General features: G+C 20.2%; 2 protein-coding genes across 2 annotated transcripts; both read left to right on the plus strand. All coding sequences in view use genetic code 4, as the record gives it.

The window, feature by feature from the left end:
- Nucleotides 1-45,071: 45,071 nt before the first annotated feature.
- On the plus strand, nt 45,072-46,835 carry HO133_007583 (uncharacterized protein; the record flags this gene model as incomplete). Its single annotated transcript has 1 exon — nt 45,072-46,835. The coding sequence occupies one exon, from the start codon at nt 45,072-45,074 to the stop codon at nt 46,833-46,835; it is 1,764 nt and encodes a 587-aa protein (XP_037146836.1).
- Nucleotides 46,836-56,244: 9,409 nt separating this feature from the next.
- On the plus strand, nt 56,245-57,399 carry HO133_007584 (uncharacterized protein; the record flags this gene model as incomplete). Its single annotated transcript has 2 exons — nt 56,245-56,844; nt 56,896-57,399. The coding sequence occupies 2 exons, from the start codon at nt 56,245-56,247 to the stop codon at nt 57,397-57,399; spliced, it is 1,104 nt and encodes a 367-aa protein (XP_037146837.1).
- Between the last annotated feature and the right edge of the window lie 4,190 nt (nt 57,400-61,589).

Raw genomic sequence — 61,589 nt, forward strand, 5'->3', positions numbered from 1 at the left:
ATATCTCTTATTAATTTTATATTAAATTAATAACTTATTTAGATTATATTAAGAAATAATTAATAATCGCTATAAAATATAATAACTTACTTAATATAAAAATTAATTTATAATATTCGAGTATATCTTCTATAATACTATTTTATATAATTAATATATTAATATTTAAAAGATTATAATATCTTATCGTTAAATTAATAAGTTAAAATCGTTATATATAAATAAATCTTTAATATAATTAATCTAAAGTTCGAAATTCTAATATTTATAAAAGATATTATCTTTTTAATTAAAGGGTTAAACGATTTAAATATTAATAATATAAGATTAAATATTAATTATACGCTAAATTATAGTATAATTAAAGCTATAAAGATTCTTAACTTTATTTATAATTAATAATTTTAATAATTATTTCTTCGTCTTAATAGCGCTATTAAAGAAATTATAATATTTATATAATCTTATAATTAAGATTTTAAAAATATATTTAATATAGAATTATAAGATAAATTTAATATTTAAATTAAATAACGAGTATATAATATTAATAGCTACTCGTCTTTTCTTATTATTCTCTTAATTAAATATATTATAATTATAATAAAAATTAATATTTATATATCTTTCTTAAAATATAGCTTAGATATCTTTCTATTTAATTAAAATAATTAAAATATTTTAAATATAATAAAAGAATTTATAAAATATATTATTAGCTAATTAAAGTTAATTTAGAAAATATAATTAAAAGATAAATAATATTTTCTATAAAAACTAATCTATTTAAAATTATATAATTTTATATTATTTAATTACTTATTTAAAATTAAGATCGACGAGATTATATTAATTAGACTTCGAGTTATCTAAAAGACTATTTTTAGAAATTTTATTATTATTATAATAAAGCGCTTAGCGTTAAAGTCGCTCTTATTAATATTTATAATTTATAATTTTTTTTAATATTAATTTAGATTATTATAATAATATAATTTTTTCTATAATTAATATAAGAATATAATAATAAGCGCTAATTATAATTTTATAAAGACGCTATTAAATTTTTAAAGTAATAGAATAATTATTTAATTTAAGATAAGTCTTAATTATTAATACTTTTAGATATATTATTTATTTATTTAAATAGATTAATATAAATTTATTAATCTTTTTAATTAAAAGTATCTAATAAGAGTAATAAGAGTCTTTAATAATTAAGACTCTTATCTAATTATCTATAAATAAATAATTATTAATATTATCTATAGATAATATCGAATTATTAAATTTCTAGATATTTAATAAAAAAGCGATAGCTTATATAATAATAATCGAGTTACTATTAATACTAAATTTATAATATATAAAAAAAAATTATTTTATATAATATTTCGATTATATATCGAATAAAAACTTTATTTTTATCGAATTTTCTAATATAATAATAACTCTTTACTTACTCTTTTTATATTTTTTAACTATATTAAATTATTTTAAATAAGATTCTCGAGTATTAATTATAATTTAACTATATCGATTTACTTTAAAGTATTTATTAATATAAAATTAAAAGAATTTTAAGTCTTTAAAGTCGTTATTATTAAATATAAAATAGTTTTTAAATAATATAGTAAATAAATCTTTATTACTATTATAGATCTTATTATAAATAAGATTCTCTTCGCTTTATAATAGATTATTTAGATTTAATTTAATAAAGATTAAACTCGTATCGCGTGTTAGTATAAAAGAATATTATAAGACTATAAGATAATATATAACTTATTAAAAATTATAAAATTCTTATATTTATTATTTAAGATAATACGTCTTTTATAATAATATAATATTATTAATAATAAAAATATCTTTAACTTTAATATTAAGTTATATATCGTTTTAATTTAAATAATTCTTATTATAAATATTATAATAGAATTTTATAAGTTTAAAAAAGTTATATTTTATTAAGGCGAGATTATTACGTTAAATTAAATCTTTAAGATTATAAATTATAATAATTAATATTAGACTCGCGAATTTAGAGTATTTATTACTCTTATAAAATATATACTTTTAAAATTATTTTAATAGATTAATAGATAGTAAATAATTAATATTAATTAAATAATTAATATTATTAATACTCTACTCTTTCTTAATATATATCTTATAATTCGCATTAATATAGCTTCTTAACTAGTACTATTATATATAATAATTATAAATATTTCTAAGCGTAAATTAAATAATATTATTAATTTATTTATTTTACTTATTATTATTTAAATATATAATATTAAAATTAACTATTAAAAGATAAGAGAAGAAAATATAGATAGTAACTTTTAAGTTATTATCGACGATATTATAATCTAAGCGAAGTTATTTTATCTTATATAATTTTAAATTATAAATAATTATTTATTAATTCTAAATAATTTATTATAGAAATAATAATTAAAGTATAAAGTAAAACTTATATTAATAAATAATTAAACTCGAAATATTAAATATTATATTATTAATATTCTAAAAGCGTTAAAATATAAGATCTTTCTCTTAAGTCTAATATAAAAAGTATTTTTTTAATCTATTAAAATTAATAATAACTAAGATTTTATTATTTATAAAAAAAAATTTTTAATTAATAATCTTAAAATTATTTATTACTTTATCTTATTTTATAATTTTATTCTAATATAAAAGATATAAAGCGTTATTAAAGAAGAACTTTATAAGAAGATATTAATTTTAATAATTAATTATTTCGCGAAAAAAAAGAGTATCTTCGAAAATAATATTAAGATTATTTACTATTTAATATTAATTAAATTTTAAAAGAGAATTTAATAATAATATATTATAAATATAGCGAGTCTCTTAGCTAGCTTTAAGAATCTCTATTATAATATTATATAAATCGATAAAGAGAGTAATATCTTTAAATATAATTTTTAATCTTCTAGATTTATTTATAAAAGTTAAAAAATAATCGCGTCGCTTTAATTTAAAATTAGAATTATATATATTTTTTAATCTATAATTATACTTATCTAAATATTTTAAAAAAAAATTAATTATTAAAAAATTAAAAATATCGAAATTAATAAAATTAAATTTAACTTTACTTAATATTAAAAGTCTTTTAAATTATAAAAAAAGAGAGAATTATATTAAAAGAAGTATATATAAAAAACTTTTAAATTAAAAAGAAAGAGAAGATTATATTAAAGAAAATATAAATTAAAAACTTTTAAATTAAAAAGAAAAAGAGAGTTATAAAAAAGAAAGCGAAAATAAAAAACTCTTAAATTAAGAAAAAAGAAAGGATTATAAAAAAGAGAGCGAACTTAAAAATCTCTTTATAAATATATAAATATTTAATTATAATAATAAATATAGAAAACTCTATTACTTAATTTTAATTATAGATATATATTTATAATTAAAATATTTATAATCTTAATAAAATTCTAAATAAATAGAATAATATAAATCTATCTACTTAATCTATATAATTTATTAAAACTTAAAAAAGCTTTTTTAAATAGTAATCTAATTAAAAATTAAATAATTATATTATTTTTATTTTAAAATCTAATTAAAAGATTAAATATAATTAAGAGAGAAAATTATTATTATTATAATCTTATTTTAATTAAAATAATATTACTATTTTTCTCTAATTCTCTTAATAAACTAAAATCCTTTATAGTATTAATAAGCTAATTATTTTTTATTTAAATTATCTCTTATTATTTAGCTATAATTCTAAAAAGTAAAAAATTTATAAGATTTAAGAATTACGATAGAATAATTATATCTACTTATAAGAATTAAATTTTATATTTAATTTAATATCTAGCTTAAAATCTAACTATAATCTTATAAGTAAAAATATATTTTTCTTTTAAAGTTTTTTTAGAATAAATTATTATAATAAAGAAAAGAGAGTAAAGAAAGAAAGATTATATTTTTATAAGAGATAAAATTAGATTAAATATATAATAAACGTATAGTAAATATAAGTTAAAGATAAAATTTTATATTAAAATAATTAAAGATAAAGTAAAAGAGAATTTATTTTTTATTTAGATAAATATTATTTATAGATAATAATAACTTATTAATAATATTTAATTAAATAAATTACGTATAATAATAATAGCGTAAAATTAGACTTAATTAAATATATTATTTATAATAATAAGTAATATTAATTTTTAAGTAAAATAAAGTTAAATTTAATTAAATATATTATTTATAATAATATATAATATTAAAATATTTAGCTTCGCGCGTTATAATAAATAAAAATTATTATTAAATAAAATATATTAAAATAAATATAATCTATAGATTTTAGCGTCGCGATTATAGATTATTAAAAGATTTTAAATAAAGTAATATATAAAGAAGAAAGTAGATTAGATAATTAAAAATTAAGAACGTTATTAAATTTAACGTATTTACTTTTATAATTTTAAATCTTAATATTATTATAAAAAAACGTAAAATAATAAAATAAAAATCTAAAAGAATTTTTTTTTTTTTTTTTTTCTCTAAGTTTTACGTATTTATCGCTATAATTCTAATCTCTTCGCTTATCTAATATAGAAAATTCTAAATAAATATATAAGAAGTAATTATTAAGTAGAGAGATAAGAATAATAATAAGTAAAAAGATCTCTAAAACTATTACTAGTTAGCGTATTATTATATATATTATTTATAAATAATATCTATAAACTCTATATATAATAATATATTAAATAAATAAATATTAATAAATATAAGATCTTAGATAATAGCGATATTAACGCGTAATAGAGATTATTATAATAAATTTAAATACGTAATAAAGTCGATTAAAAAGCTTAATATTAACTATTATTATTACTCTATTATTTTAACTTATAAATATAAATAATATTATTAATCGATTAGATTAGAGTAAGATTAAATATTTAAATTATTTATTAAAAGAATTATAAACTCTAAATTATTAATAATAGAACTCTTATCTTTTATTTAATAATTTAATATTATTATTATTTAGCTAGTATCTACTTTAAATTCTATCTTTTAACTCTATTTTAAAATTAATTAATAAATATAATTTTATATTAAGAGTAATATTAATAAGATTTTTAAGATAAAAAATTAATAAGATATTAATTATTAAGATATAAAGCTACTTATAAAATATTATATCTTAAAATATTTTTTAAATATTTTTAATAAAAATATTACTTTTAATAAAGAAATACTTAATTATTTTTATTAAATCTTTTTAATTAAATATAAAAATAGCGAGATATTAATTAATCTTCTTTAAAGAATTAAGCTTATAAATATTCTATTAAATCTTCTAGTTATATCTCTTATTAACTTTATATTAAATTAATAACTTATTTAAATTATATTAAAAAATAATTAATAATTATTATAAGATATAATAACTTATTCGATATAAAAATTAGCTTATAATATTTAAATATATTTTTTATAATATTATTTTATATAATTAATATATTAATATTTAAAAGATTATAATATTTTATTATCGAGTTAATAAATCGAGATTATTATATATAAATAAATCTTTAATATAATTAATTTAAAGTTTAAAATTCTAATATTTATAAAAGATATTATCTTTTTAATTAAAGGGTTAAATAATTTAAATATTAATAATATAAGATTAAATATTAATTATATACTAGATTATAGCGTAATTAAGACTATAAAGACTCTTAACTTTATTTATAATTAATAATTTTAATAATTATTTCTTTATCTTAATAATATTATTAGAAAAATTATAATACTTATATAATCTCGCGATTAAGATTTTAAAAATATATTTAATATAGAATTATAAGATAAATTTAATATTTAGATTAAATAACGAGTATATAATATCGATAATTACTTATCTTTTCTTATTATTCTCTTAATTAAATATATTATAATTATAATAAAAATTAATATTTATATATCTTTCTCGAAATATAATTTAAATATTCTTCTATTTAATTAAAATAATTAAAATATTTTAAATATAATAAAAGAATTTATAAAATATATTATTAGCTAATTAAAGTTAATTTAGAAGATATAATTAGAAGATAGATAATATCTTTTATAGAAATTAATTTATTTAAAACTATATAATTTTATATTACTTAATTATTTACTTAAAATTAAGATTAATAAAATTATATTAATTAAACTCTAAATTATTTAAAAGATTATTATTAGAAATCTTATTATTATTATAGCGAAGCGCTTAATATTAAAATTACTCTTATTAATATTTACGATTTTTTATTTTTTTAATATTAATTTAGATTATTATAATAATATAATTTTTTTTATAATTAATATAAGAGTATAATAATAAATATTAATTATAATCTTATAAAGACGCTATTAGATTTTCAAAATAATAAAATAATTATTTAATTTAAGACGAGTTTTAATTATTAATATTTTTAGATATATTATTTATCTATTTAAATAGATTAATATAAACTTATTAATCTCTTTAATTAAAAGTATTTAATAAGAGTAATAAGAGTTTTTAATAATTAAGATCTTTATTTAATTATCTATAGATAGATAATTATCGATATTATCTATAAATAATATTAAATTATTAAATTTCTAAATACTTAATAAAGAAATAATAATCTATATAATAATAATCGAGTAATTATTAATATTAAATTCGTAATATATAAAGAATAGTTATTTTATATAATATTTCGATTATATATTAAATAAGAACTTTATTTTTATTAAATCTTCTAATATAATAGCGACTCTTTACTTACTCTTTTTATATTTTTTAACTATATTAAATCGTTTTAAATAAAATTCTTAAATATTAATTATAATTTAACTATATTAATTTACTTCGAAGTATTTATTAATATAAAATTAAAAAAATTCTAAGTCTTTAAAGTTATTATTATTAAATATAAAATAATTTTTAAATAATATAATAAATAGATCTTTATTACTATTATAGATCTTATTATAAATAAAATTTTCTTCGTTTTATAATAGATTACTTAGATTTAATTTAATAAAGATTAAATTTATATTACGCGTTAATATAAAAGAATATTATAAAACTATAAAATAATATATAATCTATTAAAAATTATAGAATTTTTATATTTATTATTTAAGATAGTATATTTTTTATAATAATATAATATTATTAATAGCGAGAATATCTTTAATTTTAATATTAAGTTACGCATCGTCTTAATTTAAATAACTCTTACTATAAATATTATAATAGAATTTTATAAATTTAAAAAAGTTATACTTTATTAAAGCGAGATTATTATATTAAATTAAGTCTTTAAAATTATAAATTATAATAATTAATATTAAATTTATAAATTTAAAATATTTATTACTCTTATAAAGTATATACTTTTAAAACTATTTTAATAGATTAATAGATAGTAGATAATTAATATTAATTAAATAATTAATATTATTAATACTCTATTCTTTCTTAACGCGTATTTTATAATTTATATTAATAAAGCTTTTTAGCTAGTATTACTATATATAATAATTATAAATATCTTTAAGCGTAGATTAAATAATATTATTAATCTATTTATCTTATTTATTATTATTTAGATATATAATATTAAAATTAATTATTAAAAGATAAGAGAAGAAAATATAGATAGTAACTTTTAAGTTATTATCGATAATATTATAATTTAAGCGAAGTTATTTTATCTTATATAATTTTAAATTATAAATAATTATTTATTAATTCTAAATAATCTATTATAAAAATAATAATTAAAATATAAAATAAAATCTATATTAATAAATAGCTAGACTCGAAATATTAAATATTATATTATTAATATTCTAAAAATATTAAAATATAAAATCTTTCTTTTAAGTCTAGCGTAAAAAGCGCTTTTTTAATTTATTAAAATTAATAATAATTAAGTTCTTACTATTTATAAAAAGAACTTTTTAATTAATAATCTTAAAATTATTTACTACTTTATTTCGCTTTATAATTTTATTCTAATATAAAAAATATAAAGCGTTATTAAAAAAGAACTTTATAAGAAGATATTAGTTTTAATAATTAATTATTTCGTAAAGAGAAAGAATATCTTTAAAAATAATATTAAAATTACTCGCTATTTAATATTAATTAGATTTTAAAAAAAAATTTAATAATAATATATTATAGATATAGCGAGTTTCTTAGCTAGTTCTAAAAATCTCTATTATAATATTATATAAATTAATAGAAAAAATAATATCTTTAAATATAATTTTTAATCTTCTAGATTTATTTATAAAAATTAAAAGATAATCGCGTCGCTTTAATTTAGAATTAAGATTATATATATTTTTTAATTTATAATTATATTTATTTAAATATTTTAAAAAAAGATTAATTATTAAAAGATTAGAAATATTAAAATTAATAAGATTAGACTTAACTTTACTTAGCGTTAAAAGTCTCTTAAATTATAAAGAAAAAAAGAGTTATATTAAAAAGAGTATATATAAAAAACTTTTAAATTAAAAAAAAAAAAAAAGAATTATATTAAAGAAAATATAAATTAAAAACTCTTAGATTAAGAAGAAAGAGAGAATTATAAAAAAGAGAGTAAAGATAAAGAACTCTTAGATTAAGAAGAAAGGGAGAGTTATAAAGAAGAAAGCGAATTTAAAAATCTCTTTATAAATATATAAATATTTAATTATAATAATAAATATAGAAAACTTTATTAATTAATCTCGATTATAGATATATATTTATAATTAAAATATTTATAATCTTAATAAGATTTTAAATAAATAAAATAATATAAATTTATTTACTTAGTCTATATAATTTATTAAAACTTAAAAAAGCTTTTTTAAATAATAATCTAATTAAAAATTAAGTAATTATATTACTCTTATTTTAAGATTTAATTAAAAAATTAAATATAGTTAAGAGAGAAAATTATTATCGCTATAATCTTATTTTAATTAAAATAATATTACTATTCTTCTCTAATTCTTTTAATAAATTAAAATTCTTTATAATATTAATAAGCTAATTATTTTTTATTTAAATTATCTTTTATTATTTAGCTATAACTTTAAAAAGTAAAGAATTTATAAGATTTAAGAATTATAATAGAATAAGTATATTTATTTATAAAAATTAAATTTTATATTTAATTTAATATCTAATTTAAAGTCTAATTATAATCTTATAAGTAAAAATATATTTTTCTTTTAAAATCTTTTTTAAATAAATTATTATAATAAAGAAAAGAGAGTAAAGAAAGAAAGATTATACTCTTATAAGAGATAAGATTAGATTAAATATATAATAAGCGCGTAATAAATATAAGTTAAAGATAAAATTCTATATTAAAATAATTAGAAATAAAATAAAAAAAAATTTATTTTTTCTTTAGATAAATATTATTTATAGATAATAATAATTTAATTAAATAAATTATATATAATAATAATAGCGTAAAGCTAAACTTAATTAAATATATTATTTATAATAATAAATAATATTAATTTTTAAGTAAAGTAAAGTTAAATTTAATTAAATATATTATTTATAATAATAAATAATATTAAAATATTTAGCTTCATATATTATAATAAATAAAAATTATTATTAAATAAAATATATTAAAATAAATATAATCTATAGATTTTAATATCGCGATTATAGATTATTAAAAGATTTTAAATAAAGTAATATATAAAGAAGAAAATAGACTAGATAATTAAAAATTAAAAACGCTATTAAATTTAATATATTCGCTTTTATAATTTTAAATCTTAATATTATTATAAAAAGATATAAAATAATAAAATAAAAATCTAAAAGAATTTTTTTTTTTTTTTTTCTTTAAGTTCTATATATTTATCGCTATAACTCTAACCTCTTCGCTTATCTAATTTAATCTTTATTTAATTATTAATATCTTTTCTACTATTAAATCTCTTTAAATTAAAACTTCTATACTCGCGTATATAATTACTTATTTATTTATATTCTTATTTACTTACTTTTTTACTATCTTTAATTTTTTAAAATATTAAAAGAAGATTTATTTAAAATATATTATTAATAATAATCGTTTTAAGATATAATAAATATAAATAAAACTTAAATATTAATTTATAAATAATTTAAAGAAAACTTATACTATTTATATAAATTTAAATTATAAAGAGAGTTTAATAATATAAAGAATAGAAGAATAATAAAACTAAAGACTCTTATTATTTTAAATCTATCTCTCTTTAAGAGATTTAAAAGAATATACGATATTATCTATAAATAATATTTAACTTTTAAATATAAGTTAATTTAAGTTTAGAATTAATAAAACTAAAGACTCTTATTATTTTAAATCTATCTCTCTTTAAGAGATTTAAGAGAATATATAATATTATCTATAGATAATATTTAACTTTTAAATATAAGTTAACTTAAGCTATATAAATTAATTCTATAAGAACTTATTTATTTAATATATATATATAAGATTTATAGAGATTAGTTATATATTATTTATAGATAATATAATTAATAATTTATAATAGTAAATAATTTATAATTTAGCGTATCTACGATTTTATATTAACTTATCTTCGAAGAATATTCTTTTTTTTTATATCTTTCTTTTATTATACTTCGTCTAAAATAATTTTTAAAGACGAAGAAAAGTAAAATCTAAGTCGACTAGCTATCTAGATACTTAATAATATTTAAATAATTTAATAAGATCGAATAAATTAGTAACTTAATAGATCTAATTTTTATTAATATAGTTAATTAATAATAAATAGACTAAATTATTATTTTAATTATTTATTTAAATATATAAGTTATCGATAGAATACTAGATCTATTAACGACTATTTAGACGATATTCGAAGCTAAACCTTTAAAGAATCTAAATAATATATTAAATTTCTAAAGTTTAATTACTCGTATATTTTAGAAGTTAGCTACTTAATAAATCTTTTTACTTATTAAGTTATTATTAAATCTATTAATATTTCTATAATATTAAGTAATTTACTTCTAAGATTTATAAGTAAAAAGTATTCGAATATAATTTAATCTTAATACTAGATATTCGCTTTTTAAATTATAAGATAATTAATAGCCGCGTTAAAGCTTAAATTAATTACGAGCTAGATCTTAATTTAAGAATTATTTATTATCTATATTTCTTTCTAATTCTAAAATAAATAATTAAGATAGATAATAATACTCTATTTTTATAATATTTAAAAAGTTATAATATAATATAAATAATTAGAGATAACTAAATATTAAGAGATTACGCTATTAAACTCGATATCTATATAAAGTAATTACTCGTCTTAATTAATAATAATATATTCTATAAGAATAAATATAAGAATAATAGTAATAATAATAATAATAATATAATTAATTAAGATAAAGTAGAAGTAAAAGAGAGTAAATAGTAGACTTAAGATTTTATATAGAAAGAAATATTATAAAGAATATCTTAGTAAAAAAGTATTAATATTATAAAAGATTAATAATAGATAGAGAGTTAATAAAGATACTAATTAGCTAAAATAATATATTCTATTCTACTATAATAAAATAATCTATTCTTACTCTTAAAGTTATTATTTTATCTCTATTATTATTCGCGAATCTTATTTATTTAATTATATTATCTTAAACGTTTATAGTATTATTTAAAGCTTCTATTATAGCGTAATACGCTTTTTAATACTAATCTTTCTTTAATTCTATTATTTAATAATATTAATCTTTCGACGATATTAGTTTTTTCTTAATAATTCGAGTTACTTTCTTAATATATAAAGTATTCTTATATTTTCGATAAGCTAGCTTTAATAGTTTATTTATTATTAATAATATTCTTTTTAAGAATACTTTATCTCTTAAATCTTAATAATTAAAGAAATTAGACTTAGTTATTATACTTTTTATAAATAATAATTTAGATGATAAAAAAAGGATAAAGCTATTAAATTCGATATATACTATTACTTTTTTAATAACTTATAAAAAGATTTACTCGAAAATTTAATTTATAAATAAGTAATTTAAAGGCGCTTAATATCGATTATAAGACGAATATTATTTATAGATAATAATACTTATCGATATCGTATCTACGCTATTAAATTTATTTTCGTAGCTCGCTAACTCGAGATTATCTCTTTTTCGATTAAATAATTAATCTAAAAATACTTAATATCGATTAGAAGACGAATGTTATCTATAAATAATAATACTTATCGATATCGTATTTACGCTATTAAATTCATTTTTATAACTTATTAACTTTCGATTATCTCTTTTTCGATTAAATAATTAATCTAAAAATACTTAATATCGATTAGAAGACGAATGTTATCTATAAATAATAATACTTATCGATATTATATCTACGCTATCGAATTTATTTTCGTAGCTCGCTAACTCTTAATTATCTCTTTTTCGATTAAATAAATAATTTAAAGATACTTAATATTAAAGGCGAGTATTTTAGACTTCTTATACTTAATTATTAGCGTTAGCGATAAATCTCTTATACTTAATCGTTAGCGATAGACTTCTTATATTTAATTATTAGCGATAGATCTTTTATACTTAATCGTTAACGACGACTAACTCGATTTTATTATTAGACTCTTTATTAATAACTTACTTTATCTATCTCTAAAAGAGTATTCTAAACTTCTTATACTTAATTATTAGCGTTAGCGATAAATCTCTTATATTTAATTATTAATAACGATTAACTTAATTCTATTATTAGACTCTTTATTAATAATCTACTTTATCTATCTCTAAAAGAGTATTTTAAACTTTTTATACTTAGTTATTAGCGTTAATTAATTTAATTCTATTATTAAATCTTTAATAAATCTTTTTTAAAAGTCTATAATATAGATAAGAAAGATAATAATTATATATATATAACGCTTTATTATTAAATAAGAGATATAAGATATTAGAATTAAGTAGAATAATTATAATCTATATAATATAAAAATAAATTATAAATAGAATTAGCGAATATATTATAAATTAAATTAATAATTATTATAATAATTATATATTAATAAAAAGATAAGCTATTATAAAAAGAAAAGAATAATAATTAATTAAAAATAATATAATATTAAAATAATTAATAGATCTATCGAAAGATCTATCTAAGAATTAATTAAAGATTATTCTTATATTATAAAAACGCTTATTATATTAATTTTAATTTAAATTATAAAAATTATATTAGTAAAATTAAAGATATAATATAATCTTTATTAAAAAGAATCGCTTATAGAGTATTCGCTAACTATTATATATTTTAAAAATACTCTATTATAAATATTTTAGTATTTAAATTATTTAAATAAAGATAATAAATAGTTAATAGATAGATATTATTTATAAATAATATAATTCTCTTATTTATATTAAATATATATACTTCGAGAAAAAAAAGAAAAAGAAAAAAAAAAGCTTTATAATCTTAAGTCTTTAAGAATAATTACTCTTCTTACTATTTTTATTATAACTTTTAATTATCTTATTACTCTAATTAGCCTTTCTTATACTTTAACGAGTTTTTTTTAAAAGATTAAAAATTAAGATTAATAAGATTAATAGAATTAAAATCTAAAGTAAAATCGACGCTTTTTTACTTTTCGAACTTTTTATTTAATAATTTATTCTTATTTTATTTAAAAGCTATAAGTTTAAATTTAATTACTCTTAATATTATTAGCTTTCTAATTTTAATATTTATTAATTTTTATATAAGAGTTTTATTAAAAGATAATAAATATAGAGAAAATACGGGCGAAAACTTTTTTAATAATTTATTATTAAAAAAATCTTAATCTAAAAAGAAGATCTCTAAAGTTAAATATTTTTTAAAGATAAAGCTCGCGAAAGATGTAGATATAAATATTAATTAGAGATCTATTAATATTAATAATATAATAATTATTTATAATATTATCTCTATTAAACTCGAAGACTTCTTTTTTATATTCGCGTTTTTTTCTTAATTAATTTAATTAATATATTTATATATTAATTAATAAAATAAATAGCGAATATTATCTATAAATAATATTAATAAAAACTTATTAAAATAAGATTAAGATTATAATTAGACGTTCTTTAATAGTTATTATTTCTCTCTAAACGCTTATTTATCTAATAAATTATTTTTTATAATTAAATTATATATATTAATTTATTAATTTTATTATAAATATTACTTAAATATAATTTAATAGTCTTCTATATAAACTTTATTTATAAGCTTATTTTAAATTTTATTATTATTAAACTTCAAATATCGTATTAAGCGCGCTTTAACTTTTATATTAATAAAATTCTTATTAATATAAATAGCGATAATATTAATTATTTTACGCGTCGCGATAGTCTATAAAACTTAATTATAAAAATAATTATTAATAAAAATAAAGATATTATAGATATTTTTCTATTTAATTTAAATAATATATATATCGATTTATAGAGTTAATTATACGTTTAACGATATATTTATAAAGATTATATTTAAATAATTCTTTTATAGATTAATTAAGATAATATTAATTTTAATATTAATAATTAAAATTTATATAGAATAATTTTTATTATTAAATTAATAAATCGCTATCTCTTAATTCTTAAGTTTATACTTTATATAAATACTAATAATATTAAATTTTAAAATTATTAAAAAAATCTTTATTAGCTATATTATAGAGAATTAATTATAAAAAATAATAATCTTTTAATTATTCTTATTATAGATTTAATAAATAAAATCGATAATTTAAAATAATTTAATTAAATTATATATAAAATAATATACTATATTAATATAATCGCGATAAATAAATATATCTAAATTAATTTTAATTAAATTAAAAAAGTAGATAATATCGTAGTTTTTATATTTATAATAAAATTTCTTAATAATAATAAATCTATTATTATTAAAAGAGATAGAAATAAGATTATTATTTATAATTTTTAGATATAATTTATAATAAAACGTTATATTTTTTAAATTTATTTCTTTTATCTTATTAAATTTTAGATTAAAAAATTAAGTATATAATAAGTAAAGCTAAATATATTTCTATAATTTATATTTACTCTATTAAACTTTAATTATAAATTAATATATTAAGAAGATCTTCGTATTAATTTAATAAGAGTTTTTATTAAAGATATTATCGATTTAATTTATAATAATATACTTTAATTAAATAAGAAAAAGAATTAATAAAATAAAGAGATTAGCGAAAAAAGTTAAAAGAAAATTAAGCTCTTTATCTAAAATAATTTATAATTTAAAGATTATAGAGTTAATAAGTTAAATAAATTTATTAATATTATTTATAAATAATATTTAATTATAAATATTAGATTTAGTAAAGACGTAATTATTAATATTAGCGAATTTTAAATTAAGAATAATTTAATCTTTATTTTAAAAGAATAATAAAAAATTAATTAAGTTTAGCGAGTAATTAATTATAAAGATTATTATTAATAGAATATAATATATAATATATAAGTTTATAATTAATTTATATATAATTATAAATAAACTTTTTAGCTTTTAGACTTTATCTCTTATAATTATCGCGAATATATTTAAATAAAATAAATAAATAAGATTAAGTTTATCTTTATTTATATTAATCTCGTTATTATTAATTATATTATTATCTTTATAATTAATTTTTAATAATATCGCGAATTATATTTTTTATTTTAAAAGCTTAAAGTATATAACTCTAATATCTTTATTTTAATATATTAATTAATAAATTTAAATAATATAGTTATTTAGAATAATAATAAATAAAATATTAAAATTATTAAATAAAGAATTAAAATATTATAAAAAATTAATAATAGAGATATTTAAGATTTAGATTTAATAATAGATATTACTTTTTTTAATAGAGCTATAGAATTACTTTATTATTAATTAGAGAAAATAAAAATACTTTTTATTTTTCTAGATATCTAATCTTTATAAGAATTCGAGAATAAGTATAGTCTTATATTTTCGATTAATAATATATATAGATAGTTTTTAAATCTTATTTAGCTTAGATATTAAATAATTCATCTTTTATATATATAATTTTTTATTAAATTAAATCGAGATATCTAAATAAGAAGTATCTTACTTAGTTAAATTATTATATATTTTCTTATTCTAATTATTCTTATTATAATCTTTCTTATTATAATCTTTATTATTATTATCGATATCTTCTCTATTATAAATAGCTTTTAATAATAGATTTAATTAGAATAATAATAGATCGATATTATTTATAAATAATATTAAAGATTAACGTCTTATATAAATAATAAGAAATATTAATATAATAATAATCTTATTTAGATCTATTTTATTACTTAGAATATCTTTTTAAAAAAGCGAGTTATAGATAATAAGAAGTTAGATAATAATTTATATTTAATATAATAAAAGAAGTAATATAAATTAAAATTTATTAATAATAATTAAAATAGATTTAAGAGATAACTTAAGAGAATTTATATTTAGAAGTATATATATATTAATATAGCTAAATAAAATAATATTAAAAGAATTAATATAATTTTAAAACTTCTAGAATTCTTTATAATTAGTATTTAAAATATTATTTATTAACTTAAATAACTCTCTCTCGCTAATAATCTAATTTAAGAGTTTCTATTAAAGATTTTAATCTATTAATACTTAATTATTAAACTTAATCGCTTATATCGCTAGATTCTTAATTAATTTAATAAAAGAAATAATAATAATATTATTCTCTAGCGTGAAATAGAGAATATAAATCTTACTATTAATCTAAGTATATATAGTCTTCTATTATTTTATATTAATAATTTCGCGATCTTATAAATATTACTTTTATATCTAAATTATATCTTTAATATTCTTAAATAATAAATTTTTAATATAATTATTAAAAATGTTATTCTTTTTTAATTTAATCTCTTATTTTATAATTTAATAATTTAATAGATAAATTAAATCGTCTATATATCGTCTTCTACTCTTCTTAATAAAACGAATAATATCTTTATTTATATCGACGTCTTCGAGAGTCTAGATCTTCTTCTTAATATTATTTATAAATAATATTATTATATTATCTATTTATTAATTTAAGTCTTTCGAATTATAGAAATTAATAACTTATATAAAATTTATTTATATCTTAAATATATCTTTATATTAATTACTCCTTTTTCGCGCTCTTATTATCTTTCGCTAGAATTATTATAGAAGTATATATACTTTATATTAATCTTCGATATAAAATTAATAAACTAACTCGATATTAAGCTATACGTATTTAAGAATAATATATAAATTCTATTTAAGAATAAGTTTTATTATTATTAATTAAAAGTAGATATTATAAAGATTATTATTATAGAAAATAAATAAAGAAAGAGAGATTAGACTTATTTAAGAGAAATTCTCGCTATATAAAATAATAAAGATATTCGCTTATATATATAAAGTATTCTTCTTCTTTTTTTTTATACTAAATTCTTTCTCTCTAATTTTTTATTATATTATTAAAATTTTCTTATTAATTTTATTATCTATAAAGATAATAAGATTTAAACTTAATTTTAATCTAATATATTTTAATAGTAATCGCTTACTAATAAAAAGCTTATTAATATTTAAAATAAAGATATCTCGCGAGTTCTTATTAGCTATAAATTATTATTTCTAAAATTTTTATTTTAGCATTTTCTCTATTATCTTTTTTAAATAATTTATAAATTTAGATTTAAAAGATTTAAAGAGCTTTATTAATATAATAAGAGTTAAGATTTTCTTTACTTTATCTTTAATACTTAAAATATCTTTTCTCGCTAAATTTTTAATAAATTAAATAAATTAAATATACTTTTAAGTAATAGAGAGTTTTTAAAGATATAAAAAAAGATATTAAGTAATTAAAGAATTAAAAAAGATAGATTATATAATATATAATCTAAAGATAAATAAAAGAAATAAAAGTTTTAAAGAGAATTAATATTAAATTAATAATTAGATAGAGAAAATAGAAGTAATATATAATAAAGTAAAATAGAAGATAAAGAATAATAATAAATATTATCTATAAATAAAATCGTATTAATTTAAATTTTCGCTCGAATTTAATAATTAAATATAAACTTATCTAAATTTAAATTTCTATTATATAGATTTTAATTAAATATATAAAGTATAAAAGTAAAGTATAAAATTAAATATATAATAAGTATATAGAAGTAATAGAAGTAAGAGAAGATTATTATAATAATTATAATTAAAAGAAAGAAAAATAATAATTATTATAATAAAGTAAAAGAAAGATAAGTAATAATATAAGAAATTATATTAATATAGATAGCTCGAGTCTTAATATAACTTTTATCTATAAATAATATTTATATAAAATTAAATTATAAAAAGAGTTAAGTAAATATAAAGAATAGAAAAATAATTAGATTAAATATAATAATAACTTATATTAATTAATTCTTATTAATTATTTATATTATATATATTATTTAAAATTAATATATATAAAAGCTTTATTATAGAAAATTCTAAATAAATATATAAAAAGAGATTATTAAATAGAGAGATAAGAATAATAATAAATAAAAAGATCTTTAAAACTATTACTAGTTAATATATTATTATATATATTATTTATAAATAATATCTATAAACTCTATATATAATAATATATTAAATAAATAAATATTAATAAGTATAAGATTTTAAATAATAGTAATATTAATACGTAATAGAGATTATTATAATAAGTTTAAATATATAATAAAATCGACTAAAAAGCTTAATATTAATTATTATTATTATTTTATTATTTTAATTTATAAATATAAATAATATTATTAATTAAATAAATTAGAGTAAAATTAAATATTTAAATTATTTATTAAAAGAATTATAGACTCTAAATTATCGATAATAGAACTCTTATTTCTTATTTAATAATTTAATATTATTATTATTTAATTACTATTTACTTTAAATTTTATCTTTTAACTTTATTTTAAAATTATTTAATAAATATAATTTTATATTAAAAGTAATATTAATAAGATTCTTAAGATAAAAAATTAATAAGATATTAATTATTAAGATATAAAGCTACTTATAAAATACTATATCTTAAAATATTTTTTAAATATTTTTAATAAAAATATTACTTTTAATAGAGAAATACTTAATTATTTTTATTAAATCTTCTTAATTAAATATAAAAATAGCGAGATATTAATTAATTTTTTTAAAGAATTAAATTTATAAATATTCTATTAAATCTTCTAGTTATATCTCTTATTAATTTTATATTAAATTAATAATTTATCTAAATTATATTAAGAGATAATTAATAATCGCTATAAAGTATAATAGTTTACTCGATATAAGAATTAGCTTATAATATTTAGATATATCTTTTATAATATTATTTTATATAATTAATATATTAATATTTAAAAGATTATAATATTTTATTATTAAGTTAATAAATCGAGATTATTATATATAAATAAATCTTTAATATAATTAATTTAAAGTTTAAAATTCTAATACTTATAAAAGATATTATTTTTTTAATTAAAGAGTTAAGCGGCTTAGATATTAATAATATAAAATTAAATATTAGTTATATACTAGATTATAGCGTAATTAAGATTATAAAAATTCTTAATTTTATTTATAATTAATAATTTTAATAATTATTTCTTTAATAACGCTATTAGAAAAATTATAATATTTATATAATCTTATAATTAAGATTTTAAAAATATATTTAATATAGAATTATAAGATAAATTTAATATTTAAATTAAATAACGAGTATATAATATTAATAACTACTCGTCTTTTCTTATTATTCTCTTAATTAAATATATTATAATCGTAATAAAAATTAATATTTATATATCTTTCTTAAAATATAATTTAAATATTCTTTTATTTAATTAAAATAATTAAAATATTTTAAATATAATAAAAGAATTTATAAAATATATTATTAGCTAATTAAAACTAATTTAGAAGATATAATTAAAAAATAAATAATATCTTTTATAGAAATTAATCTATTTAAAGCTATATAATTCTATATTACTTAATTATTTATTTAAAATCGAGATTAATAAAATTATATTAATTAGATTTTAAATAATCTAAAAGATTATTATTAGAAATTTTATTATTATTATAGCGAAGCGCTTAGCATTAAAATCGCTCTTATTAATATTTATAACTTTTTATTTTTTTTAATATTAATTTAAATTATTATAATAATATAACTTTTTTTATAATTAATATAAGAGTATAATAATAAATATTAATTATAATTTTATAGAGACGCTATTAAATTTTTAAAGTAATAAAATAATTATTTAATTTAAGGCGAGCTCTAATTATTAATACTTTTAGATATATTATTTATCTATTTAAATAGACTAATATAAATTTATTAATTTTTTTAATTAAAAGTATTTAATAAGAGCGATAAAGGCCTTCGATAATTAAAACTCTTATCTAATTATCTATAGATAAATAATTATTAATATTATTTATAAATAATATCGAATTATTAAGTTTTTAAATATTCGATAGAGAAGTAATAATCTATATAATAATAATTAAGTAATTATTAATATTAAATTTATAATATATAAAGAATAGCTATTTTATACGATATTTTAATTATATATCGAATAAGAACTTTATTTTTATTAAATCTTTTAATACGATAGTAACTCTTTACTTACTCTTTTTATATTTTTTAATTATATTAAATTATTTTAAATAGAATTCTTAAATATTAATTATAATTTAATTATATTAATTTATTTTAAAGTATTTATTAATATAAAATTAAGAGAACTTTAAGTCTTTAAAATTATTATTATTAAATATAAAATAATTTTTAAATAATATAATAAATAGATCTTTATTACTATTATAAATCTTATTATAAATAAGATTTTCTTTATTTTATAATAGATTATTTAGACTTAATTTAATAGAGATTAAATTTATATTACGCGTTAGTATAAAAGAATATTATAAGACTATAAGATAATATATAATCTATTAAAAATTATAGAATTCTTATACTTATTATTTAAGATAATATATCTTTTATAATAATATAATATTATTAATAATAAGAATATCTTTAACTTTAATATTAAGTTACGCGTTATTTTAACTTAAATAATTCTTATTATAAATATTATAATAGAATTTTATAAATTTAAAAAAGTTATACTTTATTAAAGCGAGATTATTATATTAAATTAAGCTCTTAAAATTATAAGCTATAATAATTAATATTAAATTTATAAATTTAGAGTATTTATTACTCTTATAAAGTATATACTTTTAAAATTATTTTAATAGATTAATAAATAGTAAATAATTAATATTAATTAAATAATTAATATTATTAATACTCTACTCTTTCTTAATATATATCTTATAATTTATATTAATAAAGCTTCTCGACTAGTATTATTATATATAATAATTATAAATATTTTTAAGCGTAAATTAAATAATATTATTAATTTATCTATTTTATTTATTATTATTTAAATATATAATATTAGAGTTAATTATTAAAAGATAAAAAAAGAAAATATAAATAGCGATCTTTAAGTTATTATCGACGATATTATAATCTAAATAAAGTTATTTTATCTTATATAATTTTAAATTATAAATAATTATTTATTAATTTTAGATAATTTATTATAGAAATAATAATTAGAGTATAAAGTAAAATCTATATCGATAAATAGCTAGATTTAAAATATTAAATATTATATTATTAATATTCTAAAAGCGTTAAAATATAAAATCTTTCTTTTAAATCTAGCGTAAAAAGCGCTTTTTTAATTTATTAAAATTAATAATAATTAAATTTTTACTATTTATAAAAAAAGCTTTTTAATTAATAATCTTAAAATTATTTATTACTTTATCTCGCTTTATAATTTTATTTTAATATAAAAGATATAAAGCGTTATTAAAGAAGAACTCTATAAAAAAATATTAATTTTAATAATTAATTATTTTATAAAGAAAAAGAATATCTTCGAGAGTAATATTAAAATTATTCGCTATTTAATATTAATTAGATTTTAAAAAAAAGTTTAATAATAATATATTATAAATATAATAAATTTTTTAGCTAGTTTTAAAAATCTCTATTATAATATTATATAAATTAATAAAAAAAATAATATCTTTAAATATAGTTTTTAATTTTTTAAATTTATTTATAAAAGTTAAAAAGCGACTATATCGCTTTAATTTAAAGTTAAGATTATATATATTTTCTAATCTATAATTATATTTATCTAAATATTTTAAAAAAAGATTAATTATTAAAAGATTAAAAGTATTAAGATTAATAAGATTAAGCTTAACTTCGCTTAATATTAAAAGTCTTTTAAATTATAAAGAAAAAGAGAGTTATATTAAAGAAAGTATATATAAAGAACTCTTAAATTAAAAAGAAAGAAAAAATTATATTAAAGAAAGTATAGATTAAGAACTCTTAAATTAAAAAGAAAAAGAGAGGATTATAGAGAAGAAAGTGAAGATAAAGAACTCTTAAATTAAGAAAAAGAGAATTATAAAGAAGAGAGCGAACTTAAAAATCTCTTTATAAATATATAAATATTTAATTATAATAATAAATATAGAGAACTCTATCGCTTAATTTTAATTATAAATATATATTTATAATTAAAATATTTATAATCTTAATAGAATTCTAAATAAATAGAATAATATAAATCTATTTACTTAATTTATATAATTTATTAAAATTTAAAAGAGCTTCTTTAAATAGTAAACTAATTAAAAATTAAATAATTATATTACTCTTATTTTAAGATTTAATTAAAAGATTAAATATAGTTAAAAAAGAAGATTATTATTATTACGATTTTATTTTAATTAAAATAATATTACTATTATTTTTTAACTTTCTTAATAAACTAAAATTCTTTATAATATTAATAAATTAATTATTTTTTATTTAAATTATTTTTTATTATTTAGCTATAACTCTAAAGAGTAAAAAATTTATAAGATTTAAAAATTATAATAGAATAGTTATATCTATTTATAGAAATTAAATTTTATATTTAATTTAATATCTAATTTAAAATTTAATTATAATCTCGCGAGTAAAAATTTTTCTTTTAGAATTTTTTTTAAATAAGTTATTATAATAAAGAAAAGAGAGTAAAGAAAGAAAGATTATACTCTTATAAGAGATGAGATTAGATTAAATATATAATAAACGCGTAATAAATATAAATTAAAGATAAAATTCTATATTAAAATAGTTAAAAATAAAATAAAAGAGAATTTATTTTTTATTTAGATAAATATTATTTATAGATAATAATAACTTATTAGCGATATTTAATTAAATAAATTATATATAATAATAATAATATAAGACTAAATTTAATTAAATATATTATTTACGATAATAGGCGATATTAATTTTTTAATAGAATAAAGCTAGATTTAATTAAGTATATTATTTATAATAATATATAATATTAAAATATTTAGCTTCGCGTATTATAATAAATAAAAGTTATTATTAAATAAAATATATTAAAATAGATATAATCTATAGATTTTAGCATCGCGATTATAAATTATTAAAAGATTTTAAATAAAGTAATATATAAAGAAGAAAGTAGATTAGATAATTAAAAATTAAGAATATTATTAGATTTAATATATTCGCTTTTATAATCTTAAATCTTAATATTATTATAAAAAAACGTAAAATAATAAAATAAAAATCTAAAAGAATTTTTTTTTTTTTTTTTCTCTAAGTTTTATATATCCGCCGCTATAACTCTAATCTCTTCGTTTATTTAATAAATATTAATTATATTTTTCTCGAATAATATTAATAATATTCTCTAAAAACTAATTCTAATAGATAATATATCGAATATTCGACTAATTAAATAAAAGATAATTTATTATAGTCTTTTTAATAAATAAATAGAGTATATTAAAAAGACTTTTCTTATATCTTAGCGAGAGAATAGCGATAAGAAGAATAACTTATATTTTCTTACTATTAATAAGATTATTTAATCTCTAAAGATTTCTTCGAAAAATCTAACTCTTATTAAAGATTATATAATATTTATTAATAATAATTTAATTAAGTCGTTTAAATTATTAAAATTAAAGAAGAAAATTTTAAAAATTAATTATTAAACTAATTTCGAATATAGTAAAGACTAATTAAGCTAAATTTAATAAATAATTAATATTAAATATAGTAGTAATTATATTTAGAACTTAGATTATAGCGAATTAATCTTATATAAAAGAGTTAAAAGAAAGAATAACGATAGTAACTTCGAGTAAATTAATTAAAACTAATAATTAATATAAAAAACTCTTTCTAAATTTAATAAATAATATAACTAAAATAGAGCTTTTTCGATTTATTATTATCTATAGAATATTTAATTAATTAAATCGAAAACGTATAAAATTCTTCGAGAAGTTTTCGAAGTTATTTTAATAGATTTAAATCTTTAAGTTATTATAATTATCTTAATCGAGTTATATTAAATTAATAATCGAAATTAAGTAATTTAAATTTTAATTAATAATTTAATTCTATAGAACTAGTAACTTCGTTAAAAGATTATTAAACTTAATATAAAATAAGTAATTTAACTTAAAAATCGTCTTAGAGAGTTAAATATATATAATATAAGATTAAATACTTATATATAATAGAAATAAATAATATAATATCGAAATAAGTAGAAAATAAAGAAATATTATTAACTTACTATATTAACTTCTTAATATCTATTTCTCTTTATAAAAGTCTCTCTTAATCGTTTTAAAATTTCTTAAGTATAATCTATATTAAAAGTCTTCGTTCTATAATTAACTTAAAGATTAATAATATTATTCTTATAGTCTAAATCGTTTTTAGAATTCGAATAATCTTCTTTATCTTATTAAAATTAATATTATTTACTTAATAATCGACGAGAGATCGTAATAGTAATATAATAATATATACTTAGATTTATAGTAATTTCAAGCTTTATTAAAGTCTCTTATCGAAAAATAACTTAAAATTAATTAGATATTAGAGTTTTAGATCGATAGAACTTATCTAAAGATTTTTAAAAAAGATATTTTATTATAATTCTCTCGAAGATATATAAAGCGATAACTCTTTAAAATAAAAGTATTAGTTATTAAAAATAGACTAATAACTTATTAATTTCGAATAAAAGATATTAATAAATAATCTTTATTAATCTATTAATAGCGTAATCTTTATAATAGTAGATAACGAAATAAAATAATTTTATTTTATAGAATAAATTATATAAGTCGAAGTTAACGAAGTTTAAAAGTTAAATACTTAATATCTTAGAGATATAGATTAATTAATCTTCGAGAATATAAAAAAAAATAAGTAACTTTTCGAGAAATTCGAAAATCGTAGAAAAATACTTCTCGATTTATTTAATATTTTACTTACTATTAATCTTTCGAAATCGATATTTTAATATAGAATTAATTATAATTCGATTATAGAGTTATCGTTCTACTTACTTTATCTTTAAATTTATTCGAGAACTAATAAGATAATTTTTAAAAGATATCGACTTTAGCGAATTATTATAGATATTAGATTAAGAAATTTCGAGTATTTTCTAAGTCGATTAAATCGAAATATAGTTAAATAGAAGATTTATAAAGAGTAAAAATCGAGTAAAAGTAATAAGACTAGAAATAAAGCTTTAAAAATCTAATATTAAGAATTTAATAGTCTTATTATATAAAATCTAATTATTATTCTAATCGATTTAATTAATAGTAATAATATTTCGAGCTATATTTATATTATAGACTCTAAGATCTAATAATTAAGTAATAGAAGTATTAGTTTTATAAATAAGAAATTTATTTACTATAAAAATTAATTATTTTAGCGATTTTTATTACTTAAGTCTTAATTTCAAAAAATTCGAATTATTTAAATTCGAATTTAAATTTTTATTATTAATTTATATATTAGCTATAGTAATATTCTTATAACTATATTATAGAATAAAAAATCGACTAACTTTTAAAATAGCTAATATCTTTAATAGATAGATATTAATATCGTAAAAATCTTTTTTTATAATATCTAGAATAACTATAATAATAATAAATAAATATTAAATCTTATCGATTTCGATAGAATTATTAAGTAATAATATATAAAAATCGAGAAGAGATTTTAGTATTCTATTTAATTTGAAAATAGTCGATTATTTTTATATTAATATTTAACTTATTTTCATCTTATTATTATTACTAAAACTATTAATATTATTAAAATTTAGTTTAATATTATTAAGTATATTAAAAGTAATAAGAAATTTTTAAAAGAAAGAGATTTTTTTTTAAAAATTCTCTTAACTTTTAATATCTTTTAAGTAAGTTTTAAGATAATTATATACTATAGTTTAGATTATATTAAAGATATATTAAGATCTTAAAAAAGATATTTCGTAATAATCGTTTATACGAAAAAAGAAGTTAAGAATTTATTTTTAAGAATAACTATATTTTAGAATTCGATTAAAATCTTAATATATTTAAAAAAATTTAACTCGATATTAAATAGATTTAATTTAAATAATTTAAAAATATATAAATATAATTATAATTAAAAGAAGTTATTAATTAGCCTCGATAAGAAGATTAAAATATTTCTAAAGAATTTATAATAATAGAGTATTTAAATTAATAATTAGATTAAGTAGAAATAATCTTTTTAAATTATTTAATATATCTAATTATTATATATAATCTAATTAAGATATAAAATTATCGAAATAATTTTTCTAAATTTTTCGAATTTCGTTAAATTAAATATTCTAAAAATTAATAGAAATAATCTTTTATTTATTATTTTAAGTATTTAAATTTAAAAGTATATTAATAAAGTATTTTATATATAGATTATAATTTAAAATATCTTAAAAATCAATCTCGATATTAATAGTTTATTTCGAGAATCTCTTATTCTTTAATTTATTTTTTAACTTATTTTAAATTCTTATAGATTTAAAATTTCGATATTATTAATAAATAGAATATAAGATATAAATAATTTAAAAATATTTATAGCTAAAGATAGAATAAAAGAATTATTAATAAGAAATATTTATATTCTATAAAACTTCGTCGTTTTTTTATATTTTATTATCTTTTAATTTTAAATTTATTTACTTATAATAATATAAATAATAATCTTAAATATCTTTTCGATTTTTAATAATATAATTATATTTTAAATAGCGAAATCTATTATAATAGAGAATAAGTTTAGAGAAAAAATTCGAATTTTTAAATAATTAATTAATTTTCTCGCTAACTTTATTATTTTAACGAATTAAGTTTAATTATTATTAAATCTTATAATAAATATTATTTTATATATCTTAATTAAATTAATAGAATTAATTTTTAAAATAAGAATTAATAATTAAAGAAAATAAAGCGAAATTATATTTAATATAAGCTATAAAATTAATATTATAAAATTATATTATATACTTTATTATATTAAATAATAAGTTATTAATATAATAAATTTAAATATTTATTATATAATATTTAAATAAATAATATTTTAATAATAATAAGAAGAAATATAAGTAATATTTTTAAAGAGATATTATTAAGTTTTTAATATTTAGTACTTAAATAAAGTCTAAATAATAATATTTTAATATTTATAATTTAAATTTTAGATTAAATATTAAAATTAATATAGAGTTTTTAATAGAATTTAAAAAAGATTAAAATATTAATAATTAAATTATTTCTTTATATAATTTAATAATTATTAAAAATATTTAAATAAAATATTAGAAATAGAATATAAAAATTTTAATATCTATTAAAATATTTAATTTTTAATTTTTAATAAATTAAAATAAGATTTTTAGCGTATTTAATTTAAAGATTTAATTAAAGTTTATTTTAAAAGAAAATTAAGAATATTTTTATATATTTAAATAGCTCTAAACTAAGTCTATAACTCTATATATTCTATATTTAAAAATATCTTAAATATTAAGTTAAAAAATAAAAAATAAAGATTTAGATTTATAATAGCGAATATACTTATATTTAGTAAATCTTCGCGATAAATCTATTTTTAATATTAAAAAAATTAATTTAATAGTAAATTTAAAATTTTTTAAATTATATACTTTTTATAACTTTAAATTATTTAATTTTTTTTAAAGTTTTATAAAATAAAAATTCTTAAAGAAAATATAAAGAATAATAATATTATAACGAAGAAAGTTCTAAATCTATTAATAATTATATATAATAATTTTTATCTAAAAAACTCTAAATAATATTTTTAATATTATTATATTATTAAATAGCTCTTATAAAGCTTTATAATTATATATATTTAAAATTATATATTTTAAATATTAATAAGAAATAATAGCTTATCTAGATTTTTTTATATAATAATTCTAAATTAAATCGACGTTTTTATTTAATAATATAATAATTTATAATTACTTTTTTATTATTATTAGATTATTAAATAATTCTTCTTTATATTTATAAATAATATTATATAAAATTATATATTAATAATAATATTATTTCTAAAGATTATTCGAAGATAATAAAACGTTAATATATAATTTTATTAAATAAATAAATATTCGATAATAAAAATATTTTTATTTTAACGCCGTGAAATAGCTCTTAATAAACTTTATAATTATTTATATTTAAATTAAAATACTTATTATATAATTATTATTAATATTAAAATTATATATAGAGATAGCTAACTAATTTCTACTTAATAGAAAGTATACTTATAAAAAATATATTTATAAATCTTCTATATATATTTAATATTTTTAATTTAATTATATATTTATTAAGTAAAATTTAATTATAAATTTATATTACATTTTAAATCTTAATATCTTATTTATATTAAAAAAGTAAGACTTTAAGAAAGATTATAAACGCTATTATTTTAAAGAATTATATTTTATTTTTAATTTTTATATATTAATATAACTCTAATTTATTAATATTTAAGACTCGATTAAGAAGAGAATAAAAAATATCTTATTAATTATATTTCTAATATCGACGATTTTTTATTTAAAGAAAATTATAGTTATATTAAATATATCTCTAATTTCTCTATATATATATATTATTTTTAACTTAATTTTATATAAATTAAATAAAATTTATATATAATTCTATATTATATTTTAAATCTTAATATCTTATTTACGTTAAAAAAGTAAGACTTTAAGAAAGACTATAAACGCTATTATTTTAGCGAGTTATATTTTATTTATAGTTTTTATATATTAATATAACTCTAATTTATCGATATTTAATATTCGATTAAGAAGAGAATAAAAAATATCTTATTAATTATATTTCTAATATTAACGATTTTCTATTAAAAGAAAAGTATACTTATAATAAATATATCTCTAATTTCTCTATATATATATACTATTTTTAACTTAATTTTATATAAATTAATTAAAATTTATATATAATTCTATATTATATTTTAAATCTTAGTATCTTATTTACGTTAAAAAGAGAAGACTTTAAAAAAGACTATAAACGCTATTATTTTAGCGAGTTATATTTTATTTATAATTTTTATATATTAATATAACTCTAATTTATCGATATTTAAGACTTAATTAAGAAGAGAATAAAAAATATCTTATTAATTATATTTCTAATATTAATAATTTTCTATCTAAAGAAAATTATAGTTATATTAAATATATCTCTAATTTCTCTATATATATATATTATTTTTAACTTAATTTTATATAAATTAATCAAAATTTATATATAATTCTATATTACATTTTAAATCTTAGTATCTTATTTATATTAAAAAGAGAAGACTTTAAGAAAGACTATAAACGCTATTATTTTAGCGAGTTATATTTTATTTATAGTTTTTATATATTAATATAACTCTAATTTATCGATATTTAAGACTCGATTAAGAAGAGAATAAAAAATATCTTATTAATTATATTTCTAATATCGACGATTTTCTATTAAAAGAAAAGTATACTTATAATAAATATATCTCTAATTTCTCTATATATATATACTATTTTTAACTTAATTTAATATAAATTAAATAAAATTTATATATAATTCTATATTACGTTTTAAATCTTAATATCTTATTTATATTAAAAAAGTAAGACTTTAAAAAAGACTATAAACGCTATTATTTTAGCGAGTTATATTTTATTTATAGTTTTTATATATTAATATAACTCTAATTTATTAATATTTAAGATTCGATTAAGAAGAGAATAAAAAATATCTTATTAATTATATTTCTAATATTAATAATTTTCTATCTAAAGAAAAGTATACTTATAATAAATATATCTCTAATTTCTCTATATCTATCTACTATTTTTAACTTAATTTAATATAAATTAAATAAAATTTATATATAATTCTATATTACGTTTTAAATCTTAATATCTTATTAATATTAGAAAAGTAAGACTTTAAGAAAGACTATAAACGCTATTATTTTAGCGAGTTATATTTTATTTATTATTTTTATATATTAATATAACTCTAATTTATCTCTTATATAACTCTAAAGATATTATATTTATAAATATTATTAAGAAATATTTTCTAAAGATTTAATTTTAACTATATCTTTTTAAATATTAAAATAAAAATCTAAGAAAATATATAAATATAAAGTATTTTCGATATTAATTCTAATAATATATAAATATATATTAATTTTAATTTTATAATATTCTTCTATCTAAGAAATTTAAATTATATATCTTTTTAATATAAAGAATTTTAAAACTTAATAGCTTTTCTATATATTTATTAAATCTTATAATTTTAATATTATTATATAGTTTTAAATAAGCTCTATTTATAAAATAATAAAGTATAAAAAATATATTAAGTCTATTAGAATTCGAATTCGAGATCTTAGTTTTTAATTTCGTTATATCTTATATAAATAATAAATTATATTATATATATATAATACGAAAAGAAAACTATATTCTATTATTAAGCTATAGATTTAATTTAAATATTAGAAATATAATTATAATAATATATAAAGAGTTTATAATTATATAATAAATAATTTATACTTATATTATAGATAATTAAAATAATATTAATATTAACTCTCTTAATAAAAGTATTTTAATTAATTTCGAAATTCTATTAATATATATTATTTTTATATATAATAATTTTTTATAATATATATATAATTTTTAATTTTTAACTCTAAAAAATTAAAAATATTTTTTTTTATCTCGAATTAACTTAATTCTAATATCTTTTATAAAGATAACTATATATTATTTATTTAATATTCTTTTATTATTAAATTTATCTAAATTTATATTATATTCTTTATTATATAAGTTTTTAAATCGATATTATAAATATTAATTTTAAATTAATTAGAAATATTTAATATCTAATATCGAGTAATTAATTAATATTTTAATTTTAATAATTATATAATTAGATATAATATTTTTAAAACTTTTATATTATTAAATTTATTTAAATTTCTATTATATTATAAATTATTTAAATAATAAAATTATAAATAATCGCGACTTAATATCTTAGAGTATAATTAAGTTATAAAATTTTAATCTATTATATAATACTAAGTAAGTAAATTTAACTTTAATTTTTAAAATTTTAATTTTTATATAAAATATTAATTAAATAATTTTATTATATTTTTTAGATTTTAAGAGATATTAATAATTTATTATTAATAAAAATATCTCGCTTAATTTTTATATTACTTATAACTTCTTAAATATTAATAATAAAAATATAAACTTATATATTATTATTAATCATTTTTAACGTAGAATTTAATAAAAGAATAAAAAAAAGAAATTTTAAAATATTAAAAAAATGCTCTTAGAGTAACTCGAACTCCGGACCTTTTAATAAGAAAAAGAAAAAGAATATTCTTTATCTTAATATAGTTTTTAATCTAAGTTTAAATCTTAATTAAAGATTATATAAAGATAGAGAATTTTTAATATCCGCTATTAAAGTATATAATAAAATAAAAATATTTAATATAAATATTAATTCGAAATAAGATAATAACTATTAGCTTAATAAATTATAATTAAAATATTAAATAAATCTTAAAATTTTAATTTTTATATATAATGCTGACTAAGTATTACTAGCATTTTTTCGAAGTTTTTTAAATATACTATATATTTATTACTAGATAAATCGATAAGCTAAAAATTCTCTTAGCGTTCTTTAACTCGAAGTACGTATAAAAAGATTTTATATTTTAAATAATAACTCTATAAGTAAATCTTTTCAAAAAATACGCGTTAAAATTCTAAAATTATATAGTTTTTTTTAAATATTTTTTTTATATTTTTTTTTTTAAATAAAAGAATTAAGTAATTAAATATTTAATTTTATTTTAGAAATCTTAATAATAATTAATTATTTCTTTATATAATTTAATAATTATTAAAAATATCTTTATAGAATAATAGAAATAGAATATAATAGTCTTAATATTTATTAGATTATCTAAATTTTAACTCTTAATAAATTAAAATAAAATTTTTAACGTATTTAATTTAAATATTTATTTAAATCTTATTTTAAAAATAAATTAAGAATATTTTTATATATTTAAATCGCTCTAAATTAAGTTTATATAATTCTATTTTCTTTATTTAATAATATCTAGAATAATAGATTAAGAAATAAGAAATAAAAATTTAGGTTTATAATAGCGAGTATATTTATATAAAGTAAATCTCCGCGCTAAATCTCTTCTTAATATTAAAAAAATTACTTTAGTAGTAAATTTAAAAATTCTTAAATTATATACTTTTTATAACTTTAAATTATTTAATTTTTTTTGAAATTTTATAGAATAAAATTTTTTAAAGAAAATATAAAGAATAATAATATTGTAACGAAGAAAGTTCTTAGTTTATTAATAATTATATATAAAAAAATTTATCTAAAAAACTCTAAATAAGTTTTTTAATATTATTATATTATTAAATAGCTCTTTAAATTCTCTATTACTATATATATTTAAAATTATAAATTATAAATAATAATAATAAATACTAGTTTATCGAGATTTCTTTATATAATAATTCTATATTAAATCGATATTTTAATTTAATAATATAATAATTTATAATTACTTTTTCATTAAAGTTATATTATTAAATAATCTTTTTTTATTTTTATAAATATTATTATATAAAATTATATCTTAATCTTAAATTATTTTAAAAGATAATTCGAGAATAATTAGACGCTAATATACGATTTTATTAAATAATTAAATACTTAATAATAATTATTTTTTTATTTTAATCTTATTAAATAGCTCTTAATTAGAGCTATAAATTACTATATTTAAATATTTTTATTTATTATAAATTCGTTATTAACGTTAAGATTTTAGATAGAGATATTAAAATACTCGCTTATTTTTTATATTACCTATAACTTTTTAAATATTAATAATAAAAATATAAACTTAAATATTATTATTAATTTTTTTTAATAGATTTTAGCGATATAATAAAAAAAAGATATTTTAAGAATTTAAAAAAGTAATAAGAGTATAACTCGAACTCTCGATCTTATTTATTTAAAAATTAAAAAAAATTTCTTACTTACGATATTATTATAGGTTAAAATAACTATATAATAAATAAAGAATAAAATTATTTTATTTATTATATTATATAAAGAAAATAAATTATTTAATATATTAAAAATTTCTTTAATACGAGATAATAAGTATTATTTTAATAGATTATAATTCTAATATTACGCGATTTTTAAAATTTAAATTTTATTAAAAATAGCTAACTAAGTATAACTATTATTTTTTTTATATTTCTTAAATATATTTTATATATAGAGCGAAATAAATTTCTAAATAAAGAATTTCTTTTAGCGCGAAAGATAATTAATATATATATAAAAATTTATTATTTTAAATAACGAATATAGAAGTAAATCTATTTAAAAAATATACGTTAAAATTCTAAGATTCTTAAGTTTTTTTTATATATTTTTTTCAAATTTTTTATTTTAAATAATAAAAAAAATTAATTAAATATTTAATTTTATTTAAAATATCTTAATTCTAAATAAATTAATTCTAGAGCTATTTATAAAATTTTAATTTTAATATATAATATTAACTAAGTAGTACTATTATTTTTTTTAATTTTTAAATTATATTAATTATTCGTTATAGAAAATAAAATTATAATATAAAGTTCTCTTAATATCGCCGAGTTAGAAAAACGACTTTATATATAGACTTTAATATTTTTTTAAAAAATAATTATAAGATTAAATTTCGCGATATAAGAGGCGCTATATAGCCCTAGCTTAGAGCTATTTAAATCTAAAAAAATAAAGAAATTCTATTAAAAAAAAAAGCGTATTTTATTTAAATATAAAAGTTATAATAAAATACGTCTCCGCGCTAAGAGCTATTCTAATAAATTACGATTATATTTTATTATACTCTATCTAATAGATTAGAATAAGATTAAATACTTAAATTATTTATTAAGAAAACTATAGACTCTAGATTATCGATAATAGAATTTTTATTTTTTATCTAATAATTTAATATTATTATTATTTAGCTACTATCTACTTTAAATTTTATCTTTTAATTCTATTTTAAAATTAATTAATAAATATAATTTTATATTAAGAGTAATATCGATAGAATTCTTAAGATAAAAAATTAATAAAATATCGATTATTAAGATATAAAGCTATTTATAAGATATTATATCTTAAAATATTTTTTAAATATTCTTAATAAAAATATTACTTTTAATAGAGAAATACTTAATTATCTTTATTAAATCTTCTTAATTAAATATAAAAATAGCGAGATATTAATTAATTTTCTTTAAAGAATTAAATTTATAAATATTCTATTAAATCTTTTAGCTATATCTCTTATTAACTTTATATTAAATTAATAACTTATCTAGATTATATTAAGAAATAATTAATAATTATTATAAGGCGTAATAGCTTACTCGATATAAGAACTAGCTTATAATATTTAAATATATCTTCTATAATACTATTTCGTATAGTTAATATATTAATATTTAAAAGATTATAATATTCTATTATTAAATTAATAAGTCGAGATTATTATATATAAATAAATCTTTAATATAATTAATTTAAAGTTTAAAATTCTAATATTTATAAAAGATATTATCTTTTTAATTAAAGGGTTAAATAATTTAAATATTAATAATATAAAATTAAATATTAATTATACGCTAGATTATAATATAATTAAAGCTATAAAGATTCTTAACTTTATTTATAATTAATAATTTTAATAATTATTTCTTTATCTTAATAACGCTATTAGAGAAATTACGATATTTATATAATCTCGCGATTAAGATTTTAAAAATATATTTAATATAGAATTATAAGATAAATTTAATATTTAAATTAAATAACGAGTATATAATATTAATAATTACTTATCTTTTCTTATTATTCTCTTAATTAAATATATTATAATTATAATAAAAATTAATATTTATATATCTTTCTTAAAATATAACTTAAATATTCTTCTATTTAATTAAAATAATTAAAATATTTTAAATATAATAAAAGAATTTATAAAATATATTATTAGCTAATTAAAGCTAATTTAGAAGATATAATTAGAAGATAAATAATATTTCTTATAAAAACTAATTTACTTAAAGTTATATAATCTTATATCGTTTAATTATTTATTTAAAATTAAGATTAATAAAATTATATTAATTAGACTTTAAGTTATCTAAAAGATTATTTTTAAAAATCTTATTATTATTATAACGAAGCGCTTAATATTAAAATCGCTTTTATTAATATTTATAATTTTTTATTTTTTTTAATATTAATTTAAATTATTATAATAATATAATTTTTTTTATAATTAATATAAGAATATAATAATAAGCGCTAATTATAATTCTATAAAGACGCTATTAAATTTTTAAAATAATAAAATAATTATTTAACTCGAGACGAGCTTTAATTATCGATACTTTTAGATATATTATTTATCTATTTAAATAGATTAATATAAATTTATTAATTTTTTTAATTAAAAGTATTTAATAAGAGCGATAAGAGTCTTTAATAATTAAGATTTTTATTTAATTATCTATAGATAAATAGCTATTAATATTATTTATAAATAATATTAAATTATTAAGTTTCTAAGTATTTAATAGAGAAGTAATAGTTTATATAATAATAATCGAGTAATTATTAATATTAAATTCGTAATATATAAAGAATAATTATCTTATATAATATTTCGATTATATATTAAATAAGAACTTTATTTTTATTAAATCTTTTAATATAATAATAACTCTTTACTTATTCTTTTTATATTCTTTAATTATATTAAATTATTTTAAATAAGATTCTTAAGTATTAACTATAGTTTAACTATATCGATTTACTTCGAAATATTTATTAATATAAAATTAAGAGAATTCTAAGTCTTTAAAGTCGTCGTTATTAAATATAAAATAGTTTTTAAATAATATAATAAATAGATCTTTATTATTATTATAGATCTTATTATAAATAAGATTCTCTTTATTTTATAATAGATTATTTAAATTTAATTTAATAAAGATTAAATCTATATTACGCGTTAATATAAAAGAATATTATAAGATTATAAGATAATATACGATTTATTAAGAATTATAGAACTTTTATATTTATTATTTAAGATAATATATCTTTTATAATAATATAATATTATTAATAATAAGAATATCTTTAATTTCGATATTAAATTACGCGTTATCTTAATTTAAATAACTCTTATTATAAATATTATAGTAGAATTTTATAAGTTTAAAAAAGTTATATTTTATTAGAGCGAGGCTATTATATTAAATTAGACTCTTAAAATTATAAATTATAATAATTAATATTAAATTTATAAATTTAAAGTATTTATTATTTTTATAAAGTATATATTTTTAGAATTATTTTAATAGATTAATAGATAGTAAATAATTAATATTAATCGAATAATTAGTATTATTAATACTCTACTCTTTCTTAATATATATCTTATAGTTTATATTAATAAAGCTTTTTAATTAATATTATTATATATTATTATATATAATAATTATAAATATCTTTAAATATAAATTAAATAATATTATTAATTTATTTATTTTATTTATTATTATTTAGATATATAATATTAAAATTAATTATTAAAAGATAAAAGAAGAAAATATAAATAGCGATTTTTAAGTTATTATTAATAATATTATAATTTAAATAAAGTTATTTTATTTTATATAATTTTAAATTATAAATAATTATTTATTAATTTTAAATAATTTATTATAAAAATAATAATTAAAATATAAAATAAAATTTATATTAATAAATAGTTAAACTCGAAATATTAAAGATTATATTATTAATATTTTAAAAATATTAAAATATAAGATTTTTCTTTTAAATCTAGAATAAAAAGTATTTTTTTAATCTATTAAAATTAATAATAGCTAAATTTTTATTATTTATAAAAAGAGCTTTTTAATTAATAATCTTAAAATTATTCGCTATTTTATCTCGCTTTATAATTTTATTTTAATATAAAAGATATAAAGTATTATTAAAGAAGAACTTTATAAAGAAATATTAATTCTAATAATTAATTATTTCGCGAAGAGAAAAAATATCTTTAAGAATAATATTGAGATTACTCGCTATTTAATATTAATTAGAATTTAAAAGAGAATTTAATAATAATATATTATAGATATAGCGAGTTTCTTAGCTAGCTTTAAAAAATTTTATAATATTATTATATAAATTAATAAAAGAGATAATATCTTTAAATATAATTTTTAATCTTTTAAATTTATTTATAAAAATTAAAAGATAATTATATCGCTTTAATTTAAGATTAAAATTATATATATTTTTTAATCTATAATTATATTTATTTAAATATTTTAAAAAAAAATTAATTATTAAAAGATTAAAAGTATCGAGATTAATAAGATTAAATTTAACTTCGCTTAATATTAAAAGTCTTTTAAATTATAAAAAAAGAGAGAATTATATTAAAGAGAGTATATATAAAAAAAATTTAAATTAAGAAAAAAGAGAGAGTTATATTAAAGAGAGTATAAATTAAAAATTTTTAAATTAAAAAGAAAGAAAGAATTATAGAGAAGAAAGTAAAGATAAAAAACTCTTAAATTAAAGAGAAAGAGAGAGTTATAAAGAAGAAAGCGAATTTAAGAATTTCTTTATAAATATATAAATATTTAATTATAATAATAAATATAGAGAATTCTATCGCTTAATTTTAATTATAAATATATATTTATAATTTAGATATTTATAATCTTAATAAAATTCTAAATAAATAAAATAATATAAATTTATTTACTTAGTTTATATAATTTATTAAAATTTAAAAAAGCTTTTTTAAATAATAATCTAATTAAAAATTAAATAATTATATTACTCTTATTTTAAAATTTAATTAAAAGATTAAATATAATTAAAAAAAAAGATTATTATTATTATAATCTTATTTTAATTAAGATAATATCGCTATTTTCTTTTAACTCTTTTAATAAATTAAAATTCTTTATAATATTAATAAATTAATTATTTTTTATTTAAATTACTTTTTATTATTTAATTATAACTATAACTCTAGAGAATAAAAAACTTATAAGATTTAAGAATTATAATAGAATAGTTATATCTATTTATAAGAATTAGATTTTATATTTAATTTAATTATAATCTCGCGAGTAAAAATTTTTTTTTTAAGATTTTTTTTAAATAAGTTATTATAATAAAGAAAAGAGAGTAGAGAAAGAAAGATTATATTTTTATAAGAGATAAGATTAAATTAAATATATAGTAAGCGCGTAATAAATATAAATTAAAAATAAAATTCTATATTAAAATAGTTAGAGATAAAATAAAAGAGAATTTATTTTTTATTTAGATAAATATTATTTATAGATAATAATAACTTATTAATAATATTTAATTAAATAAATTATATATAATAATAGTAATATAAAATTAAATTTAATTAAATATATTATTTATAATAATAAATAATATTAATTTTTTAATAGAGTAAAGCTAAATTTAATTAAATATATTATTTATAATAATATATAATATTAAAATATTTAGCTTCGCGCGTTATAATAAATAAAAATTATTATTAAATAAAATATATTAAAATAAATATAATCTATAGATTTTAGTATCGCGATTATAGATTATTAAAAGATTTTAAATAAAGTAATATATAAAGAAGAAAGTAAATTAGATAATTAAAAATTAAGAACGCTATTAGATTTAATATATTCGCTTTTATAATCTTAGATCTTAATATTATTATAAAAAAACGTAAAATAATAAAATAAAAATTTAAAAGAATTTTTTTTTTTTCTAAGTCTTACGTATTCGTCGCTATAACTCTAACTTCTTCGCTTATCTAATAACGATAATAATTTTATTATCGCTTAGTTTCTCCGTAGTATTCTTTATAGTATTCTTCATAATATTCTTCGTAGTATTCTTCGTAATATTCTCCGTAATATTCTTTATATTTATCTATTATAATTTCTTCTCTTACTTCTTAATATAATAGAGATAATAAATTAAGTTATAATAGTATTCTTCGCTTATTAAATAATAATTTAATATAAAATTATAGAGAGTATATAACGTGAAATCTTAAAGAGTTAAGTCGTATTCTTAATACTAAGAGTTTTACTACCGCTTAATTTCTTTATAGTATTCTTCGTATTTATCTATTATAGTTTCTTCTCTTACTTCTTTTTTTATAGAGTATTAAATTAAGTAGCTAGCTAAGTAATTAATTAAGTAAATAATTAATATAATATAAGATCTTAAAGAGCTAAATCGTATTCTTAACGATAATAATCTTATTACCGCTTAATTTCTCTATAGTATTCTTCGTATTTATCTATTATAGTTTCTTCTCTTACTTCTTCTCTTATAGAGTATTAGATTAAATAGCTAGTTAAGTAATTAATTAATTAAATAATTAAATAATTAGCTAATAATCTAATTAAGTAAATTATTAAGCTAATAGAGTATATAATATTAATTAAACGATTAAGAAATATAATTAAAATAGAATAATAAAGAATAGATTTAGAAGAAAGACGCGTCTTAGAAGATAGTATTATTAAATTAGAAGATATTATTACTAACTTAAGAGGAGTATATAAAAGAGAATAATAGTTATAAATCTATTCGAGCTCTTTTTAAGAATCTTCTAACGCGTTTATAAATAATAGTAAATAGCTATTAAGCTCGCTTACGGCCTCGATTATTAATAATAGCGAATTCGTTAAAAGATAATCTAAAGGCGTTAATAGAGGCTCTAAGAGACGAGTAAAAGAAGTATATATATCTAAAGTATTTAGTAATATATCGAGAACGAATATATTTATATTAATAAATTAATAGAATAATAAAAAAAGAATAATTATATAAATAGATAAAAGAATTATTATTTAATTCTAAACGCGTCTAATATAACTACTATAACTATTATATTTAAATATTTATTTAATTTACTAATAGTAGACTAAACTTTATAATTTTTATATTATTAGAAAGCGTAAATTAAGCTCTATAATTTATAAAATTATAAAGTAACGATATACGTAGAAAGCTAGTTATTTTAGAGTATAAAACTTCTATATATAAATTTTTAATAAAAGAGTATAAGAGGGCTAGCGAGCTAACTTAGTTAATCTAATTAAAGTATATAATAACTTTAAATTTATAATTAACTATATATATAAATTTAAGATTTTTAAGCTTAGCTCTATCTTATTCTTTTATATATATTAATAAATCTTATCTTATTATTCTTCTCTTTATTCTTCTTTTCTTTCTTCTTCTCTTCTTCTTTATCTTTCTCTTTCTCTTTATCTCTATTATTATTTATCTTATTTTTATTATTATTACTTTTAAAATTTAAATTAAATTTAAAATATAAAAAAGATATATTTATTAGTAAAAGATTAATTTAAAATATACTTAATATAAATAAAAGGGATAAGAAATAAATATAAAAAGTATAAGTATATAGTAAAGCGTATAACGTTGTAAATACTTATAAAAATATTTAAAATCTTTTAAAGAATCTTCGCTTTATTAAGTAAAGTTACTTTATTATTTAATTGCTTTTTAATCTCTAAACGATTTTTAATATATTAAATAGCTATTAAAATTATATTAAAGTATTTATAAATAATATAAAATCGCGTAATAAATATAAACTTAAGAATATTAAGAGTAAAAAGATAATAAATAATATAAGTATATTATAAATAAATATAAATTATAACGTTAATATTAATAATAATATATTTATTAATTAAATCTATTAAGAAAATTAATAAATACTATAAGTATATCTATTATATAAAATTTATATAAAATTTTATTATAATATAATTATTATATAAATAAATATAATAATAATACTTAATAATTATATTATTATTATTATTAAATATAATATTATAAAAGCGAGAAGCGTATTAAAAAGCTTATTAAGTATAATAATAATAGATATTCTTATTTAGAGTTAATAAAGATCTAGCGCTTCGAAGAGCTATTATTATTAATTAAGATTATTAATATAAAAAAAATATATATATAATTATAAAGTCTTTAAAAAATTTATAATAATAATTATAATAATAGACTAGACGTATATAAGATATATTTATTAAAATTATATTTAATATATATAAATTATTAAAAGTATAGATTATTAATAATAATAAAAAAGTATTAATAAAATAGAAAACTTTTTAAGAAAGTAAATATTATTATAGTTATATATTTAAACTATAATATTAATAATTACTCTATATATTATTATAATTATATTTAACTTATAAGAATATATTTAATATTATCTATAGATATTATATATTTATATTATTAATATATATAATAGAATAAGATAAAGCTAAGCTTAAAAATCTTAAATTTATATATATAGTTAATTATAAATTTAAGTTCTATACGCTTTTTAATTAGATTGGCTAAATTATTATAAGTAAATAAATTAACGTTCGTAATTATTAAAATCTCGCCCTTTTATACCCTCTCTTATTAAAAAAATAAGTATATATTATTAACATATAGAATAACTTTTTTATTTTCTATTAAAATTTTAAGATTTTTTTTTTAAATTATAGAACGAAATATAAGCTTTTAGATAAAAAAAGAATTTCTAAATTTAGTCTTATAATTATTAAAGCGCAAGGAATTCAAATATCGCTTATTAAAGTTCGCTTATCAAAGATCGCTGATAGCCGAATAGCTCTGATTAAAAAATAGATATACATTATTTAATTTTAGAATAACTTTTTTATTTTCTATTAAAATTTTGAGATTTTTTTTTTAAATTATAGAACGAAATGTGTGCTATCAGATAAAATATTTTTTATTAAATTTAGTCTTATAGATATTTAAAGACAACGTATTTAAATATTCTCTATTAAAAGTTCGCTTATTAAATTTACTCGATAGCCCTAATTAAAAAAAAAAGATTATGAATTTAATTTATAGACCTTTACTCGTATATTTATAATATATTATATTTACACTATACTATTATAAAAAACTCTTTCTCTTCTTTTTCTATAAGATTTAAAAAGTTTTAATAAATCTTTTAATAATAAGAAAATATTCTTTCTATATTTAGATTTAAGAATAAATCTTTAAAAAAAGAAGATAATTATTAGAAAAGAGATTTAAGAGTTCTAAGTAAGAGGATTCTAGATTACTTAGTCTATATACGCTTAATATATACTTAATAAAGTTTTAGCGAATAAGCTTAAGTAAGTAATCTCTCTTAAGTTTTCTTTACTTTTTTAAGAATTAGTTTTACTATTAAATCGATATATAAATATATCTATCTTTCTAATTTCACATTACTATATAACTCTAAGACTCTTTAAGTCTAATAGAAACTTAATTTTTTTAGAGGGTCGCTCGGGTAATAGTCACGTCGAAGGCGGGCTCCGAAGCCGAATATTTTCGAGTAAGACGCCTTATACGAATGAGATTTTCGGGTAGAATAGTTCTATTTCAATGAGGATATTTCGGATAGAACGCCTTAGGGCAAAAAAGCCTAAGCAGACGCCCGGGAAGAAACCCCGAGGCCGGCCAAAATAGGCCTGAATTTGATTTGTGTGCGCTAAGGCGAGGCCACAGCCCCGGAATACAGCCCCATTCCCACATTATGTACCGTTGTGAAGGCGGGGCCACAGGCCTTTCACTTGGTAGACCGTGTGGGCAAATTTGAAGCCCCGCAAAAAGCGGGTATTTAGAAGTCTTCGAAGGAGTGAGCCCCGGAGCACAGGGCATGTTGTCCTTAAAATCGTGGATCTTTCGGGAAAGAATCCCCGGCACATTGCGATTTTTGCACCGTCTTCGGAGCTTGAGGACGAACCCTCTAGAGGTTAGCAGCAGCCCCTACGGGGGCCCTATTTAGGTCCAAATAGGGGTGTCTGGCTGTTAAGCGCAGACACCCCCGGGACCAGGCTTTTTTAGCTGAGTTGCTAACACCTCGGTTCGAATCCATTAGTCTCTCTCGCTAAAAAATTATAAAATTATAAAAATCGTAAAATCGTAAAATCGTAAAATTATAAAACTAATTAAAATTTTATAAATTATAAAAATAATAATAATAGTAATTAAAATAAAAAGACTATAATAGATATTAAAATTAACTTCTTATTAATTAAATTTAAATTAATTTAAAGTTAATTAACTTTCTAGATATCTATTATTAATATAACTTTTTTTTTTCTATTAAAATTTTATTACTTTTTTTTAAATTATAGAACTTAATCTACGCTTTCTAATACTTTAAATTTTTTTAAAATTTAATCTTATAACTTTAAGTAAATCTTAAATTAAAATCTTTTTACTATTCGAAGTTCTAGAATCGAATTTAATCTCGAAATCAGATCTAAAAATAAATTACTTCTATGAATTTAATTCATGGGCCTAAACTTGTCTATTATAATATCTTTATCAACGCTGTAACCTTGAAGGATGTTAAAGCTTCTCGCTGGTCACCGAGCAGGTAAAAATTGGTGCAAAGACAGTGCGCCTGGGCGAGCAAGTGTGACAATACCGCTCTTAGGTGAGCGATTTGAACATCGATAGCAGGCAGCTACAGCTTTCGAAAGTGTTGTACACAAAGACGGATCGACTTTCAACAATATCCTTCCAACACCGAAGTTTCATCACTAGCAGCTCAACACTATTATTTCATTCCTTCATTATAACTTAAAAGGCTCTTGCGTTTACATTTACAACTCTCTTTCAATTATCCAAGTCCACGGCATGGGTAAAGATAAGTCACAGCTGCCTTTCAAACTAGGAGACATGAACAACTCCACATCGCGTTCAGCTACTAAGTCTTCTTTTGACAGTTGCAAGGAAGAATTCACTCCAGTGAACCGGTCCATTTTGTCCGCCAGCTCGTTGGCCGCCTCGGTTGACTCAGCATCCACTGTTAAGACTGTATGTGGATCATCGAGTGCGTCAAACCCGGCACCTTCACCTACAACAATGCCAACGGTTGATCGAGGGGCATCGACCACATCCCACACATTATCCTCAGGAATGTTTGCACACGTCCTGCTGACAGCTTCAGCTGCTAAACCTGTGATCTCTCCGACTGTGTCAAACCCAGGGCTTTCACCTACAACAGTACCCACAGCTGGCCATGAGACAACGCCCACATCGCAGCCATCACATCTAGAGATGCCAGTGAGTGTACCGAGGACAGCTCCTGCTGCTAAAACTCTGATATTATCTCACACCGCGTCTTCGAGTTTGCCATCGCCAGCATCTATCAACACACCCAAAATAGCTCTGTCATCTTCAGCTTCGTCACATGAATCGACAAATGGGCTAGTCCCAGCAGCTGCATCTTTGACAACGCCACCGACTGGATCATCTTCAACAACAACTCCCGTCTTTGATTCTGGGTCCCAAGCCGCTAGATCGTACCCTTTCGGTCTGTCGATATTTGCAGCTCGTACTCCAGCAACAAAGGTGCCCAAAACACCAATGTTTACTTTCGGCGAACCATCAGTCACTATCCCTGCCAACGCAGGAACACTTGCAAGAGCGCCCGTTCTTGGTCAATCGTCAGGTTTTATGTTTGCCACCCCAGGATCAAATGCGCAGAAAGAGAACGCGACCCCGAACTCACTGTCAGGGGCATCTCCAGCCGTGGACTCAGCGCCTTCCGGATCAGCAGCTTTCACGAGTAGTCAGTCGAGTAATATGCGCTTAGAATCACCACTCCAGACATTTCCAGCGCCAGTACCAGCAGCATCGCAGCCCGCAATATCCATAAGTAGCGCGCCGGCTGCCACATCGTTCACATGGCCCAACCAAGGTACAGCAACCGGATCCGCAGTTTTCAAAACGCCATCCACAGCCGACTGCACGGCATCATTGCTGGTCAAGCAGCTCCAAGCCCAGATACAACCCTTGAAACAGAGGACGCTGCTAGAGGGACTCCTTGCCCACTTCACCATTCCAGACGCTGTTTTCCTCAAAGATGACCATAGATGCCACGTATGCCTGGAACCTTTTTTGACGGGTAGTAGCCCCGAGCTGCCAATAAAGTTGCCATGCGGACACATCTGTGGCTCCGTGTGCATCCTTAAATGGCTAGCCCCGCAAGAAGCTCGCCCGCGAGAGAAGAATTGTCCTGTTTGTCGCAAGCCAATCTACGGTATTCAGTGCGCTTCGGAGTGGAATGCGCTTTCTTCTCTAGAGAAAAGTATGCTAGGAATGGCGGGGAAACTGCAAGCAATGGTGACAGCTCCGGATGAAGCCCCGAATCAGAATCAGAGCCTCGGCCTGGCGGTCACACAACCAATGGAGGCTGAGATACCTGTGGCTTGGGGAAAAAGACGAATTTTACAAGTGGGGCCAGGGCATGATGAGATGCAATGGAATGCGTGGATACATTTCCTCGAGGAGCTTGTCAGTTACGTGGAAACTGCTGACGAGTGGCATCTCTGGTATACTCGACGACAACTCGTCATCCCGATAATCAACATGATATTCGTTCTTACCTTCATCGATATGAAGAAGAAAGGATCTGTGTGGGTATCTCGAGTGATCGGGGAAGTTCCGGAGCTGTATCTGCCTCTGCATTCATTTTTAGATGGAGCTCACCCGCACTATCACTTGGCAACTCCCAGAGAGGAGCACTACAGGGAAACCGCTGACTATCATGCGAGGATCGAGGCTAGAGGGCGTTCTTTGTCGAGCGGTTCCTTATCGGCGTACATGGCTTGGAACTCCAGATAGACGACAGAGACTGGACTAAGCACACTCTTTCTGATATGAATCAATCCTGTCAATACAATAGTGACGACCACATAATTTTACCGCAACCATCTTCTTATTTGGCACGAGCTTACTGCTAGTTGCAGACACGTCCAGTCACTCTCCCCTGAATACATCCGAAGCCTTCGTTCCCACCCTTTGGTCCGTTCCGCGGAGACTGCGCCTCTTCTTGCCGCACTCAAGTGTCCTACTGCACAGATACATGTAGGCGGGCGTGGGGATACTCATAAATTGCCCAAGGTAAAAATACGAGGCGCTTTCACTTCGTCCCTCACGTATAACGTGCTGAAGGGTGAACTACTATGCAGGATCTGTAACTATCACTCTTAATATGTCGTACGGGAAATCTTTGGCGACGTGTTTACACATACTTCCAGCTAAAGCTCCCATTGATCGGGTCCTTCCTGCCTATAGCGCTGACAAATCATCTAGAAACGTTCTATCATCACCCCATCGTCCTGTCGAAAATGAGAGCTCTTGACTCTATCTGAACTATGTCCAGTCAATGATATACAATCTGTATCAGCAACTTTTCAGGGCTTCTTACCATTCGAGTAGGAAACCTTTTCAGCAAAGTTCTCTACAATATGCTTTGTTTTCTTGGTGTGTGAGTCAATCTGAACGTGCTGCAGAACTCTCTAACAGCCCGTGTCTTGATAAGGCCATAGCTTTGAAAGAAAAAAATCAGCATCGACCTCAGCAGTCTCGATGAAGACATTGCGGTAGTCGTCAATAACAGCTTTCGTCTGAGCGAACTCTGTGGGATCCACTATTCCATCCGTCGACAAAGATCATCATCTTTGAGAAGTTCCAGTATAGCCCCAATCCCTTTTTGATTCTCTTCTTCGTATGCATGCAGTGACAACTCCTCTTTGCTAAAGTTGATAGGGCATTTACCAGAGAAAGGGCATAGCTCTGTCCAATGTTCCTTGATTTCAATCAAAGCTTTGCGAAGATAGAGTAGTTTATCGCTATCCCATAGCCCCAAAGCTAGTCGGGTCGGTCGCCTATGAAGGTCCAGGTTATCAAGTTTAAGGGCAGTCTAATGGCACGGATTCTTGATAGTAATTCTAGTTCATAGAACCCTGACATGCTTCGCTCTGTCTCACAACTTCAATTCGCATTCTTTCATCCTGAGGAAGAGTGGCATAGTCGTCAGGTAGTTCGGACAGTTGGGCACCTTCTAACATGGTCCCCGGATCCTCGAATGCGCGAGGTATACCGGATTGGTAATAGAGAGGTAGCATAGCCGAATATTGCGAATCTATTATACAGGTGATTTTTTTCAATTTGGGATCAACAAAAATGTTGTCCAGATGCAGATCAGGGTGTCAAAGCGTTGACGATCTTATATCTTCCGAGGTTTCAGATCCTTGCACTGGTATCATGACGTTGGCAATTTTGAGATAGCGCTTTGGTAGTGAAACTGGGTCGCTGGGACACTGCGGCTGTGTAGAGGACTCGTAGAAGTTCATTCGAGGATATGAATGTTGCTCGATGTACGAAATTTCATTCTTAGCCATAGCTTCAACGAACGCAAGTGAGGTAATGTTTGCCAGTTTGAAGCATTAATGCGCGAGCGGTAGGGACATGGCGATCACTCACAGGGTCCTCGGTGTGAACTAGAGATTCCATGGTCATCGCACCAAAGGTTATCCATGACAAGCGGACTCAGTCTGGATTCATCCGTCTTAGAACTAGGCAGCGTTGTTGTCGTTGAAAGTGTTTCCCCGGGGGCCATATCTGCTGCGACATAGACGCAGTTTGACCTGTTTAAATGCGGTAGCTGCAAGCCGCCGTTCAATTTCCACGATTTGTGAGATGATGCCAAGCTTGCTGACCACGGGCCACTGGTACCACAGTCTACCCAAGCGCTCTCCTGACGCTGTCTCCTCTATGATATACTCAGCACCGACTGGACTGTCTGGATAAGCAGACTAAGTCAGGCACCGAGGCGTTGGAACTTTCAACACATCTAGAGGCTTTCCCATGGATGTCAGAGCTACATAACCCGAGATCAGCAAGACAAAAACTCACGAACTTGCGCGTAGCAACTTCAGATGCAGTGATGTAGTGTTTAGGCTCTGTCGCTCGGCAAGGAAGTTTTGCAAATACTTTAGATCCATTGTCCATCGTCATAATGAAAGCTCTGTTGTATGGCCCTTCTTGGCATTTCAAAACCTTGGTACCTGACAACCAGTCAACAGGACGCCAACAGACGACGATGGTGTAAGAGATGTTACAGTAACACGCGCCGCGAGCGTGGACTGTGGTCACAGCTACCTTGATGAGCTGCTCCAGATCAAAGCTGAGATATCTGCTTGAGAACTGTTTTGCTTCATTGCTTCTACAAGCATTGCGTCATGAAAAGGTTGAACATATGGCTCACATCCAGCGGTTCCTCGTGTAGCGGTATAGCCGTTCCTCTGTAATTTCTTCCTCAACTGAGAAGAATGTGAGCCCTCGCGAAGGGGTTGCTAGACGTTAGGATGGGCTTATAAGAATCACCACGGCGCTCACCAAGCAGCAGGGGCATCCGCACTTGATTCTTAGATGATGCTATCTTCAAGCCACGAAGCCTCTGTGCCGTATGTCAGAGTAGTACTGAAGTGAGTCTCGGTGAAGAACAGATCATAGTATTGACAGGTGAAAATATTCGAAATCTATTGATTAGTACTCGCAAACAGTGAGGCCATACAGAAATGAAGCATGCACAAGTAGATATGTAGATATATGATTGGGCATATCCAACACTGGGGTAGCTAAGACCTTTCTGGACATGCAAATAACCAGAAAAACTCCCCTGTCTAAGCGACATACCCTGGAGTGAAAATGAAGCTATGTATAGGTGTGGGTGGGAGGGAGAACAATGATATGGCTCTGAAAGAGAACAATTCGAATGAAGAGCCCACTACTGGTGCAGTGGCCATACAAATTGTTGGAATCTGCTGCAGTATCATAGTGTGTTGTAGCTACCCCGCAGGTGGCAAATTAGCATAGGCTTCACATAGTATTTAAGTAGCCTATATATCACTCCATAGCTAATTAATTCTTTAATCTCTCTTTAATTTCAATAGATTATAAGCTCTCGCGCTACTACTACGCAGTAGTCAATTATTAATTTAATCTTAATTATATTTAACGAATTATTATAGTCTTAATCGTATTTAACGGATCATTACAGTCTTAGCCGTACTTAACGGATCATTACAGTCTTAGCCGTACTCAACGGATCATTACAGTCTTAGCCGTACTTAACGGATCATTACAGTCTTCAGGCCCCCATAGAGTGGTCTGTCATTCAGTCATTTCAGGCCCCACAGAGTGGTCTGTCATTAAGTCATTTCAGGCCCCACAGAGTGGTCTGTCATTCAGTCATCAGGCCCCCACAGAGTGGTCTGTTATTCAGTCATCAGGCCCTATAGAGTGGTCTGTTATTCAGTTACCAAGGCCCTATAGAGTGGTCTAATATAATTAAAATATCTATAATAAAAGATATTAAAATCGAACTTCTTAGAAAATAGAATTAAGACTTCTAGTTCGTTAATATACGAGTAGAGCTCCGTTTAAAGAAACTTTAGAAATATATTTAGAGTCTTTATATCGAGGATACTTCGAAAGAGAATAATTTTATCGCAGTCGTTAAGAAGAAAAAGAAGGCGATTAAGAATTAAGAGTAGAAATTTTAAAAAGCGACTAATTTTATAACTTTAACGATTAGTTTAAATATTTAATAGAAGCTTATAAAGATCGAATTTAATAACGACTATCTTATACTTATAAGACTTCAAATCGTACTTTAATTTATAGAATTCTTTAAATTTATATATCTTTTAAAAGAATATTACACGCTTTAATTTAAAGTATTTAAAATAATATTTAAGTATCTTACTTATATTAAGATTCTCGAAAAGAAAATCGATATTATAAAGATTATACTCGATATAAATAATCGTATAATTCTCTATCTCTTTATATTATTACTATAAGAGTATTAATATCTTATTTAAATTTAAACTATTACGTCTTTAATTACGACTAAAAAAGTACGCTAAATAATTCTTAAGACTAATTATTAATATAATTAAGCTCTCTATAACTTTTATTTAATTATTTAAGTAAATAAGACTACTTAAAAAGAGAAATACGAGTACTATAAATTTATTAATTATTTTAATAGAAAATACTATATTAAATATCTAGAATTAGTCTCGAATTAATTGAAATAGAAGATAAAAGAGTTAATAAAAGATAAAGAGAAGGGTATAGAATAAGTATAGAAATTTTAAGCGAAGTTAATTACAGTTAGAAGTAACGACTTCGTAGATTATAGTAATATATATATCTCGGCATAAAGGCTATATTATATTATGAAAGTATAATTAATAATACTATATTATAAGAGTATATTAAAATCTACTATAGTATTATAGTATATTATAGCTATCCCGTAGATAGTAAATTAGTATAGACTTTATATAATATTTAAGTAGTCTATATATTACTTTATAGCTAATTAATTCTTTAATCTTTTATTAATTTCAATATAAATAGATAGTACTCGCTATGGTCATCTATCTCTCTACTATCGTATAGTCGTATAATAATGAAACGATTAATTAAATAGCTATTAACGCTATGATCTTATAATAAACCCACTAATCTATAGTTCTACTATTACGAATTTTGCTAAGCTAGTACTATCTCGCGTAACGTTTCATGAAAACTATACGTATAAATAAGTTCTAAATAATAATTAGCTAGATCTTAAGACTCAGCCGTATATAGATAGCGATCTACTATATAGCTTAGCCCTAGAAAAACTCCCTCTATATAAGATAGAAGATCTAAAGTCTAAGTATAAGAAAACGCTAAAAAATAAAGCGCGGGTAAGTAGGAAAAGTTTAAAAAACCTCTTTTTGCGATAAGAGAAATAAGAATAAAGAGTAAGAAATAGAGAGGATATCGTTTATTTAAAGCTCTTTTAATATAATAATCTTAGCTATTCTATTATAAGTATATACTATATCTCTTCTTTATTAGCCCTCAATTAAGCTATAGCGATTAGTACTATCTTATATAATATTCTATAAAAACTATATATATAAATAAGTTCTAAATAATAATTAGCTAAATTCTAAGGCTTAGTTATATATAAATAGCGATTTACTATATAGCTTAACTTTAAAAAAACTTCTAAAATAGATTTATATCTAATAAAAATTATTAGCTCTAAGCTAAATAAGAACGCTAAAGATAATATAATATAATAAGAATATAAGTTAAATATATTTCGATATATAGACGATATAAATTAGACTTCTAACGACTAAATAGTTAAATCTTATTATTAATTAGACCGGTGTTCCTCGCGAAGATAATAACCTCTCTATAAAAAGAGTATTCTAAGTAATAACTTAGATAATCGAGTATATATAGAGTGCTACGTAGCGTAGCGATAACGTATTATCTTATAAAGGCCTTATCCGAATTAAATAGTAGCGATAACTCACTAATAGAGAAGCGAGTAAATAAGTTTTATAGCGAATAAATAGAGTAGATATTATTATTTATAGCGGTAATAAATAGAGTAATTTCTCTTCTAAATAAATTCGTCTTCGAGGCTAATAGAGATAACTTTATATAATAACTATAGAGCGTAACTAAACGTCTTATAATATATTATTATTCGAAGTCGCTATTCTCGAATTCAATCTAGAACTATATAAATTTACTTATATAAAGAAATATAGTAAATATGAGATAAAAGAAAGTATATAAGATAGCTTTCTCTAAGAAAGTCTTATTAAATTAGATAAGGATATAAAGTAGTAGATCTTATATAATTAAACGATATTCTTTAATATCGATCTCGTTATATAGTCTATAAATATTAATAATTACTCGCTATAATAGTAAGTAATAAAAGACCTCGAGATTCTCGAATCTTATATTCATATAGATTAATCGAACGTCTATAAGATAGACCTTAATAAATTTAATCTAAATATAATAATTAACTAGACGTACTATTTAGTTAATAAATAATTAAATAATAATAAGAAACGCGATAGTTCTTAATAGAATATAAAATTTAATATAGAAGATCTTCGCTATTTAATAGCTACTTCTTATTTTATTAACTAGATCTTATTAGAGATATCTTATAATATTATAATTTAGAGAAGTCTTTTTATATTATAACTTAGATAAATTATAATTTAATAATTTCTACGTAAACTAAGAGCGCTTAGCTATAAATATAAATTAGTAATTTTATTAAATTTAAAGCGAGAGAGTAAGTTAATTAAAGTATTTTACTTAATAGAAATTTAAATTATATTATAAATGATATTATATTAAGCGAATAGTATAATTATTTATCTAAGTAATATTATAATTAGTTTATATATAGAACTACTATGAATATTCTTAATGATAACGCTATTATTATAATAGAGTGTAAGATATAATTAATATAAACGAAATAGCTATCTACGAATAATTATAAGAATAATAAATATCTTTTTAAATTAGATATTCTTCTTACGATAGTAGATAGCGAAGTATATATTAAATATATCGTCTAATTTAGAATAAATAACGATATTCTCGAGAATATATCCTTCTATTTTAAGCTTATTAAAAGCGTTTATTTATATAAAATAATAACGGTATATAGCTATATGCCGAAGTAGACATATCTCGTTCTATTTAGATAAAAAGATATCTTATTAGCGTAAATTCGTTGCGATTACGGCGATAATATAATAATATTCTTATTTTTTAAATAATGCGAAGTAGAGCCTTCTTAGAAAAGCTTTATTAGGAATTATTACTTTAGCGAAGAAGAATAATAGATCTATCGCTAACTTAAGCTCGTTATAAGAGATACTCCGTCTATTTAGAAGGGCTTTTATTAATTTTCTCGCTTATTCTAGCTTATTAAGAGAGAGCCTAACCTTTATCTTCTCGCTATCAAATTAGATTTCTAAAAATTCGATAAAAATATCTTCCTCGTTCTTAATATAATTTATTTTTAGATTATAATTATTATAGATAATATTAAAGTCCTCGCTAAATTAAGCTATATCGTTATTAGATGAAAGAATAGCGAAGAAGTTATTTAGATAGTAAAATACGATACTTTAGAAGAGAATAATAACGAGTATTTAATAAAGGGTCTTAGCGAATAGATTGAAAATAAAAGGCGCGATATATAGATTAAATAATAAGAATTTATTAATATAATAGAAGCTATTCTAAAAAAAACCTAGTAGCTAAAAGTTTGACTCGGCTATAGGGATATATCTAAATACGTCGGCGAGGTCTTATTTGATTATAATTATATCCTAGTTCTGAGTGAGTAAGGTATCGATAGCATCGTTTAGTATGGTGTACTCGAGTACTTCGTAGGCCTCGTGAATATAGTGGTTGATAGAGTGTAGCCGTGAGAAGGAAAGATCGTGAATCCTTCTTTAGCTATCGTTATGCTTCGGAACAAGGCCCAATGGGGACGAAATAAAGTGTTCCGAGGGTTCCACGTCCAACCTTGTTAGATGGTCGTTATCCTCCTGCTTTTGAAGGTCTTTGGATAGTATTTCGGGTGCTACAGCGGCACTGAGGTGGGGTTTACTTAACAGTAACTGACTGGGGCCTTAGTAGCCTATTTTAACGCCGCGGGCGATGATTGCGAGTAAGGTATTGACGACAAGGCGCGGGTGGGTGGGAAAAGTCCAAAAAACCTCTTCTTGCGACGAGAGGAACAAGAATGAAGAGCAAGAAACGGGGGGGGACACCGCCTATTCAAGGCTCTTCCAACATGGCAATCTCGGCTATCCTGCCATAAGTGTGTGCTGTGCCTCTTCCTCACTAGCCCCCAGTCAAGCTGTGGCGATAAGGATAGAATTCACGCCGTCGGTGCTAGCGTCTTTACTAGCGTCTCTCAAATCTTACTCCGCTTTTCGATGTTTTGACAAAGCATTCTACGTCCTTATGGAGTAATACAAACCTACTATCTTTCGCTGTTGGGTGCCCAAGACAGAGCTCGAAGCTTGGTTGCTATTGGCAAGAGGTACGAAAGTACGCTGAAGTTGCCTTTTGAACTTTGCCACTCACTGCTCGGCAGTCACACCCAAGACGCTGCTTCGCATTTCACAAGCTCTACAACAACTTTGAATGTCCTTCCAGTATCCCATACTGTCCTGTCTAACACAGCGAAGCTATACATCCAAGTCTCCAATCAACGGAGTGTAATCTTCGAAATGCTCTTCATACGGACTTCCGGATCTTCTGCTGCATTGGAGTTCGCTTGGTCGATTCAGATGGTTGCAATGATTTTGTGCGTCCCACTGCGCGAGCCTGAAGCCTTGTTCCCCAAGATGATATAATCCTTGACGCCTTGGTCCGTGACTTGCGCTTTGCTTTGGGCTGTTGCGATTGCTTGGTTTTCATTGTTCCGGTCTTTATGAAGAACGATTCGAAGGTCTTGAGTACTGACGTCGTTTTTCGTCGTGATCACATTATCCGTGAATCCAGGAGTTGAAGCTTTTCTTTTATCTGAACCCTGCTTGGCCAGGGTATCAAGAGCTATTTGTGAGGGACACGCGAATCGACTTTCTCATCCCTCTTCACGTGCGACCCCCATCTCACATGCTCTCGTCACTCCTATGAAACTCATTGGACGGCAGTAGGCTTCGTACTCTGATTCTGCGCTTTCTGTGGATTTAGTGCCCGCCGCAGTAAAGTCTAGATCAACCAATAAGAATATTTCCGGCTACTATAGGCGGACACCGATATAGCGGCTGACGGCGGAGAGAAGAAGTTGCAGCTCGGAGCGAAGTTTCTCAGCGTAACCTATCTTCAGGCACCAGCTCGCACGCTAAAAACTTATCTTTTAAGATTCAGAAACTCGTTCGCTTTCGTCGTCTCACTCACATGCTGTCATACGCTGACTAACCCGATTACCTGCCTTCCATGCACTTAATTAGCCTAGTCGCAACACTTGCTTGAGTAGCTCTCTTTCTGCGCACACGACCGCACCAACCCCACGTAGAGATGATTTTTCCAGATGGCTGTGTGCCCTTCCACAAGTTGCTACTCGCAACATGGGTGCACCTCGGCACCTGTTTGGAGCGCTTTTCTTATTGCGAGCTGCTACCCTTAAGTCGCAATCGTCAAGTTCTCGCTCATGCCGTAACCCGAGACCCGGGAATTATCGTGATATGGTCAGCTCTTCTTCCTGTTCTCTCTATATATTGGAAAAGGCCGTGGTATCCCTCTTGTCATTCTCAGTATGTCTCCATCTGCAAAAGCTTGATTACCGAGTTCAAATTTCCGAAAACATTGCAAAAGCCTGTCCTTTCTCACAATGCAATCTTCAATCACTCTCTTAGTTCTTCTAAGCTTTGTGACCGCCCTCCTCGCAAGTCCAATCCGCCAAGGAGCATCAACAAGCTGTCTGAGCGATCCACAATGTGGCCCAATTCCTGGTCAGTCTTTGCTATACAGCGACTATTCACACAAAAGTCCACCGTTCCCAGCGAATATCACAACTCCAGTTCTAGCGACCACCACTGGGCCCGTGGGGGAAGACGATGTTCTCTTTCAAAATTTACTCAGTGCAGAATGGGCTGTTTACAGTTTCTACCAACAAGGCGTGGAGGCTTTCAATCAGTCAGTCTTCACAGACCTTGGGTTCCCCGACACAACCTTCCAGAGAATCACCGAGATCCGCGATAATGAGGCCGGACATTTACGCATTTTCCAAAATTCGATTTCACCCGCGTCCATCAAGCCGGGGGCCTGCAGGTATGAGTACGGGTTTACCAATGCTAAAGAGTTCCTGGCTCTTCAGAATATCATTGAGGTCTCCAGCATGGCGTTCCTGACTGGTTTAGCGCAGCAAGCGAAGGCATCTTCGACAGTAGGTGCCCTCGTAGCAATTGGGGAGACTGAAACCCGACATGAGGTGAATTCATCATTCATACACTTATTGCTCCTTGCGCTTACCTTGTGCTAGGTCTGGGCGCTCATCGATGTCTGGGGTCTCAATCCTTTCGCAGGTCCTGCAGACACCTCATTCGCCTACGCAAATCAAATTCTGTACATCACGCTAGCCGACTTCATCATCGCCGGAAGTTGTCCTCACGAGAACCCTCCCTACCCCTACCCATCACAAAAGCTGCCACAATTGAGCTACAACGGCTCCACCTCCACCGGCCACCCAGGATCGCCCATAATGTTCGTGTACAAACAAAACAGATACAACAACGAAACTCTTGTACCGGACTACGAGCCTGGAAAATCTTATTATGCGGTCTTCTTCCATGGGGTGAACAATATCACCATGACATTCGACACTAAGACAAACTCGTCGGTCGTTCCCCCAGAGTTCGACAGCCAAGGCATTATTCTGGTCGTAATTGCGGATGAGCCTGGAGCGCCTACTCTGAACAGCGTTGTTGCCGGACCCTTGATCCTGCTGCAGCAGCCTGCGACCGCGACAAATATCAGTGCTGCATAGCGCGAGCGTCAAGAGACTATCTACGTAGGACACTGAGTACATTTAGACCGAAACCTGGTTTGGACCGAATTCGGTTCCAGCAAAATCGAGCTACGTAGCAACCTGCCCTGAATCTCTGTGTCATCTCCCCCAGCCAAGGGCCACGTATTTCCCCTCCCAAGCTTCCTTTTCCTTTGGAAGAAAGGGGGGGATTTTCTGGTTCTAGTTTCATGCTTGTACTATTCAGAAAATTCGAGGCAATGTCATACAATGGATGTGTTTGATCCTACATCCTCAAGCATCTGTCTCATCACCCTAACCTGTTACAGGAGCGTTGTCGTTATTGATGACAATAGTGTACGAGACCTGAGTTCTTCCGCTGCAGTCACAGTCTAGCCGAATCTGCTAGCAGACAATGGCCACAACACCATCGTACGTACTACCGAATAATACTACCATTGTCGCGTTCGTCCGCATGGCAACATCCGCGGAGTGTTCGGTACTTGCCTAGGGACTTTCGGTACGTATGTGTGTGCGAAGTATCGAGCAGTGAAGCGCGACAAGAGGGTCCAAGACTTTTTGGACTAGAGGTTGACTTAAGACTTTCAGATTTTGCATGGAGCAAGATAACTGACTGTTCTCACGATCAAGTAAGTTGGAGTAGAAAAAACCTGGCCTTCAGAACTCTGTCAGGGGCTCACCTGGTAGCTTGTGTCCAGTGCAAGCCACATCGAGGTCCAGTTCCTTCCTCGTATATTCCAAAGACTCTTTACAATTCTCAACTCCATGGCTCCCTATCCTACTCACAGCGCCGAAGAGCGTATATTGGGACCACTCTGCTATAGGACGGCACACGTCCGCAAAAACCAGGTAAATCAGCTCTCCTTGTCGAAGAATGTCCTCGAGCTTGCCGCTTTCATGCAGCCACTGCATTATATCACCAGGAGCGTCGTTGCTCGTATCGATCCTGTCCTGAAGGTTGCTCATTTGGAGGCGACGGTATCGCAGCCTACACCAAACAGCAACTGGGGCTAAAACGCTTTACGGTGGCAATAAAAGCCAAACATTGTAAGGTTGTTGTTGCGTTGTCTCACAGTCTGGTATTTTGTGCGTTGCGGTAGCTGATTGTGATCTCATCACCTTTACCAATCTCGACCATGCCTTGTGTAGTGAGACCATTCAGTATTCGATTTCACGCTCAGTAGGCGTTGGGCTTGCGCGAGTGATTGAGGTAAGGTGCTCTCAAAAAGAGACCTTCTTCTGTTGACCCTGCTGCGTTCTGTTCGTCTCGAAATTGCTTGTGTCGAAGGTCCTCTTTGGTGGTATTGTTACGTGTGGCCAGTTGAGTGCATTGAACTTCGCCTGATCCGATCGAGACAGTCATTTCGTCTCTTCCAGAGCCATTGCAGACTTTTTATCCCACCCACCCACACCTGTACATAGCTAGCTACTATTTCACTCCAGGTCTATGCCATAGGCATGGGATTTTTTTTGGCGCTGGGGTAGGAATACGTCTGTTCAGGCCTCTATTCAGCTGTTATCCCGGCGTCGGGGACGGCCCAACCACTTGATACCTCATACCTATGTGCCCTATGTGTATGTGGGATGCGTGAGAATGAGAACACTAACAGGACGCTCAATTGTACAGCATCCATGCTTACAGCTTACATAATGCTATTGAGACATCCAAATCAGATCAAAAGAATTCCATCTTCCACAATCTCCCTGATGATCTTGTGCGCGAACGCACTAAGGTAAGGACTCCACCCAACGGATTCCTTTGATGACTTCCATAACCCCAAGGTCTTCTTCCTTTGCCAACTTAACCCAGAATTAGAAACCACTGTTTGCTGCTTGCGCTCATCCACGAGCGGGATCGTGCTTTTCAATTCTGGGGTTTCAGAAGCTCTTCCCAACCACTGAACGTGACATCCAAGCAACTCTCGCCGCCACCAGGCGGTGGCGAAACCCCTCATTGGTCTTAGTAAACCACCAAAATTTCTTTCTTACCTAGAAATTAGCTAATTTTATTTATATTACTCTATAATAAACTCTAATAGATCTAGAACTTCGTTCTTTAATAGAAATTATTTTAATTTAGAAGATTTATAAGTAGATATTTTTAAAAAAAATTAATTTTTTAATATAATTAATAAGAATAATATATACATCTACAAATCTGAAAAGTTTCTACAAAATTTGAAATTGCTGATCGCGCGTTTATCGCGGAAATTATAAAATTCGCCGGATTAGTAAATCTAATTAGAATCCGCCCAAATTCCGTCGATTTAATAACTATCTTAATCTTTTCTACTAGTTCTATTAGTTTAATAGCAATATATATAAAAAAAGAAAAGTTCTAATAATCGACGTTATGATAATAAGATTCTATAATAATAAGTATTAACGTTAACTTAAATTTAACTATAGAATTAAACGATTTAATAAAATTAGTCGCGTAGATAATACTCTAATATAGCGTATAATAATACGTATATTAATAATAATATATATTAATATTATATATATATAGAATAGTACTTAGAATATATTAGAGTACATTACGTAAAATTTTTAAAGTTATTAAAAAAAATTTGAAGTTACTAAATTAATAGAATTAACGAAAAGAATTAGATATAGATAAAGTTTACTTAATAGACTAAATCGTACTAAATCATACTTATAGTACGGACTCGGCGGAAATCGTACGAAAATTTACTTTTTAGATTTATAGATATAAATAAGAAATAATAAGAAATTACTTAAATAAATCTATAAAGATTAGAATATATCTAAATAAATAAGATGATTTTAATATAAATAATAATAATTATTAGATACTTCTATAGCTATTAAAATAATAAATTAAATTAAAATTAATCGTTATATAAAGCTTTTTAATAAGATATTTAATATTCTATTTATTACGAGCGTATTCTATATTCTTAATATATCACTTAGCTCTCTAATCTATTCGAGCCTAGCGTATCTTAATAGAGATATTTATCTACTATTTAATATCTTTCTTCTATCTATATAGTTCGATATCTTAATTATCTTATTTAAAATATCTATATTAATATTATATCTATATCGATTCTAATACTCTATTTAATCTTAATTAATTAATTAGAAATTAATACTATAAAACTTAAATTAAATAATTTAAATTATAAATATATTTAAGAATATTATAGAAGAATCTTATAACTCGTTATTATAGAGTTAAACTATTTAAAAGATAGAAAATTAAAGAAATTAGCTAAAAAAATAAAAATATTAAAATTAAATATAATAATAAATATAAATATTATATAGTTAAAAACTTCTAGAAATATATATATTTTATAAATAAGATATATATAAATTCTGAGGTAATAATATATAAAAGAGTACTACGTAAAGAAGATATTATTTTAAAATCTAAAAATCTTTAAAAGATATTTAACTTTTAAGGCTTTAAACTTTATATATTTATAAAAATCTTTTAATATAAAATAAATAAATTATAATTCTATAATAATAAAAATAATTCTCTAGAAATTAAAATTAAAGTTTTAAAAAAAAGAAAGTTATAGATTTAAAAGAAGAAGATTTCGAAATAATTTTAATAATATATAATAAAGTAAAAGATTAAAAAATCTTATAAAATCGAGATTAAGCTTAAAAAAACTTAATAACTTAGATCTACTATACTTAGAAACTACTTTTAATCTATATTCGCTTATATTAAAAAGAATATATTTAATATAAAAAAATTATTCTTTAAGAAAATAACGATTTAAATTATAATATTAAATTAAATAAAGTCTTATTAAAAAAAGATATTAAAAATATAACTTAATAATTTAAAGATAATAAATAAATTAAGATTTTAATATATTTAATTTAATTATTAAATCTTAATATAATAAAGATTTATTAAAATATTTTATTTTAAAAGTTAAAAAAGAAAATATAGTATATAATTAATTAATTAAAATTAATATTAAAACGAGTTTAAACGATAATTTCTCTAAAATAGATATAAGTATATATTAAAAAAATATCTATACGCTATTAATAACTAGTAAAAATAAATAATTAAATTATAAAATTAGATAGATAGTAATATATTAGCTAAATAATTCATAAAATTGATAAGGAATGGAATTTTGGTGGTTTACTAAGACCGGCAAGGGGTTTCGCCACCCCTTGGTGCCGCTGAGATC

The sequence above is a fragment of the mitochondrial genome of Letharia lupina (assembly GCF_014066315.1).
Source record: "Letharia lupina isolate WasteWater1 mitochondrion, complete sequence, whole genome shotgun sequence".
NCBI classification, from domain to species: domain Eukaryota; kingdom Fungi; phylum Ascomycota; class Lecanoromycetes; order Lecanorales; family Parmeliaceae; genus Letharia; species Letharia lupina.